Genomic DNA, 72089 nt, shown 5'->3' with positions numbered 1-72089 from the left:
ATAAATATTCAATATTGTATTTACTTGTTTTATGTCTGCATTCTTTCTCTCAATATAAAGTGTAGTGTGAGTTTCACCCATAACATTATATGTGTACATATTCTGTTCTTGGTTATTGCTGTTTAGCATTCCATTATATGAATACAGAACAATTTATTTATCAACAACCCCCGTAATGGACATTTGGCTTGTTTTCAGTTTCTGCATATTATCATTAATAAAGATACTGTAAAACTTCTTGAGCATACAGTTTCTTTGAAATATACTCATTTCTCTTGGGTCTATACCTAGATGTGGATTTACTGGGTCACAGAATAGATAAATATCTAAACTTCTTAAATACTACCAAGATGTCTTCCGAAGGGTGTAAACTGATTTGCACTCCCAACAGTTTCCAGGTAAGGATGCTCTTCATCCTTCTGGACATTCATTATTTTCTAATCCTTTTAATATTAACTATTTTTTTAGATGTGTAATGTGATAGCACTTCAGTCTTTTTCTTACATTTCCCTAATAAGTAATAATGTTGATTTGCAGGCTATCTATTTATTCATAATCTATTCATAATATCTTCACTAGCTATTTGGATATCAATCACCCTTTGCAAAGTGCCTATTGAAGTGAATTGCCAGTTCAAGTCTTTTGCCCACTCAAAAATAGTGTCTTAAGTCTTTTTCTTCTTAATTTGAGTTTTAAGAAAGCATATTCTGGATATGAATCCTTTTTCAGCCACATACACTGCAGTTATTTTTGCTCAGTATATGGTTTGCCCATTCAGATGGTCATTCCTAATGATGTCTTTTTGGTAATAGATGTTTCAATTTTAATGAAGCTCAATCTCTCAACTTTCTCCTTTAGTATTAGTGCTGTATCCTATTTAATATTTACCTATTATGAAGTTATAAATGTAGTCTCATGTTTTCTTTTGAAAGCTTTATTGTTTTTCCTTTAATGTTTAGATTTTTGATAAATTTTAGATTGCTTATCATGTATGGTGGGGAGTAGAAATTTTATTTTTTTCATGAAGATATCCAATTGTTTTAGAATAACTTAAAGAAAAGGCCATATCTTTTCTTTAAATTGTACTGGCTGTATTTATATGGCTCTATTTGAAGACCATGTGATAATCTTATGTGACTAGTTGGACAGGAGTTGGTTTGGAGCCTGTCAGCACAGTGTTGAATAGAAATGGTAAGAACAAACATTCTTGACTTGCTTTGAGTGGATGTTATGGTTATTCTAGGAATTTGGTACCTTTTGTGCTGTTTTATTTTTTAAAATGTTTATTTATTTTTGACACAGAGAGAGAGACAGAGCATGAGCGGGGAAGGGGCAGAGAGCGAGGGAGACACTGAATCCCAAGCAGGCTCCAGGCTCTGAGCTGTCAGCACAGAGGCCAACGCAGGGCTCGAACTCACAAACCGCAAGATCATGATGTGAGCCAAAGTCAGACCCTTAACCAACTGAGCCACCCAGGAGCCCCTCTTTTGTGCTGTTTTAAATGGGTTTTTAAATTTTATTTTGTTGTGTTAATTTTGTTTGTTTGTTTGTTTGTTTATTTATTTATTTATAGCACACATGAGCAGGGGAGGGGCAGAGAGAGAGAGGGAGAGAGAGAATCCCAAGCAGGCTTGGTGCTGTCAGTGTAGAGCCCAACTCATGAAACGTGAGATCATGACCTGAGCCGAAATCAAGAGTCGGATGCTTAACCAACTGAGCCACACAGGCACCCCTAAAATTTAATTTTCAATTGCTTATTACTAGTATATAGGAAGACATTTTATCTTTATATGGAGTTGGCCCTTGGACTACATGGGTTTGAACTGCATGGGTCCATTATACGTGGAGTTTTTACAGTACAGTACTGTAAATGTATTTTCTCTTCCTTATGATTTTCTTAATAATATTTTCGTTTCTCTAGCTTACCTTATGGTAAGAATACAGTATATAAGACATATAACATACAAAATATGACTTAATTGATTGTTTATGCTATCAGTAAGGCTTCTAGTAGTAGGCTTAAGTGGTTAAGTTTTGGGTAAGTCAAAAGTTATACATGGGTTTTATTTATTTTATTTATTTATTATTTAAAAAATGTTTATTTGTTATTTTTGTGAGAGAGTGCAAGTGGGGTAGGGGCAAAAAAAGAGGGGAACAGAGAATCCAAAGCAGGCTCCACACTGACAGCAGCAGCCAGCCCAATGTGGGGCTCGAATTCATGAACCGCAACATCATGTCCCAAGCTAAAGTCAGAGGCTTAACCGACTGTGGCACCCAGATGCCCCATACATGGATTTTAAACCATGTGGGGAGTTGATGACCCAACACCTGTTTTGTTCAAGGGTCAAATGCACTGATTTTGTATCCAGCCACCTTCCTAATTTTTTTATTAAATATTTTAATGACTAACAAAGAGGGAATGGGAAACTTTTTTTTTTTGTATTTCTCTCTATATAATCATGCCACCTACAAATAAAGACAGGTTTGATTCTTCCTTAAGGATCTTTCATTTTCCTCATTACACTAAGACCTCCAATACAACGATGAGTAGAAATGAGAATAACAGACATCTCTGCCTTGTTTCTGATTTCTGGGTAAAAGCATTCAGGCTTTTGGTACTGAATATGGTGTTTGCTGCAGTTTTCTTTTCTTTTTTCTTTTTTTTTTTTTATAGAAAACATGATCAGATTAAGAGTGGGTGATTAACATCAGTTAGAGATTATTGTGTCTTTTTCTAGAAAATACATAAATAAAAAATTTAAATAACACAAAAAGTATATAGTAAAAATAAGCCTTTCTTGTACTTCAATTGTCCCATGCCTGTGTTCATTCCCTAAATGTAACTATTCCCAGAAATAGAAAAAGGCATGTAAAAGCATACCTCTGTATCTATTTCTATGTATTTACTTATCTATTTATAGATCTAGGGTCTCCCTTTTTTGTTTTAAGATTCGGTAAAAGAGCATCTAAAGATGTATCTTCTAGTTGAGATGGAAGATAAAGAGGAGTGAGTAGAGGACATGCTGGGCAAGAAGAGAAATCAAGACATGTGAAAAGGTGTGAGTAGGAAAGAATGAGAAGGAAATACAGAAAATCCAGGGTAGCTTCAGCTCTGGTAACATTTCAGTTTCTCCCAATTTTCTGTCCTCATGATGGGGATTATTTAATAAAAGACCCAAGTCTTTGTTTCTTATTGCTGTGTTGGGGCAGCAGCACCTAATGCTTACGGTGCTTGAATGGCAAGCATTATCAATTCAACAAACATTCATATATTTGCTTATTTATTTCTTTTTAAGAAGTTTGATTAAATCAAAACCACACTGAGATACCACCTCATGCCAGTCAGAGTGGCTAAAAGGAACAAATCAGGAGACTATAGATGCTGGCGAGTATGTGGAGAAACGGGAACCTTCTTGCACTGTTGGTGGGAATGCAAACTGGTGCAGCCACTCTGGAAAACAGTGTGGAGGTTCCTCAAAAAAATTAAAACTAGATCTACCCTGTGACCCAGCAATAGTACTGCTAGGAATTTGCCCAAGGGATACAGGAGTGCTGATGCATAGGGGCACTTGTATCTCAATGTTTATAGCAGCACTCTCAACAATAGCCAAATTATGGAAAAAGCCTAAATGTCCATCAACTGATGAATGGATAAAGAAGTTGTGGTTTATATACACAATGGAATACTACATGGCAATGAGAAAGAATGAAATATGGCCTTTTGTAGCAACGTGGATGGAACTGGAGAGTGTTATGCTAAGTGAAATAAGTCATACAGAGAAAGAGAGATACCATATGTTTTCACTCCTATGTGGATCCTGAGAAACTTAACAGAAGACCATGGGGGAGGGGAAGGAAAAAAAAAGTTAGAGAGGGAGGGAGGCAAACCATAAGAGACTCTTAAAAACAGAATAAACTGAAGGTTGATGGGGGTGGGAGGGAGGGGTGGGTGGGTGATGGGCATTGAGGAGGGCACCTGTTGGGATGAGCACTGGGTGTTGTATGGAAACCAATTTGACAATAAGTTTCATATTAAAAAATAATAAAAAAATTAAAAGTTTGATTAAAAAAATTAGCTGGAGTTAGTTTCAGCTTTAAGAGGTAAAGAGCCTGGAAGCCGTCACACTCATTCTCACATTAAGAAAAAAACTGAGAAAACTGAAAACAAACAGCTCTTCTTAGATCCAACAGAGAACTGAGGTCACAGAGCAAACTCTCTCCCTGAAAACTGGAGAGAGAGGTGAGAATACACAATCACAGCTTACTTGGAGTGGAAGCTGCTGGAGATTATATACATATATTGATAGTAACACTTAACCAGTAATTGATGGATCCCTGGAGGCTGAGTATGGACTGGCTTGAAATGTTAAAAACTCTTAAAGACTCAGTCTTAGGGGGACCTTTACACTTTTGTGAACTTTACCTCAGGGAGCACCATTAGGTTCTCATGGGGAAGGCTGGAGAAAGGAAGGGAAATACCCAACTCCCAGTCCTCCCATCCCAACAAATCTTTATAATAACAGGCACCGAGGGGCAACCAGGTGGCTCAGTCGGTTGAGCGTCCAACTTCGGCTCAGGCCATGATCTCGAGGTTCCTGAGTTCGAGCCCCGCGTTGGGCTCTGTGCTAACAGCTCAGAGCCTGGAGCTGGCTTCAGATTCTGTGTCTCCTTCTCTCTCTGTCCCTCTCCCATTTGCACTGTCTCTGTCTCTGTCTCTCAAAAATAAATGAACATTAAAAAAAATTATAATAACAGCCACTGAGTTGAAAGAATAGCAAGGTTCAAACTCTTAATTAAGAGTTTCTAGGGGAATCTAAAGACAAAAGGGGAGACAAAAATGACACTAGAGGAAACCGAAGACTCAGACACCTACAGCTAAACAAACAGTTAACACAGTATAACTCCTAGCCAGATAAACATAAAACCTCACAATGAAGCCCAAGTACCTCAGTTCTTATTACCCAAAACATGCCTAGTTTTCACCAAAAAATAACAAAACACCCTGAAAGCCAATGTAAAAAAAAGTCTGCAGAGACAATGGAAGCAACAGAACCAGACCCAGATATAGCAGAGATGTTGGAGTTCTCAGGTCAGGAGCTTAACACCTTTATGGTCAATGTGCTAAGAGTTCTAAAGGAGATGGTGAACAGTAAGCACCAACAGTGGGTAATGTAAGCAGAGAGAGGGAAACTGTAAGAAAAAATCAAAAGGAAATGCAGGAAACCAAACACTGTGACAGAAATGAAAACTGCCTTTGATGGGCTCACCAGTGGACAAGGCATGGCAGAGGAAAGAAATCAGTGATCTTGATGATATATCCCAACAGAATTTTCCTAAACTGAAATGTAAAGAGAAAAAAGAGAACAAAAAATATGGAGTGGAGTGCCAAGAATCATAGGACAATTAAAAAAGGTGTAGCATACACATAATAAGAATACCAAAAAAATAAAAATATAAAAAAAAGAAAGAGAAAGAAACAGAAGGAAAAAATTGAAATAATAATAGATGAAACTTTTCTAATTTTAATGATGGACACAGAACCTTAGTGAAACCTAGCAGGATAAATACCCACAAATTGACACCTAGCCATATCCTATTCAAACAGCAGAAAACTAGACAAGAAGAAAATCTTGAAAGAAGCCAGAGGAAAAAAAATACCTACATTATAACATAAAACCATAGACAAGAATTGCAACACACTTCAGAAACCAGTCAAGCAAGAAGAGAGTGGAGTGACAAACTTATAAAGTATTGAAAGAAAAAACTCTATAACCTAGAATTTTGTATCTAATGAAATTATCCTTCAAAAATGAGGGAGAGTTAGAGACTTTCTCAGACAAACAAAAAAGAAATTTGTTACCACTCAACCTGCCTTGCAAGAATGTTAAAGGAATTCTTCAGAGAGGGAACTTTGTCAGGAACTGACATCTGCATAAAAAAGGCACAGCGGGGCACTTGGCTGGCTCAGTTGATTAAGCATCAGACTTTGGCTCAGGTCATGATTCATGGTTCATGACTTTGAGCCTAGAAAGGGGCTGTGTGCTGCACAGAGCCCTCTTCAGATCTTCTGTCCCTTTCTCTTTTCCCCTCCCCAGCTCATTCTTTCTCCTTCTCTCTTTCTCTCTCTTTCCCTCTCTCTCAAAAATAAACATTAAAAAAAAAAAAAAAAAAAAGAAACAGCATAGAGGAGGAACAAATAAATGTAAAATAAAACCATTAGTTTTTTAAATGTTTTATTTATTTTTGAGAGAGAGAGAGACAGAGAGAGACAGAGTACGAGCAGGGGAGGGGCAGAGAGAGGGAGACAAAGAATCTGAAATAGGCTCCAGGCTCTGAACGGTCAGCACAGAGCCCAATGCGAGGCTTGAATTCGTGAATGGTGAGATCATGACCTGAGCCGAAGTTGGACGCTTAACCGACTGAGCCACCCAGGTGCCCCAAAACCATTAATTTTTTAAATTCTTAATTGATCTAATAGATAAACGTTTGTTCAAATGATAGTAGCACCAATATATTGGGTAACCTGGGTAATTATAGCTTATGGATAGGTGAAGTGAATGATAGCAATGTTAGAAGGGATGGAAAGGACCAATTGGGAGACTCTGTGATAAGGCATCTCAGTACCCATCAAGTGCTATAGTGTTACTTGAAAGTAAACTTAGGGGCGCCTGGGTGGGCTCAGGTCACGATCTCACAGTTTGTGAGATTGAGCCCCATGTCGGGCTCTGCAATGATAGCACGGAGCCTGCTTGGGATTCTCTCTCTCCCTCTCTCTCTGAAAAAAAAAAAAAAAAAAAGAAAGTAAACTTAGATCAGTTATAAATGTATATTTCAAACTCTAGGACAATCACTAAAAAATAAAAAAAAAAAGCATATTTGATATTAAGAGAGGAGAAACAAATGGAATCATATAAATGGTAAATTAAAACTGGAGCACATAAACTTTAGGGGAAAAAAGGGGTGCCTGGGTGGCTCAGTTGGTTAGTGTCTGACTCTTGACTTCAGTTTAGGTCATGATCTCACCATCGTGGGATTAAGCCCTGTGTAGGACTCTGCATTGACAGTGCAGAGGCTGTTTGGGATTCTCTCTCCCTCTCTCTCTGCCCCTCTCCTGCTTGTTTGTTCTCTCTCTCCTTCAAAATAAATAATAAGTAAACTTAAAAAAAAACTAGAGAAGGTAGAGTGGAAGATTAAAAAAGAAACAACAAGTGTAACAAGTTGAAAACAGATTCAAATATAGATATTAATTCAACTGTATAGTCACTACAAATATAAATAGTCTAAATATGCCAATTAAAAGACAGACTGATAGAGTGGATAAAATGTAAAACTCAGTGATGTGTGACCTACAAAGCAACCCATATAAAATATAAAGATATAATGTAAATAATATAATTATTATAAAAAATATAAAATATAAGCAATATATTGTATATAAACATATATATGTAATATAAATTAAAAGTAAAAGGATTGAGAAAGATGTACCATGCTAACACTAATTAATAGATACTAGAGTATCTATATTAATTTCAGACAAATCAGAGTTTAGAACAAAGAAACTTATCAGGGATAAAGAAGGAATTACATAATGATAAAGGGATCAAACCTCCAGAAGACATGCTAATTCTTAAGTTCACATGCCAGAAAACGGAGCACCAACATACATGAAGCAAAAAACTGATAGAACTGAAGGGAGAAATGGATGAATCCACTCCTATAGCTGAAAATTTCAACACCCCTATGTCAGTAACTGACAGATCCAGCGGCCTGAAAATCAGTAAGGACATAGTGAAACTGAACAACATCATCAATCAAATTGATACAATTGGCATCGAGTCATGAAAAGACATGGGAGAATCTTTAATGCATATTGCTTAGCGAAAGGAGCCATTCTGAACAGACTATATACAGAATGATTCCAACTGGAAATCCTTCTGGAAGAGGAGAAGCTATACAAACAATAAAAAGATCAATGGTTGCCATGGGGGAGGGGGAGATGGATGAATAAGTGGAGGACAGAGTATTTTTAGGGCAGTGAAACTATTCTGATGATACTGTGATCTTGGGTACACAACATTATGCATTTATCAAAGCATGTAGAACTGTACAACACAAAGAGTGAAAACTAATGCAAACTACAGATTTTAGTTGATAATAGTGTTATCAGTATTGCTCATATATTGTAATGAATGTACCTCACTAAGCAAGACATTAATAACAGAGGAAACTGTGAGTAAGGAAGAAGGGGCACATGGTATTTCTCTGTATTATCTGCTCAATTTTCTGTAAACCTAAAACTGTTCTAAGAAAATAAAGCCTATCACGGGGCACCTGGGTGGCTCAGCTGGTTTAGTGTCCATCTCTTGATTACAGCTCAGGTCATGATCTCTCTGTTAGTGAGTTTGAACTCTGCTTTGGCTCTGCATTAACAGCATGGAGCCTGCTTGGGATTCTTTGTCTCCCTCTCTCGCTGCCCCTCTCCCGCTCATGCACGCACACTCTCTCTCAAAATAAATGAATAAACCTGAATCATTTTCTTTTAGTAGGATTATATTCTATAATCCATGTTACAAAATGTCACAAAATGTTTTCTTGTTTAATGTGCTATGAGTTTTCCCTGTTTCTCCCTATTCTGTAAATTATAGTTTTGCTGCATATTATTTCATCATAATGGCTGTATCACACTTTGTAAAGCTTTTGTCTTCTTGTTTCAGATCATCTAGTGTTTTATCAGAATAAATAATACTGCAACTATCACCTCAGTGTAAAAATCTTTGGCTGAATTTATGACAATTTCCTCAGAATAGATTCTTCACAGGGATGGTACCAAATGGCATGATGTGAATTTATTCCAATTTATACTCCTAACAGCAGATAAATATCTTGATGGAATGTCTACACTTTGTCAGACACACTGTACTACAAAGGGTTTAGCTCCTGAGAAGCAATCATCTCGATTATTTAAAGGCAATTTACCTTATTCGTTTCTCTTCGCATGTCTTACTCCAATGACAGGGAAGAGCCATTGCACATCTTTTTCCTCTGCTTTTGCCTCTGGATACATAAATTGTGTGCACTAAGCTCGGTCTCATTAATTTTACCACAATTTTGGCATCCTTGAAATTGGAGGAAGAGAGAAATATGGGTCTTTGTGAAGCAGGTAAGACATTCTGTTGTTTAAGATAAATTCTTTAGAGACGCGTGACTTAAATCCCCATATCTTCCTGTTCCCATTAAGATTAGGTGCCTCCATTATGTTCCTCCACAGAACCCTTCACTTAACCTGCTAGAATATTTACCCCACCATAGAGCAATTGCCTATTTCTGTGGGGCTCATCCTGACACAAGAATATGAATTCATTGAGGGCAGTGTCTATGGTGTCCAGTTATCTCAAAACTGCTTAGGAGAGTAACTGGAGTACCCTTGATGCTTAATAACTACTTAGTGGAGGAAAGAATGAAGACTCCGGGAGTTTGAGAAGATGATTTTTTAAAAGGCTGTGTCTGATTTCCAGGCCCATGATTTTATTTTTTTTTTAAAGTTTTTTTTTTTTTTTAATGTTTATTTATTTTTGAGACTGAGAGAGACAGAGCATGAATGGGGGAGGGTCAGAGAGAGAGGGAGACACAGAATCTGAAACAGGCTCCAGGCTCTGAGCCATCAGCACAGAGCCTGACGTGGGGCTTGAACTCACAAACCGCGAGATCATGACCTGAGCCGAAGTCGGACGCTGAACCGACTGAGCCACCCTGGCGCCCCTCCAGGCCCATGATTTTAGACACATTTGAAGAGAACATAGAGAGCTTCAAAACAGAAGTGAATGGTGAATTTTCCCCGCAGGAGTTATGCTCTGTTCTGGCTGCTTCATCTCGGGCACAGGCTGGAGGGCTTAGCCTCTCCATCTCTGGATGAGAAGTGTCCCTTCCCTACTGTGACTCGGGCCCGAGTGGCATGTACAGAGCACACCGTCCACAATGAGCCTTGTTAGGGCGGCATTTTGGGAAAGGTGGAGATTCTACTTCAATGTTTCCGTCCACTCTCCCCACCGCAATCTTTCAGTTTATCTCACGTGCCTCGGAGTTTGTCTTCGTTAATGCTAAGGGAGCTGGAGTATTTGTGCCTTCACACTAACCATTCACTCCGGGCTGCCTTCAAAGGAATGCACATTCCCAGGTACTTCTGTACTTCCGTGCGGACAAACCAGTCTCCAGCATCCTGAGGCAAGCTCGCTGGGAAACCGAAGCAGGGACAGGTGTTGGGATGTTACGACAGGCTTACTTGAAGCTGGTGTGCCTAAACATTTGACAAAGGGATCCAAGGGGGATGCATGAAGCACTCTGCCAGTGTGTGGTACCCTTCCCAACTGACAGCCATGTTTTTATGTCACTGCTGTGACATTAGTGAAAAACAACAACAGAACATAGTACGTCTGAATTGTCCATTTCTTGGGAGCATTTCCTCTGCCTGCTCTACTTCTCTAGGTCTCTAGGTTCTGCATGTTGGGGGAGGTTTTGTTTTGTCCATTGGAATCAATTACTCCCCTTGCAATGGAAGGCAATGGGCCTGTTTTCTCTTACTGGTAGGTATCGTGGTTTCTGCTAACTTTACTTTTCCCAGACAGAGCTGGAAACACTTGATTCCTTCTCATTTATCCTGGCCCCATTCCAATTCTGACAAAAACTGGCAGTTTTCAATGGACCTCACCCTCCTGGAGCACTTAGATGTCTTCTTGCTGCTCTCAGCTTTCCTGACACTCACGCCTGGATATTTGGGAAGCTTACATTTTATCCTTTTATTCTCTCTATTCTTTTGGGCCTCATTTGTAGGTTGGTTCGTAACTAGGCTGATTACCCTGGAAGGGAACAAATGAATCTAAACAGAGCGCAATTCTTTGTAGGAAGCAAGAGGAGAGTCTGTTATCCCATTACCAAGATGGTGGCGGAAGGGGTTTATGAGCAGAAACAGAGGTTTAAGAAAGGGCGCCACAGCCTGCCTGCTCTCTTTCTCCCCACCCCCTTCCTCAGATTTCCCATCTGGCTAACTTCCAGTATAGCCAGCAGGGTTCTTAGGTGCAAAGAACTGTATCTGACTGTGGCTAACTTCAGGGAGTTTATTGGAAAGAACCAGGTTTGGGAACCCAGTGGGGTTAGGAGAAGGCAGCCAGCTGGAAACTCGGCCACATCACCCTACTGTCTGGTTGGAACCATGGTAGGAGCTACTGATATCTCTTCCACAGACAACTGAGCACTGCTGGTGGCACCCCTTAATATTGCCACCTTCCAGAGCAGGGAGCTGGCAGGTTATCATCTCTGACTTTAGCATTATGAACTCTAAATTGCTTCAGGAGCATATGAGAAGAACAATCCAAATAGTTTAAAGCTAAGTTCTCTCTTCCCGTATTGTGGATCTTTGATAAAAAATACAATTGCTGAGAAGTCTGTTTTGCTTGCTGTTTGCTATGAGCATTGTGAGACCTTTCCTGGATGTAACCCGCTGTGTAGTAGAATGGGTTGTAAACCTTCCTAAATGAATGTAGTCTGATATGTAATGAAATGAGTAATTGTAGTAATTGTACATAAACTAACTGGCGTCCTTCGCTTCTGTAATCTTGCTTGCTTAACACATTCCTCCCCTGCCCCCTTTTTTCTCCTCCCACCACAAGTAACGGACAAAGCCTTCTCGCCGAAGGACAGACCAAGGACGCCCAATCTGAAAATAACAAATGTCCTTACTTTAAAATTTACCAATCAGGACCCTCACTCACCTATGCTGTTTGTCCCTGTCTATAAAAACCCTATACCGACCCTGATCGAGGCCTCTTAGCGACACCGGCAACGAGTGCGCAGAGGTCCAGGTTCGAACCTGCAATAAACACCCCTTGCCGCTTGGCTTTGACTCACGACTCTGGTGGTCTTTTGTGGGAGGTTTAGGAACTTCGGGCATTACACATAGACCTGAGCAGGAGCATCTGAATGCCTGAGGTTGGGTTGACAGCACTACTGGGAAGTGTTAACGGTAGGTATCCTGGTTTCTCCCATAGTGTGGAGATTCCGCTAAGACTTACATAAGAGAAGACCCCACCAAATAGGACAGCTAGTTACACACCTTGCTCAAGTTTCTGCCCAAATTTCACTTCCTTATTGAAGAGATTCAGTCTGATTTATCCTGTTATCACAAGCTTTCGTTTCTTTGAAACTTTTTGGCTTGGGATTTTCAGGCGTCACATGCAATGTGGATTCCAGCCCCAAATACATCCAAGTGTGGGCTTGCAGTTAGGATTTCCCAGAGGAGTGTTACTGCTTCATCCACAGCCAATGCTAAGAAGAGCCTGGGACACTTTTTTTCTACTTCACTCACTGGGAAGGAAGGCTGCCTGGGCCCAGGCTTTGTCTCCAGTCCCTCGCATATGAACACTTGGTCTCGAAGATTCCCCAGGATACGTATAGGCTCCACCCTTCACCTGCTTTGTATGGTTCTTACTTTCCTGTCTCTTCTGTCCACCCAGGAACCTCTTTACTTTCCTGGCAGCTCAGTCATGCACCAAAATTATGCATTTTTCTTTAACCCAGCATGCTCAACTGGGTTATAGCATGCTCCAACTGCTATATGGCCCCAAATGGCTGCCCCAGACATAATTTTAGATTTTATAAATGAATGAATAAATGAGTGATAAGAGAGTAAATGAATGAATGAAAGTTGTATTTTATACTGTAGTGACTTGGCTATTGCTTTACATTTGCTGAATCTCAGAAGGGAGTGAAGAAAGCAGTGGGTAAGAGTCTTCCTGCTGAAAGGGGAGAGAATTTTCCTAAAAGTCAGCCGCAGAACATTCAACATTGAAACTGGAAGGAGATTCTCTGGGTAGAGAGTAGTTATCGGACCACGTGCCATAGGTTCTTCACTGGGGACTCCTCCTTCTCTTGCCCTTGTGTCTTCTGCCTGATGCTGACATCACATAGGTGCTGCCCAATGGGATGCAGGCCTCATAGGTTTGCTACTCCCTATGCTCCCGTGCTCAACACGGGAAAAATGACTGCATGTGGCGAGGCCACAGACTTTCGAATAATACTTCCAAAATGACTTCCCTGCTATTTTCTTTTTTAAAGGCTGGGGAGCACCTGGGCTATATGTATATAGATGTACATATATGTAAACATTCATTGACACTTAAGATTTGTGCCCTTTCTTGTTTCTACATTAAATCTCAATAAAAAAGACACACACATGCACACACATGCACACACACACACACACACACAGTTTTATGGGGCCAGAAAATAAAGGCTAGATAAAACAAAACACAGAACACTTGTGGAGAATGTGTCTTATGGGTGTCATTACTCATCTTTAGTACATGCCCCACAGGAGTTACTCTCCTCCCTGTACCTGGGGAAGAAGCCCTCTCTCATCCTCAGCGTTTAGGGTCTCACTTGGACATCTGTATGTCTCAATGTCCAGATAAAGCGGGAGACCGACTTCTCCCTCCTCAGTCTATGTAGGGTCTCAGTGTCAACTTTTGTTCGTGGTTCTACCTCTCCCTTGGGAGACTGACACTGCCAATGCCTTTAACTTGCAGAAGAAATCCTATTAACTAGCAGAGTTCATGTTGTTCTCACAGCAAATGAAGGAGTTTGAGTTTGAACCAGCTCTGACTGGCCATAAATCCCATATACTTTGCACGGAATGACATTGCTGTACAGTTTTAATTTCTCTGAGAATAAGAGAATTAATTCCTGCCTGGAGCCCACCCAATTTGTAACCACAATGTTGTAATCAGAGTTTCCAATATAAAGCTCTGGATATATGGCAGCACAGCGCATTAGTATTTTTGAGAGAAGGTAGACATGAGTTTGCACCTCTTCTCTGTCTTTTACTAACCATGTGAATTTGAGCTAATTATTTCACTTTGTTAAACCCAGCTTAGTTACCTGTAAAAAGAAATAAACATCATTTGTCTGCCATTAAGAATAATGGACACAATTTCTGGAAAGCACTTTGCATTATGCCAGAAACTTCCTCTTTTCCCCTAGCTTTCTTCCTTTCTGAAGGAAATATGAAGTTTCACGTTCTACTTACAATTTATTGAAATTTCCTTTTGAAAATCGATATGATGGGTAAGGACCAAAAAAGGAATCTGTTTCCTGACTTAACAGTGAGAGGTGGGTTCTGCTACCCCATTTAACAGATGAAGTAAATGAGGCTTAGAGACTTTAACTTGGTACTTACAGCTAATATGCCAGAAAAATTGTTGAGACATTATTGTATGTTATTTTCCTTATCTTCTCTCTCCCCTAACAGATACAATTTCACAATTTTCCTGCCCTTCTCCAGCCTGGCTGAAATCTTAAGGCTTACTGTTTGAAGAGTTTGAACCACAGGGCCCCTGGACTCTAGACACTAAGCAAGGGGACCAACCAAACTGAAAAGACAGGGATTAGGTGAAATTCTTGGAGTTAGTCACCAAACTCTCAGAATGTTGGCAGCATCATTATTAAGGCACTTTCCTTCCACCTCTTAAATTAGAAGACCAGGGTCTCCTTTCTGGTGAAACTGCCCAGCCTATGAGGAAAGACCCGTAGATACTGAAGTCGGGGTTCTTACATGAACCACCAAAGAGTGAAGTCTTCCAATTTCCAAGTGTGGCCCAAGCCTGTTGAGTGTCCTATCAACTCAGTTTCAAGAGAATAGTCAAGGATCACTGAGCACTTGAAGAAAGATTATGACATGAATAAAAGGAATTCAGATGAAATAGAGAATGTTTTGCCACAGATGCCTTCCACGGCAGAAGATATGTAGAGGCAGATAGATAGACAGGCAGGGATCTAACGCAGGCAAACACAACTTGTATTGGCCAGTCTCATCATGCTTGTGGTGAGCTGGGGGATTCCTAAATGGGTTGACCACAAAGGCACTCTGCCAGTTACTGAAGTTAATGTTAAGAAACTGATAGGAAGCCCTGGAACAGGAATGCATTCTCAAGGCAGCCCTCTGCTGGAATGGAAAAAGAGAGCTGGAACACAATCTATCAGTAATTCTTCGGGTTGCTACTTCTTTGCCTCCTTCCAAATTTTTGATTTTACAGGCACTGTGCCCAAGGGTTTTTTTGTTTGTTTGTTTGTTTTCTGGTGGGGAGGGGAGGCCCTTGCTGTGTCATAATAGGAAAAGGAACTGCATTCATTCCAGCTAAATGCACTGATTCAGGCTTCCAGTCTGGGAGTTCTCTTTCCCAACAGTTATCGGACCCAGACAGGCCAGCAGTGGCCCATGTCTGGTAACTAACATGCATGTCAGCACCAGCACTCATACAGTTTGATGTTGATATCTACTTCCTGGGGTAGGTGGTATGTTTTAGAGGATTTATTGTTTCAAGCTGAGTTTAGATGCAGGGGAGTGGTACAGGTTGGAAGTGGTGTTGGAGGAAAGAAGTGAATGCAGTGGGAAAGCATTTGGCATTGGTTTTCCCATCGTCATTTCCTAGAAAAAGACATTAGACAAACTGATGCTTTTTCCCACTTAATGGAGAAGAAACAGGCAAGATGAGGTTGAGGCTCTCTCAATGGAAAATTTAATAAGCAAACAGCATCACAAAAAATAGGGGGTCAGGTCTGTCACATCCTAGGGGTTCCACATTCTCTCTCTCTCTTTTTTTTTTTTTTTAGAGAGAGAGAGTGTGTAAGTGGGGAAATAGGCAGAGGGAAAGAGAGAATCTCAAGCAGCTCCATGCTCAGCACGGAGCCTGACACAGGACTTGATCTCATGACCATGGGATCATGACCTGAGCCGAACACAAGAGTCAGATGCTCAACTTACTGAGCCACCCAGGCGTCCGTCCACATTCTCTTTAATAGTGATTGTGAAGTGGGTGAATAAATCGAGAGCCCAAAACAACACATGGTTTGGATGGAAAAAAAAGTAGAGAAGAAACAGAAGCAACATTTATCCAGCACATATTATGTACCAGGCAACGTTAGGCACTAACAATATGTAATCAATAGCTTTGGAGGTGGGGAGTGAAACATTTCAAAACCAGTAATTCTCTTGCCTCAGAACTTTAGAGGTTCTAGTCTCTGAAGAAATTACTGTGCCTCAATAATGAGATCTACATGATTGGAAACTTAATTTTTCAAAGTAATAAAAATTAACCTGTAGATAAAATAGCTTGTTTCTAGATTTTGATTGAAAAATCATGGAAGTGGTAATAGTTTAAGCTGAACTGTCTCTCTCTCTCTTTTTTTTCCCCCATGCTTCTTTAGTCTCAAAATGTATTCTTCAGACAAGTGCTTTTCAAACTGTGGGCAATTCAAAAGTGGCTCATGACAACAAAGCACTGGTGTAGAACTCTTGGGAAAATGTCAGGGACATCAGCAACAGCAGAAAGCCCACAGCTATGAATTTGATCATCAGATCTCAGGAGTTCACTGGGCAGGGAACAATCTCTTGAGGGAGGGCCTCTGTGGAGGCAGTGGAGGACCTGTGAGCATGTGCTCTGCAGTTGTGTGTGCAAGTGACATGATATTGCTGAGTGTGGGCTTACACAGCTGTCAGGATGGAATCCCAAGATATGTAGGGTGAGGACACAATGGATTCACGCAGCTGGCTCCAAGCAGAGAGTGTTTGCAGTTCCAGTTTTGGGAGTATCTGTGCTAGCGGCAAGAGATGATTCTCTGAATAACATGGCACGCTAGGGGCCAGGACACTGGTAATTATAGGGAGACTTGACCTTGAATATGTCCTTGTTGGTAGAGAATGCAGAGATTGGGACTTTACCTGGAATGGTGCCAGTCAGCTGTCTCTCAGTAGGAGGCGGAGCCCTGTGGTTTTATGCTGCCCTCTCATGAATGAGGTGTGTGGGGAGAGGGAGTACTGTGGGACCAGGCCACCCATTTAATTGGTGTGGAATTTGGTTTGATTCTTTAAAAAATGCATCGAAGGCCTGCATTTTGTTGTTTGGGTAGGAATAGGGATACAAAACTCAGCTAGGACTGCTTCCACTTATAGTATGCTTTGTCCCAGGGATGTTTGGCTCTGAGCCCTGATTTATTTCCCAAAACTGCTCTGCATTTGGTACATGTTTTACCTCCCTGACTCTGGTCTTTTTCCATAACGTTTTAATCTCATTGTTAGAGTTTCCTTTTAGACCCAAAGTTCTGGAAAAGCTAGAGGATGCTTGGCAGAAAAGAATATATTAGAAAGATCATCAACTTTGAAATTTGGAGGCAAAAGATCCCCACTGGGGTTTTAAAGGTATTTGTACCCCAGTTGTCTTTTCTGTAAAATTAGGAAAATAGTACATTCTTTCGGAATTGCAAGAATTTATTAAGATAGGGTATAAAGTGGGTTTCAAACTATACACTGAGGTACAAGTGTCAGCTCTTGCTTTAAATGTGGGTTTCGAACTTACTGAGGCTGAATGATGAGGAGCCAGGATATTGGGAATACATCCTCAGAGACAGGAAGACTCTGATTATTTGCTCAGGACTGTATCCCTTCCTTAGTCATATGGCAGAAGCTCTCTCCAAAGGGAGGGAGTGGGGGCAGGTAGTGCAAGGAGGGGGCCTGAGAAAGTTATTTTTTAGGAGGCATTAAAATTGAAGTGTTTGTTTATGGCAAAACCATTAGGCCAATGTACAGAGATACCACAAACTCAAAGAAAATGGATTATCAATGGCTAAGAATTTGGCTACTAGAGTAATACAATTTGGAATTGCTTGTTGGGTTCTCACTTCTATGAATTCTTAAAAAAATTCTTTTTAACGTTTATTAATTTTTGAGAGACAGAGACCAAGCATGAGAGGGGGAGGGGCAGAGAGAGGGAGACACAGAATCCAAAGCAGTCTCCAGGCTCTGAGCTGTCAGCACAGAGCCCGACACGGGGCTGGAAACCATGAGCTATGAGATCATGACCTGAGCTGAAGTCAGACACTTAACCGATGGAGCCACTCAGGTGCGCTAGCTACTTCTGTGAATCCTAAAAAGTTAGCAACTTCTGTAAAATTCAGTTCCTTCATTTGTAAAATTAGTATAATTTTATACTAATGTTAGTATAATAACAAATAACAAGTAACAGGATAAGAATCAATTTCATTAAGAATTAAATGAGATAAAGTATATAAACAGTACAATGTCTGGTTTAAATTAAGCATCTAAGACATGCTAATCATTCAGGGACACCTGGTGGCTCAGTTGGTTGGGCGTCCAGCTTTGGCATAGGTCATGATCTCGCTGGTCCCAAGTTCTAGCCCCATGTCGGACTCTTTGCTGACAGCTCAGAACCTGGAGCCTGTTTCAGATTCTTTGTCTCCCTCTCTCTCTCTCTGTTCCTCCCCTACTCACACTCTGCCTCTCTCTCTCTCAAAAATAAAATGTTAAAAAAAATGAAAAAAAAAGAAGTGTTGATCATTCATATTATTGCTATAATTTGAAAAAGCTGCTTAAATATTAATGTGTTTCTAGCACATGTCAAAATTATATTCACTTATTAATGAGAAAACCAGTAGGAAGACAAAGAAGCTGATTCTAAGAGCATGTGAAGTATAGGTGAAGCACACACACACACATATACAATTTTATACAGGTGCATATAAAATCACATACATGTAGGAAAAGGATGCTAAAATAAGATTGCTGTGTTAGACGTATGGCTAATTAATGTTTTACAGGGCAATAAAACCATATTATCTTTAGGGTTAACTCTTTTATTGAACTATACAAATTGAAATGACATCAATATATGCAGAACTTGCATGTTATAAGGCTAAAGTTATAAGGCTCTAAAAGGCCTGCCCCTTCATCAGTTGTGAATTGTTAGTCAAATACACTGAGATACTCTCTTAGACTGTTAATTTAGGGTTAAGCAGGTATTCTGGAAAATGCTTAAACTCAATAACAAAGATCTAATCAATCATCTGTTTATATTCCTCCATGTTTGGGATATACTTTTCTTTTTTTTTTTTTTCAACGTTTATTTATTTTTGGGACAGAGAGAGACAGAGCATGAACGGGGGAGGGGCAGAGAGAGAGGGAGACACAGAATCGGAAACAGGCTCCAGGCTCTGAGCCATCAGCCCAGAGCCTGACGCGGGGCTTGAACTCCCGGACCGCGAGATCGTGACCTGGCTGAAGTCGGACGCTTAACCGACTGCGCCACCCAGGCGCCCCTGGGATATACTTTCCTTTAACGTTATTAAAATAATTTTTGGAAGGAACAACCTAGATAGAAGATATTGAGCAGAAATGAGACAACTTATTATGGTAACTCCTCCTCTCCATCAAACCAACGAAGGTCTTCTTGATTTCAGAAATCAGGAAGGTAGGAGGAAAAGGGGCCCAACATCTGGAGCTTTTACTGCCTATAACAGTGATCTCAACCTTGGCTGCGTTTTGAAATCGTCCAAGAAACTTTGGAAAATACCGCTGCTGGGGCCCCATTTCAAAACTTCTGACTTAGTTGTTTGTACTCTGGCCTGAGAATCAGAATTTATACGAAGCTTCAGGTGATTCTACCATGCAGCCACAGTTGAGAACTTTGGAGCTACAACTTACAACTTTTTCAAATATTCTAAGAGGTGAAAACCAGACTATTTCATTAGTTGACCTTGTGAATTTAGTTCACTTCAGAAATAAAATATCCCTTTTCATCTGGGCAATTCCGAAATGTATGCCAGGGTATGAAAGAATAAGGCTGCATGGTCCCAAATCTAGGTAATTTGTGATGCAGTTGATAGAGCCTGGCATTTGGATCAAGGTGACTAGCCGCTGAATCTGTTTTAACTTTTACCAAGTGAGAAGTCAATTTTTTTATCTGTAAAATGAAGAATCAAACAAATTCAGGGGTGGTTTAAAGAGGATATAGGATAATATATATGAAAATAATTTTCAAATGTTAATATGCCATTGAAGTGTGAGTTGTCATCCAGGCATTTGGGTTTACCTTTTATTTTCCCCTGAGCTTATTAAGCTTTTTGGTCCAATATGGCAGGGGCCTCTGTCAATTTAGGGAGAAAGTTATTAATAACTGAAGCAGGGAGCATAAATCGGGGTGAAAGCATTTTTTTTTGACACCTGTGCCACATTTTAGTTAGAATCTAAAGTTATCAGCTTTAATGGAGTAAGGGGATAATAGAAAACTTTTCTTGTTTTATATAACACATCTATAATATCTGCACCGTGGCCAGGCTGTCCTCAGAAAGGTTTCAAAAAGGCTGCTCTAGTTTAATCATATCCTATTCACTTTGTTGAGGGAGGCATCCCCACCCTATGATTATGGGGATGGCTGAGCACACAACACTCAGCGATGGACAGACAGGGTAACAGAAGGTTAATAGTCACATATACTTACAACCCAGGAGTACAGGGCACAGCACCTGATGCAGGTCAACAAGGGGTTGCATTCAGGAACAGGGTGAACAACCAAGGGCTGGGGAAGGCAGGCTTTCTAGCATTGAGAGGACTAAGTACCCACTACTTCCAACGCAAGAAGGTAACTGGCTTATTTGAATAGTTTCTCAAACTGACAGGGCACTGAAACTCTGGGATACTCAGGGGTGAGCAGGGACTGTGCTTGGTCCCTCTGATAGGAAGGGTTGTTTGGGTAGGAGACCTCATCAGTGGGACCGGAGTGGAGAGAAGAATGCATAGTTAGGCTATTTGAGGCTCTTCTGGTTTCCCCCAGATGTTGAGATAACACATAATGTTGGGCCTTAATTTTAGGTCTTAGATCACACGCACACATTCACAAAAATCACACGTTTGCATTTATGCTCTAAAGCAAAGCTATGCATATGTATGCGGGTATATATTATGTATGAAATTAAATGATCAAAAAGAAAGCTACAGCTCTTTGATCATCCAAGCTGAATAGCTAGTTTTGTTTTGCATATGGTAACTAACTAATAAGTGACAGGATTTTTTAATCTGACAGAGTTTAGGGCAGGCTGCCCCCAAATATGCCACTTTGGCAAACTGCTTATTTTAAATTCAAGCTATTTAAGAATCAGCCAGTGCAAAATGAACAATCTGACCCTTTTTGTCCCCCTGAAAGCAAGAAATAAATCTCCCATGTGAATGGTACCTTCCCTGTACCAAGAGGTAGAGGGATCCTTACCATCAGAGACAGGGAGTTCAGGGCCAAAGAAGCCTATATAAACAAATCTTGTTGCTTTTACTAACTTACTACCCCCACATAAATTCTGTTTAGAATTTTTTACTAAGTGAAGCCTCAAAACATGAAATTTTCTTTGTCCTCTGAATTTCTCACAGATTTATGTGTTTGTGTATGTGTTTTATTTGTTTTTGTTTTTGTTTTTTTTTTTGGGGGGGGGTCTAAATTGTATAAAGCCTGCATGTCTTGGTTATTTCTTTGGGTCTCAATTTTATTATTGGGCTCCATGCATACAAAATTAATTTTTTTCCTGTTAAGCAGTCTCATGTCAATTTAATTCTTTGACCAGCCAGAAGACCTTGAGGGTTGGAGGATAATTTTTCCTTCCCCACAAATCACTACTGAGAAGTTGAGTTTCAGCTTAAATAATCAATTTAGCTATGATGTGAGGCTGGATGGAGAGGTCATACAAGAATAAGAAGATTGTGTTAATTTTGGTTGTTAATTTTTTATTTTGCCTTCATTAAAGAACATAGGAGAAGAACATTTTAGGGAGAAGACAATTTCACATGGCTGAGTTTTTGATGTGTATTCAAGACATTCAGGTGGGGATGTTTGATAATCTGTTGACAGTGCAGGACATAAGTATAAACTAGACAAATACATTTGGCAGCTATCAATTGTATAGAACGTATGTATGGAGTGAAAGCATGTTTATCTCCAGAGCTGCCTAGGGCAAGGTACTGACCATTAGCCGATCCGATGGAATGCGTTTACTAAAGATAAATGGTATTTTATAACCACGTCTCTGAACTGCTTTGGGGCAGGATGCAACAACTTGGAAACATTATCTAGTAATAATAATTGGATTATAATAGTTCAAGAATAATAATAATTGCATCAGGTTTCAGCAAAGCCTGGGGGTTTCAACAGTTCAGGCTGGTCACATAGGTCTACTATGTCTACAAGACCAGCTCATTTTAAGAGTAGCAGATTTTGGACTTCTTGGTATCAAGAAGTTTCTCATATATGTTGGTGGTGGTTTGAGACCTGAAGACAAAGTGCATGTTGTGCAACCCAGTGGTGGGAGGGCAAAGAGGCCTGTGCCAGACAGAAATATCTGGACACCTTTCATTGTATACCCTTCTGATATTGCTGTACGTTTACTTGAGATAAAGCTGTTATTAGTATATAAAAGGTTTGAAGCTTGTGAGCCCTTTTAGCAGTTGAATACTTAAGGCAATTAACAGATAATTAACCATCAATAGATGTTATTTAAATTGTAGGATAAGAGAGAGGACGTTGGAAATTTCAAGTACTTCAACATTTAATGACAGGCAGGGAAGAAGACATCTGGTATACTGTATATAACATCACGAGGTAAATAAGGCAGGGTTTTTTTGTTTTTGTTTTGTTTTTGTTTTTGCTGTTATTGTTGTTAATAAGGCAGGTTTTGATATTCCTGTGTTCAGAAGAAGAAATCCCAGAATGAGAGACATTTTTAGGTTTCCAAGGCCACACAACAGATCTTTAGACTCCTAAATCTGGCCCCTTCAACTACATCACATTGCTTCTTGATTAAAACTAGTCTTTAGAAACATTCTCTAGAGAAACCTTTGAAAAGTGCAAAAAAAAAAAAAAAAAAAAAAATCCTTACAGAGGTTTTGTGGCTTTCCCTGACCAGAAGAGATGTTAAAAAATAGAATCTTCACCATGTTACAATTAGGATTTCTGAGACATCTCTGTCCAACAAGGAAAGAAGTCTGTTGCTTCCTATATTAGTGAATCTTCATTTATAGGATTTTTTTTTTAAATCAATTGAGACATTCCCACTAATGGCTAGAATAATCTCCCCTCCCTCAAACTGCCTTTAAATAAGGCCATATTATCTCCTTGTATTTGCCCCCCCTCTAGCACAATATTGGAACATGGTGTGTCCATAAAACACCTTGGAATCATATATTTTACACTGCTAGTGTTAGTGTAATTTGCTTTTTATAGCACATATATTGCTGAGTTAAATGTCACTTAAAAATGGATTCCTATTTTAAGAGCCACAAACTGTGGGCTATGATGAAACTGAGCTCCGGGCAGCTCCTAATTTGGGAAGGCTTTGTAGCTCTTTCTGTCACTGGGTAACTTTCCTTTGCCAGTCCTCAAAATGCTGGTAGCCTTCTTCTATTCTGTAAATATCTTAATCCTGGAGGTCACACCCAATAAGCACACATCACCAGGCATGACTGTCAATTCAGTGTCAACATTAGTATATTTAAAATGTCAAACATATTTACAGTGAAACCAGTTACATATAATCTACATTATTTATTTACCATTTAGAAAAAGGTTTACAAAACTATTTATATAGGAAACTTCTAGCAAATTCCTTCAGTATTTGAAAAATAAATATGTCCCTGAATTTATCAGTTTGCACATCTGGGCTTTTATGGAACCATATGTATATTTCCTTCTACTGAACTTAGTAAATATTAATGAACAATATGTGTGTTCATCATTGTGTTCCATACTGGGTGTGTAAATTAAATAGTATTTCAACATATGATTGTGTTTTTCAGTAGCTTGTGATACAATTGGGGCTGGGCTGGGGAAATTGACTCCTGAAGCAGTGGATGAAAGGCAGAATTTGATCAAGTAGGTAAGAAGAGAAATAGAAGAATAAGGGCCCTGTGATACTTCATTAATTCAAAATTTATATTGACCGCTGACCAACGCAGGAGTTAGGCACCAACTCCCGGGAAGTCAAAAATTTGTGTATAACTTTTGAGTCTCCCAAACTTAACTACTCATAGCCTACTGCGACCAGAAGCCTTTATGGATAACATAAGCAGTTGATTAACACATATTTTGTATGTTATATGTACTACATACTGTATTCTTAAAGTAGGCTAGAGAAAAGAAAATGTTATTAAGAAAATCATAAGGAAAAGAAAGTACATTTATAGTCCTGTGGTGTATTTATTGAAAAAAAATCTGCATAAAAGTGGACCCATGCAGTTCAAACCTGTGTTGTTCACAGGTGAACTGTACTTATTAAACATATGATAGTTAATCCTCAGAACAGTCCTCTATGTTAGGTGTTAATATCTCTGTTTATACATGGGGTCACTGAGATATAAACATCATAAAGCTTACTTGGCCAGTGAGTGAGGTGATCAGAACCCAGGTCATTTGACTACAAAGCCTGCTTGGGGCCACCGCATTTGTCTTCACCGACACATTTACTAATGACTTCTTCCTCACTTGTGTTGAAAGGTTCTGTCCTTTACCCTTGACTTGTGGTTTCTGTGATCCTCTGTTTCCATGATTTCCCAATACAAGTCTTGATTTTCTATCAAGCTCTGATCTCACAGTGACAGCTGTTTACTGATCATCCCTCTTAGATGTACGTCCAGCAGTTGACATTCAGGTCTAAATTCTAGCTCTTTATTTTCCCTCTTTACTTCCCTTTTCTGTGTCCTGGAATTGAAATCTTAGTCACATTCGATACTTGAACTTCCATCTATTCTCACCATCGTGATCATTAATCTAGCAAATCCTGCTAATTCCTCCATCACTACAAATGTCTGGAGGCTCAAAGAGACGGGGCTGTCCTAACTACAAGATAAGTAAGTTTGATTCCTTTGATTCAAGGAAATGTTCTTGTGCAAACTAGGATAATAACGCCTATTCACAGAATTTTTGTAAAAACTAACTGTGTAAAGCACTTAGCATAGTTCCTGGCACATAGTGAGTGTTTTAAAAATGTAAAATATTAATACTAGCATTAATGTTCTTGAATCCATTGAATGATTATTTTAAGCATGACAATCTGTACTTTGTGAGTATTATTCATTTACCTATAAATGACATAGTGTATGTAAAACTACTAGCTTGGTACATAGCGTTCATTATGTGTTAATTACCCCCCCCCCTTCTCCCATATAGACCTCCAAGGTCTAGGATTCTACGTGAAATATGTGTATTATTTATGTAGAGATTTGTATGTTAAGTAGGTGAAAATGCTTACTGAAAGTAAATTGAGATTAAATACGTATAGAACCATGTAACTCTTGATATTTGCTTAGAAGTTAACTGTGGCTATTTCAAACCAAGATCTTTGTTTGAGCCGCCATCTTTTCTTTTCTGTGAGGTTCTGTATCTCTTCTTATGAAAGTGTTACTTGTGCTTGGCCTCCTCTGGTGTGTGGTGATGGTCAATGCACTTGGGACCAGCTTTGTGCCACCAGAAGTCTGTGGGTTAATGCATGTGCGTGAGAGACATTGTATTGCATTTACAGGTACCACGCATGGAATGATACAAATAGACTATAATGGGGAAAAAAAGACGGAAAAAATAGAAATAAATAAAGAAAGAAGCACTATATAGAGATGCAAGTTTTGGAAAGAGGGCAACTTCGCAACAAAAGAATACAGTTAAGAATAGTTCTTCCTACACTGCTTCCTGCTTGGGCTTCATCTGCTCTTCAAGGAACATGACTTTAGTGAAGCCCCAGTTGAGAAGATTTTGAGATGTAGTTCCCATGGCAACAAGCTCCGAGGTGACATAAATCCAAAGGAACTTTTCTTGGTTGTTCTATCATCCAAACAAGAATCTTCTCAGGCTTCTACAGAAAAGTCAGTTTTTAATGAAGCTTGGGTCTTCTTTGCTGTCTGTGCCCCATGGAGCCCTTTTCCTGTGGGTCTTATTTCAGGTTTGTGATGATGATTTATTTTCTTTAATTGTGAGTTGACTAGAGAAGGAATGAGAGCAGGGACTGGGATTTATTGTAATCACCACAGCAGTGGCAAATTTCTAAGTATAAGATTTGTGCTTAAGGTCTTAAGTGATTTAAACATATATCCCTCGTGTGAAGGATAGGCAAGCACTGGGAATGCACAAAAGTCACCCAACATTCACACACAAAAGACATACACACATACACAGGACTGATACAGGGGTTGTAATTAGCTTGCCAAGTGGAGGACAGACAGGTGCCAAAGCAATTCTTTTTTTTTTTTTTTAAATGTTTATATTTGAGAGACAGACAGACAGAGTGTGAGAGGGGGAGGGGCAGAGAGAGAGGGAGACACAGAATCTGAATCAGGCTCCAGGTTCTGAGCTGTCAGCACAGAGCCCGACGTGGGGCTTGAACTCACGAACCATGAGATCATGACCTGAGTTGAAGACAGATGACCAATCGACTGAGCCACCCAGGCACCCCAGCAATTCTGATTATAAACCCAGTACAAGGTGACTCCCCACCAAAATGCACCTCTCATCAATTGAGCGCTGTTTCAAAATTCATAAGTAGAGATCTCTCTCTCTCTCTCTCTCTTTTTGGTTATAGATTTTGTCTTTGTAAAAAAAATATGCCTGGAAGAGGGTGTGGAATGTGAATGATCCCCAACAAGTCCTTAGCGGACTGTGTTGATGAATTTGTGAGCTCTTTCCTGAGAACTGCTTTTGACAATTGAAGGTAGAGCATGCATTAGGACTGTGAGTTGTTTGGGGAAGGGGAATTTTTACCAAGACTAGAAATGGGCACAGAAAGGAAAGATCAGAGGCTGTGAATGAAACCTCACCTGACCTCATAATTTGGTGCCTGTGGTGTGGTAGAGTGTGGTTCTAAGAAAATAGGGCATCCATGGTGGGACAGGAAGCAGGGACAGGTGGAATACTCAAGGATCCTGATCCTGTCTGTGATTAAGTTACATTGGAGAGTTGGGCCTTAGATAAACTTCTGAAGAAAAAAACCACTGCTTCAGCTTTCTCTTATTTCTGTCAATCAGCTCTCCTCACTTCCTCCCTATATTAGCCTCTCTTTTGCCCCTTATAGGCTCATCTAGCTCTTAGCAGGCTTTTTCTCTCTCTCATTCCCTCCCTAAATTATATATATTTTATGTAGGTTTTCTTTTCTTTTTTTTTTTGCCTTTATTATTTTTTTAAAAAAAAAATTTTTTTTTTCAACGTTTATTTATTTTTGGGACAGAGAGAGACAGAGCATGAACGGGGGAGGGGCAGAGAGAGAGGGAGACACAGAATCGGAAACAGGCTCCAGGCTCTGAGCCATCAGCCCAGAGCCTGACGCGGGGCTCGAACTCACGGAGCGCGAGATCGTGACCTGGCTGAAGTCGGACGCTTAACCGACTGCGCCACCCAGGCGCCCCGACCTTTATTATTTTTTAATATGAAATTTATTGTCAGATTGGTTTCCATACAATACCCAGTGCTCTTTCCAATGAGGTGCCTTCCTCAATGCCCATCACCCATCCTCCCCCCCCTTACCCCCCATCAACCCTCAGTTTGTTCTCAGTTTTTAAGAGTCTCTTATGTTTTGGCTCCCTCCCTCTCTAACCCTTTTTTTTCCCCCTTCCCCTCCCCCCATGGTCTTCTGTTAAGTTTCTCAGGATCCACCTAAGAATGAAAACATATAGTACCTGTCTTTCTCTGTATGACTTACTTCACTTAGCATAACACTCTCCAATTCCATTCACGTTGCTACAAAAGGCCATATTTCATTCTTTCTCATTGCCACGTAGTATTCCATTGTGGATATAAACCACAATTTCTTTATCCATTTGTCAGTTGATGGACATTTAGGCTCTTTCCATAATTTGGCTATTGTTGAGAGTGCTGCTATAAACATTGAGGTACAAGTGCCCCTATGCATCATCACTCCTGTATCCCTTGGGCAAACTCCTAGCAGTGCTATTTCTGGGTCATAGGGTAGATGTTTTTAATTTTTTGAGGAACCTCCACACTGTTTTCCAGAGCGGCTGCACCAGTTTGCATTCCCACCAACAATGCAAGAGGGTTCCTGTTTCTCCACATCCTCGCTTCCTTTTAGCCACTCTGACTGGCATGAGGTGATATCTGAGTGTGGTTTTGATTTGTACTTCCCTGATGAGGAGCAACGTTGAGCAACTCTTCATGTGCCTGTTGGCCATCTGGATGTCTTCTTTAGAGAAGTGTCTATTCATGTTTTCTGCCCATTTCTTCACTGGATTACTTGTTTTTTGGGTGTGGAGTTTGGTGACTTCTTTATAGATTTTGGATACTAGCCCTTTGTCCGATATGCCAAATATCTTTTCCCATTCCGTTGGTTGCCTTTTAGTTTTGTCGATTGTTGCAGCGCAGAAGCTTTTTATCTTCATGAGGTCCAATAGTTCATTTTTGCTTTTAATTCCCTTGCCTTTGGAGATGTGTCAAGTAAGAAATGCTGTGGCTGAGGTCAGAGAGGTTTTTCCTGCTTTCTCCTCTAGGGTTTTGATGGTTTCCTGTCTCACATTCAGGTCCTTTATCCATTTTGAGTTTATTTTTGTGAATGGTGTAAGAAAGTGGTCTAGTTTCATCCTTCTGCATGTTGCTGTCCAGTTCTCCCAGCACCAATTGTTAAAGAGACTGTCTTTTTTCCATTGGATATTCTTTCCTGCTTTGTCAAAGATTAGTTGGCCATACTTTTGTGGGTCTAATTCTGGGGTTTCTAGTAGGTTTTCTATAAACATTTATCAAGGTTTTTCCATGTGTCAGCCTCTTTGCTAGGCTCTTATGATTTAATTTATCCCTCACAACAGTCTTATGGATTATTATCATTATCCCCATTTCACAGATGAGGAAGGGTGAAAATCTGAGATGAAAAAATGTTTTATGAGCTGCTGCAAGCCAGGTCTGACATTTGGTTCTAAAGATACAAACATGAATAAACTTAGTTCTTACCTGTCCCGGCTCAGGGAGGTATATGGATGGTCACAAAGACAGCAAGATGTCAGGAGGAGCTTCAGTGGATCTAAGTCAAGATACTAGGATTTTCTAGCTAATGTCCATTAGGGTATGCGCTGGTAATGATTTGAGATCCTGTTCCTTCTAGTATTTTGGCATTTTGTTAGGGCATACTCAAGAAATAAAAATTCTCTGATATGTGGATTTTTTGGTACTTGATAAATTTAGTGATTCATATTTATTTCCCTGACCTGGAATCAAACAGGTTTGGGTGAGGCTGCTTCCTCCCAGGTGGAGTAAGGAACATTTTGGTCAAACTTGCTCCAAATACTGTTTTGGGAGCACTTCAGCTGAGAAAAGCCATGCTGGGGACAAGGACTTATATGGAGGTAGCTTATTTCTGGAAGTGATCTAAGGGTGGAGGAAGAGTGAAGCAGGGAAGGATGGAAAGCCAATGCAAGGCAGGCCATTACGGTGTTTGCCTCAATGGGAAATTCACAACCCATCTCTCTGAGGCCCCGTTGAGAATCCATGAGGAATGGAGCACTAGAGACACAGAAGAGCAGAGCATTTATCCACTGACTCCCAGGGGTGTTAACTCCTTCACACCTGCAGGTTTGCACATGCACCAGAGCGGCTGGGGGGATTCCAGCAGACAGTCTGTGTGGTGGCAGAGATATCTGCCAAAGCAGTCCAAAGTGGTGCAGCTGGCGAACCGTGCTTCTTGACTGCAACCGCGTGCAGCCAGCTGCCACAGCAACAGCAGAAGCCAAAAAGATGGGCTGAAACGAGGCAGAAACAATGTCCAACACAGACAGCCTGGTGATGGGACAGGGCCTTGCAAAATTGTTCAGAGCAGAGGGTAGATGATACCACAGCTATAAGGCAGGGGCCACATTATGTGATTTTTACTGTGCCAAAAAGTTTAGAAAGGCCTTTTGCTCCATTTAACTCTTTTTCGAAAGTCCATACTTTGTCCTTTGTCTTACTGTTGTCCTTGGAGTTAAAGCATCCTGTCTGAATTACAAGATAGAACATTGCCTGGGGGGACTGCTGTATTAAGCCACTGATGTCTGATAGTAGCCTGTTAGACTAATTGGTCTTCCTCAGCACATCTGATCATGTCATTCCCCTGATCATGCCATTCTTCTGTTCAAAATGTTTCATGGATTCACACTGCATACACATTTCTTGACATGGCATTTAAGTCTCTCCCTACTATAACCCTGGGGTGCTGTTCTAAGTTTGATGTCCAATATGCCCTTTCCTTGTGCTCTGCATTGTACTCAGCCAAGTCAAAGAGCAGGTGGGCTTCTTTTAGAAAGGCTGGAAAACCCCTCCAACTGGAGAAGTTAGAGATTCAAGTTTGATTCCAGACTCCACCACCAACCAGCTGTGTGACTAGCTGGACCTCAGTTTTCCTGTCTGGGTGATGTAGGGTTGGAGGGCTAGATCAGTGAATCCCAAACCTGGCTAAACACCCCAATCACCAGGGACAGATTTAGAGGTAAAAACAGATCATGAAGTTCCAGTTCTGGGATTTGAATTTATTATGTTTGCATTGGAGCAGCAGTAAATGCACTTTTAATATGCATAGGCTCATCTAACTCAACTGTTAGAACTAGATGGTTTTTAATATTGCTTCAAATCTGAGACCCCAAAAGTGTGAATTAGCTGTCACTGGGCTCAAGCAAGACACTGAGATACTGAGGCACAGTGGGATAACTTCTGTCATGAGGGAGAGTTAGAAAAAGAGCAAAGTAAGCAAAATAGGGACATAAACGTTGGTGGTTTGGTAGGAAGAAGGGAGTTCAAGCTACAAGGTCATCAGAGTCAGTATGAGCTCACTGGGAGCCTCCTGAAAGAGAGCTGACACGGTAGAGGGCAGGGGCCATCAAAAATTCCAACAATTTAGCAATTTTGGAAAAAATAGTTCTTAACTGATGGGGATTTTTCTTTACTGCTAAACTCCAATTCCAAGGGATTACAAGGAAAGTCTGTTTCTCCCTGAACTAGATATTATGGGATTTCTGTGATAAACTGAAATTTAAGTGGTGTATGGAATACCCTTCTCTGAACTTGAATAGCATTTTACTTTTACCTTTTCTGTATTTTATCATATCTTTTTCAGCATATTAAGTTCAGTGTATTCTATCTTATCTTTTCCAAGAGACTGTCAGACCCTTGAAGGCAAGAACCCTGCTTACATATTTTATTATCTCCCATAGGCAGATGTTAAACACAATTACTAAGAACACCAGATTTGGAGTAAGATGGACCTAGATTTAATACGGCCTTTTCAATTTAACATCTGGTGAATTACTGCACCTCTAAAACAGGAGTGATTAAACCCAGTTCATAGAATTTGGGGGAGAATTAAAAGGAAGTATTGTTTGTGAAATGATTTTGGATCCTGGACTGCTGGGGTCAGTACAGAAGTGCTAGGAATGTTTGGTATATATAATAAGTTCTCAATAAATGGTAAGTGATTATTTTTGCACAATGCTTTGCATTTTACTGAGTAGATGTTAATTGGATAAATGAATAATTTTTCTAAAAGCCCATTCAAATATTATCAAGGGTACAAGCAAATATTCATTTTTTTAAAAAGTTAGTTTCTAGGGCTGTGATCCCGGGGGATCCTCTGACTTTCTACTTCTAATCAGGTCCCCAGATCTCTAAACCTAGAAAAACACTGCTCAGTCTCCTGTCACCAGCTGGCACTGATTAAAGGTAAAGATCCTGTCTCCCTTCTACAAACTGGAAAATAGCCTTGGGGCAAAGCCTCCATGAAATATCACCTTCTTTAGTTCAGAACAAATTCTAAGGCTGTCCAAATTCTGATCCTTCAAACAGGACAGGAGCTAAAATGGTCTGTGCTTTGTTCCTTTATCTGTGTTAGCATTATAGCCATTTATCTGTCTGAACGATTGAGGATAAGAACGGGACTGAAAGGCACAATTGAGGCTCTGGGCTGAAGAAGGGTGAGTGACTGAATCTGGGCTGAACTTTTCCTAAGTCCCCAACCTCAGGTAGTAAAGGCTTTGGGGAAGACCCTCTCCCATGGGTGACCATGGAGTGGAAACTCCAGGCACAGTGGGCTGGCTCCCACCTCTTAAGCGGACTCTCCTCAGGTATTGGCCCGAGGTTTTATAATCCTGAGCATAAGCTGGAGTTGGAAGGACACAATAGACCAAAGACCCAGAAGACTCCTGAGCTCATCCTTGAGACCCTTCTTCCCAGCAGCATCTGCCCTCACCATGGAGAAAGGTCCATCCTCCAGAGGGTACTCTAGTGGCAGACTCCTTAGGGGGCTGTGAGAACAGACACACAGGCATCCCGAAAGGCCTTTCTGCAAGTCCAAAATCTCTTTGTGTGGATCAGGTTTTCAAGAATGGGAGGAAGAAGGGGCCTCTGTCTCTGTCTCCCTTTCTAAGTGACTTTTTCCTCTTGTTTCCACAGAATGCCTTTAATGAGAATGGCAGCTGAGAACTCCTCTGTGACAGAATTTATCCTTGCAGGCTTAACCAATCAGCCCGGACTCCGGATGCCCCTCTTCTTCCTGTTTCTAGGTTTCTATGTGGTCACTGTGATGGGGAACCTGGGTCTGGTAACCCTGATTGGGCTGAATTCTCACCTGCACACCCCCATGTACTTCTTCCTCTTCAACTTGTCCTTCATAGATTTTTGCTATTCCACTGTTATCACTCCCAAGATGCTGATGAGTTTTGTCTCAAAGAAGAACATCATCGCCTACGCAGGGTGTATGACTCAGCTCTTCTTTTTTCTTTTCTTTGTTGTCTCTGAGTCCTTCATCCTGTCAGCAATGGCGTATGACCGCTACATCGCCATTTGTAACCCACTGGTGTACACAGCCACCATGTCTCCTCAGGTCTGCTCACTTCTTCTGTTGGGTGTCTATGTGATGGGGTTTGCTGGGGCCATGGCCCACACGACATGCATGGTGAGACTCACCTTCTGTGCCAACAATCTGGTTGACCACTACATGTGTGACATCCTTCCCCTTCTTGAGCGCTCTTGCACCAGCACCTATGTAAATGAGCTGGTAGTTTTCGTTGTCGTGGGCATTGATATTGGCGTGCCCACAGTTACCATCTTCATTTCTTATGCCCTCATCCTCATCAGCATTCTCCATATTCGTTCCACTGAGGGCAGGTCCAAAGCCTTCAGCACATGCAGCTCTCACATAATTGCTGTTTCTCTTTTCTTTGGGTCAGGGGCATTTATGTACCTCAAACCATCCTCTCTTTTACCTATGAATCAGGGGAAAGTGTCCTCCTTGTTCTATACCACCGTTGTGCCCATGCTCAACCCGCTAATCTATAGCTTAAGAAATAAAGACGTCAAAGTTGCTCTGAAGAAATCATTGAGCAAAAAGACATTCTCTTGAGAAAGGGACAGTACTTAGGAAAGCGTTTTTTTTTTTTTTCTTTCCTTATATAATTCAGGTTCCATTGGTTACATAGAGGAAATTTTAAATCTTTCTCGAAGTTTATCCTCCCCATTTTATTTATCCTTAAAGCTATAAGGTACTCAATATTTAGAGGATCTTAAGAATCACTTAATTCAGTTCGCTTATATTTCTGAGGATAGGTCCAGGTTTATGTACCTTCTCCAAGGTCATTCAGTTACTCAGCAGGAGAACTGTGACTAGGATGTAGGCTCTTGATTTCTAATTCTAGTGGCCTTCCACTATGGCTCACTTTCTTCCTCCATCAGCCCTGGAAGATTTCATTTCAAATGTGAACTGATCTAGGATGTTAAGATCCAGTTCCATCTACAGAAATTTCATGCAACTTTCCAAGGTCTAATTTTAAATACCACATTTTTGCAGAGAAGGTAGGAGGTACAAAACTTTGTTGAGATGGTCTTGGCTAAATGACCAAATTCTTCAAGAATTTTGCAGAGTCCGTGGTGGGGAGTATGCTAGGACCCAGAGAGCAGCAAGCATGGTAACTCCTCAGACAGTAGTGTGGAGCTTCAGGGACTTGGACTTGAAAGGATTTGGTCATGCTGGCTGGAAGACCTTATAGAAAGTATCAAAGTTATGAAGTACAGATTTGAGGAATTTTTCCCACACAACCATTTCCTTGTTTTCAGATTGTGCTTTTAACACTTGGGTGGAGAAGTCTGAAGCTCAGGGTGGTCAGCTAAAAATCTGGAGAATATTTCAGAACCATAGAGAAGACTTTGTGTTACAAGCCAGTAATTAGGTTAGCACCACACAGCTGCCGGTCAGCAGAAGAAATGATGACTGACTGTTATGGTAATGTCTATGACAGAGACTACGTGAGGTATTCTCTCTGTGCCTCTCTAGATCAACTTTCTGCCTCTGTGTACCTTGCTCCAAGTCCTGGGAGGCATTCCCTAATGGATCTTGTCAATGGGCTCCATGGCCATCTGGTTTCTGGTTGGGTTAAGCCAATGGCGGCATCAGCAGAGAAAACCAGAGAAAAAGAGGAGCATGATACTATGATATTTATTTCCCTGACTTTTTCCAGGGGGCTATAGTCACTGAATGCCTATTTCCTCTTTTGTCTCTTCACTCAAAGGGGTGGTAGTGTTGCTTCTACTAGCCTCTACAATCCTTTTGGGGTTTCTCTCAACCACTCTTTTGCCTGTACCCATGCAAATAGTGCCCTTGTTATGTTTTTCAATTACTTTGTTTCAGGGGATCATCTGTTTTCTGCTGGGACTCTGACACACCTTCCAGCAAAGGGTGAAAGGATTATACAGTTTAGGTTTGCAAATCCACAGCCTAATGGTACTGTGTAAAGGGAGAGTTGCTTTTTGGTTTAAAAGGAAAATGTAAGTAGTAAATATTTCTTTGAGAAGCAACGATACGTGAAATGCTCTGAAAATACTTTTGATTTATGAGATTCTTTTTAGGAAAATTCTCTTCTATTTGTAAAAATGAAGTCTGGATGGATATAGAGTTGTATCATTAGGGAAGGTACAGATGACTAAGAGTGAGTTCAAAAGAATGACTGTGGTGGAATCAGGGAACTGTGTTTAGATGGCACGGAACAGAGAACCATCACAGAATTGGAATGATTGGGACAGGGGAGACGAGAAGAACAGCATAAAGTCTCCGAAAAAGCAGACTAAGGAGTTGGGGGGTCTGAACCCTCGCTTTTACTCAGCAGTTCTGTGACCTCACACGAGTTAGTTGATGTCTCTTCCTTTAAAAAAATTTTTTTTAACGTTTATTCATTTTTTTTTTTTTAATTTTTTTTTCAACGTTTTTTATTTTTGGGACAGAGAGAGACAGAGCATGAACGGGGGAGGGGCAGAGAGAGAGACACAGAATCGGAAACAGGCTCCAGGCTCTGAGCCATCAGCCCAGAGCCTGACGCGGGGCTCGAACTCACGGACCGCGAGATCGTGACCTGGCTGAAGTCGGACGCCCAACCGACTGCGCCACCCAGGCGCCCCACGTTTATTCATTTTTGAGAGACAGAGGCAGAGCATGAGCAGGGAAGGGGCAGAGAGAGGGAAACACAGAATCCGAGGCAGGCTCCAGGCTCCGAGCTGTCAGCACAGAGCCCAACACGGGGCTCGAACTCACAAACTGCAAAATCATGACCTGAGCCGAAGTCGGTCGCTCAACGGAGTGAGCCACCCAGGCGCCCCTGATGTCTCTTCCTTTTTAAAACAGTTTCCGCAGGATTGTTAAGAGAATTAATTATTTCTTTCTCCATTTCTCCATTCTTTCCACATCCCATTTACAATATGTATTTATTTGTATGTTGACTGGGTAGTACATATTCATGGTATTTATAATTATTACCAAAAAATCATCAGTGAAAGGAAGTCTCCCTTTACTTTTCTTGTCCTTCTGTATCCTCCCTAGGGTCTGTCACTGTTGCTTGTTGGTTGTATGTTTTAAGAGAGTCTTTCTATGCACAGTGCCTGTGTTAGCCAAGATGCAACAGGGAGTTACTCAGATCAGAGGGCTGAAAGCCATCAGCAGAAGGGAGGAGGGGGAAGGGACAAAAGCAGGGAAGGAATATGCTTTGTTTTGCAGAACTAGCAGTTCCTGACAAGGAAAGGCCAGGCTAGGTGTTTCCCCTGGTAGCCCCTTGCCTGGGCCACTCTGAGCTGGTCTGGAGCTGAGGACCTGTGCAGGAGCCCCCAAGTTGTCCTGAAGTTACCTTTAACTCATTACAATACTAAGATCTCCTCTTATGGGCAGTTTTCCACCCTATTTTAAACATACAATGTATTCATTAGCATGTTGACACGCCAGACATGTGCAGTTGAACCAAAGAGCCCAAGTAATAGAGATTGTATTAAGTTCCTTATTGTATATGCAAGCTACCTGCCCCTAGTATACTGAATAAAAGCTTCCTGTACTAGCCCCACAGGGAGACAGTGCTTTGAGACCTATCTTCCTCTCTCCTTACTTGTGACAAGTAGTACAAAGTTCTTTGCTTTCAGCCCTTTCTTGAGTTTTGTTCAATACAGTGCACACCAAGTGGCAAGCCTCTTGAGTTCAGTTACACCTGCACATACATACACACAATCTTTTCCTTGTTTTCAAAGTCTATGAGCAGTTCCTTTAAATTGTAACTACCAATGAAAAGGGGGAGAAGGGGCTGTTATTAGATAAATAAATGAATAAAAAAGCAGAAAAGGAATATATGAAGGGTTGTGGGTACCCAAAAAGAGGCAGAGAGAAAAGCATAATGTGAAAGCAAGGGAATGTCAGCTCTGGTTATATAAGTGTGTGCCCCAAGACACAGCTCACAGAATTTGGTTTTTCTATTCTCTTTCTTCCAACTTGATTTTTATGATTGCAAAATTCTAATATATGGGGGTATATCTCATTAACAGCTTTCTACTACTGTATATTATTTTTGTTTTTCCAAATTACCAATAATGCTTAGCATACTTATTCAATGACTCTTTGAGTTTTCCCTAATGGGGATACATATTTTAGATTGGGAATTACTGAATGACATGAGATTTTGAATATTATTTCAAAATTCCTTCTTGAAAGTTTATCTCAATTCACACTCTTACTAGCAGTATAAACAAACTCAGACTGTCTACTCTTGGCCAGATTCTGTACTAGTAAGGGAGCCACTCATAAAAACTGATTACCTTTAATTTTGATAGTGCTGGGGTTGTGTTACTGTCTTCTCCTTTTATTCCTGTCTACTTCATAAACTACTTGTGGTATCTGAATGGATAAGGAAAAGAAAAGAAAAGAAAGAAAAGGAGCAGAATTGAGACTGCTTTCTTCTGCCTTTTTTTTTTTCCCTTATATACTCCCTATAGGGGAGGGAAATAATTTTCCCTCTACCCTTCTAGATTCTTGGCTGACTCCCCTGTGATAAAAAACTGATTAACAGGAGAAAAACAAACAGAACTTTAATAACATGTATACCTCCTGTATGCATGGGAGATACTCAGGAAGAATGTCCCAAGCCACGACCTTAAATACCATTTCCAGCTAAAGACAAAAGAGGATGCTGTTGGAGAGGGTCGTCAGTTATGAAAGGTTATCAGATAAAGCACAATAAATGAAGGCATGGTTGTTATGCAGATTTAAGTTGCTGCTAGATAATAGTTTCTAGAGATTTAGTCATCCCCCTCTTCTTGGTACAGAGGGAGAGACACTCTTACACATAGAGATTTCCCTTATAAATATTAATTTCCCTCACAAAAGGGATACTTCTACTCAGTTTTCAGAGCTTCTTCTATGCCTTTGTTTTCTTAAAATTAATCAGATCAAGATAACCCTTATGCCAAAGATAAACATTTTGGGGTAGCAAATTTTACTCTACTTCATCCCTTTATTTTTTAAATGGCTTTTCCTTGGCTTCATCATAACTCAGTAATCTTTTTTTGAGTCAAAGGAAGGGAAGATACTCTGGAGTTTTACTTTTGTGATGATCTATTGTGAGATGACTTTCTGGAATAGCTTTCTGTCACCTCTCTGCTGGTTTCAATGTCTCTACTCTGTGTTCTCAGAGCATACTGTACTTAACCTATTAAGTGTTGGTCAAAGTGTAGGGCCATTGATTTACTTTTCTGTATACATATCCACTACAAATTAGACTGTAAGTTTTGTGTGAGGGGAGTTCCTGGTATCCATTTTGATTAGTAACCCACACCTAGTGGCTATAGCAGAACCAGGCTCTATCTTAGATTTGTAAGCCCCAACTTTCCACTCCTTTTTATGGTCAAGTATAGTGTTGTCAATATAAAATGATTAACTTAAGCAAACTCTAAATCACTATCAATTGAACACTGGCTCTGAAAGAAATTTTATAAAATACCAACAATTATGTATTCATTCTGTACTCTCCATTTTCACTCATATCCCAGAGACAACACACTGAAGAAAAACTTATACAATGAAAAAAAATTATTCATGTAAGAAGCTCCCATTTTCCCCAGAATATCAGATTAAGTCAGCAAGATTGTGTTCAAAAGAAAAATTAGCATATTGCTATTTTTCTTTTTAATGTTTATTTTTGAGGGAGGGAGGGAGGGAGAGAGAGGGGGGGGAGGGGCAGAGAGAGGGAGACACAGAATCCAACACAGGCTCCAGGCTCTGAGCTGTCAGCACAGCTGACATGAGATCATGTCCTGAACCTAGGTCCATGCTTAACTGACTGAGCCACCCAGGTGCCCCTCAAAGATAAACTAGAAAAAGGTCACCAAGACCATAGACTGATTCTTCCTTGTTGACCTTGCAGGGCACAATACTGTTTTCTCAGAGCAAATCTTCCTTTCTTTACTGTCACAAACGAATATATTCTATAACCTGTCAGATTGTTTCTGGGAACATTTGATGATATAGTTTTTGGAACTTTGCAATTTCCTAGTAGTTTTATTGAGGAAAATTACTACTTTTCCCTTTATAATGAAAACAAAGTTGTGGGAAGATATTTTGAGACTATGAAATGTCTTGTTCCTTTTCAATTTTTCACACTCTAGTTTTAGCATCCATTGATCATTCTTGCCTGAATCAATACTACTCTGATGGTTGAAAAGTAGAGATTTTTTAACTCCATCAGTCCTTCATTTGCTAGTTGGTACTTTGTCAGGAAGAACGTTTCCTTCTGTATTTATTTATCTATTCACTCATTCATCTAGTTATTCATTCATATTATTGTGGACTCATTCTTTCTAATTTTATGTAATGGATTATGATTCATTATTGTCATTGCTTACTTTGATGCTCAATTTGTCTCTGATTTGTCCAGTGGGAGCCTCTTCATGCAAGTTCCTATGTTCTTTTAATATCTCTATTAGATTTTGAGCACTTTGTTGCTTTACAGAAAAACAATATGTTTCAGGCTTATTTTGTAACTTCCCTGCCCCAGCACTGGTTCTATTTAGAGACAAATGGTGTTTAAAACCAAAATATGAATGGTAGGTGGAATGAGCTGTATTTAATGTAATTCTGCAAGTAGGTATTTAATGGGAGAATATTCGTGTTTATAAAATATTCATTTATATGTTTTTTTCCTTGAGGATACCTGTCTGTGTACAAGTGATAGACCTGGTTCTCTGTGAATAAGCCATTGCTCCATGTCCCAAAGTCAGTGATTCCTGAGTGTCATCTGTGGTCCCCTTCTCACCATTTTTTACTAACTCACATGACAATCTCTTTAGGTTCCCATCAGTGACTGGTGAGACCACATGAAAGGAAGAAATAGGCCTGGAGTGGGAGGGAAAAAAGTCCTAAGACTCTTGTCCACACAATTTGGTTTTGATACCATTCAGTCTAGCTTCCTTAAAGCTAGGACTCCTAGTCCCATTTGCTTCCTTCCTTCATATTGTATCTTGCTTGCAGTGACTACGCACCCCCTACTTTTATCCTAACTTTCCAGACTTCCGTGACTTGAGAATGAAGGTGGGCAAGAGTTCCACATTCAAGGGACTCATGTTTTTCAAACCCCAATATGACATTTTGGAAACTTTATGCCCTTTGGACTGTACATACAAGTTCTCGCGTAATCTTCTCTACAAGTTAAGGAGCTTGCTTAAGATTGTACAGATAGTAGGTGGTGGAGTAAAGAATTGAATTTAGACTGTCTCATTCTAGAGCCTATACTCTTATACTTGCTGCCTTCCAGAGGCTCAATCTGTGTGCCTAAGAAATAGCACATGTGATGCACATATATTCATTTTGTGCAATGTCCAAGTTCCTGCTGCCTTTGAGCTGAGAAAGTTTATATATTCACTCTCATTTGGAAACAATGTGCCTAAAAGGTATGTCAAGAGGAAGACTGTAAAGATTTTTCTCTTCATTTAATGCACTAAACTAGTAGGGTCAGTAATATAAACTTATGTGGGACCTGCTGAACTACTGTAATAGGGACTGGGCAGTAATACATGTAGAAAATGTTTATTTGAGGTTGTATTTCAAACCTCAACCTGGTGATCTAACACATGCAGAGAATGTAATGCCTGGCAGATATAGAAAGTGCTAAATAAATGTTGAACAAATCCTTAGTGAGACCTTAAAATACTAAATTAGTGTTTTGTTTTTAATATAATTTTTAAAAGTAATTTTTCTTATATTTGCAAAAGTAATGCTCAAGTATTATGGGAATATATAAAAGTAGAGATAAGCAAAAGATAAAAAAACTCCATGATCCTACTACCTAGAGATAACTACTCTTAGGATTTTGGTGTATATTTTTTCAGAATATTTTTCTGTGTGGGTAGTTGTGGTGACTTAGACCATTTTGCAAAAACTATACACACACACACACACACACACACACACACACTATACTATAGTATAGTTTTTTTTTGCAAAAACTATGTGTGTGTGTGTGTGTGTATATATATATATATATATATATATATATATATATAGACACAAATGTGATCATATTAAGTACAATTTTGTAACTTTACTTTTCATTCTGTAACACACTGTAAACAGCTTTCCATGTGATTAAATTTTTATCAAAATCATGATTTTCAATGACTATATTCATTGCATTTAAAGCTAAAAGATCAGTGGAATGATGCAAAATGTTGCTATTTTCTGCACAGAAAGACATTGTTTTCTTTTTTCCAAAGAGTTTTTTTTTTTTTTTTAACTGTGATATGTTCATCTGATGATCTCAAATTCCTTCTCTAAATTCTAAGAGTAGCTTTGTCTTTGATTTATTCTTAGTGTCAATTCTGCATATTCCTCCCACTACGTTAGTTCAGTTTTCCTGGTCTCCATCCTTCTTATCTTTTACCAAAAGTCAAAGGCAAGTCTAGAGATTCTAGCCTTATTTATGCTTCACATTTCTCTTTCCCTAGTAAAGAAGACTCTACATCCCAGGCAGGTAGTTATAGAAGCAACCCTTTCTCTTCCCCCTTATCCTACCCACTCTAACCCAAAGGAAAGGAACAATTTATAGGACTCATGAGAAATTGGGAGAATGAACTTATGTGGCTCAGTGTGGCCTAGCCACCTTCTTATGGCCCCTTGCCCCATTTCTGATTAGGACAGGCACATTCTCAAGATCCCCAATCATCTCTTTCATTTGTAACCCTTCTCCTTTATTGGAGAATACCAACTGTTGACCAGCTTGGTTTAGACCTATATTCATTAATTTAGTCTGTGATGGGCCATGAAGGAATTATAAAGTCCTATTGTACATCCAGGGGTCTTTCAATCAACTTTATCAGCAATAAAACTGGAAATTGTTTTTGGTCTGACATCTGTGTCTAATTTCAGAAATGGAAGAGAGATATGCTTTATTATTATTACCCCTAACCCTCCTCAACTATTTCCTACCCCTCCCTGCCATGTATACAATAATTCAAGTCTCACTATCATTTGCCATTCCCCAAATTTACACTGCTTTTTCCCCTCTAATGGCCTTTTAATTTCCTTTTGTGACTCCCTTTGCTCAGAATGTCCTCCTGATTTTCTCTGCTGGTAACCTTCTACTTATATTCAAGCCTAATAGCAATGCATTTCTAAAACCATATCATAAAATAGATTGCATATTTCCATAGTAACAATGTAATAATTGGAGACTATTTCTGAATAAAGATCTAGCACAAAATAACCTGTTGGGGAGTTCTATTTTTTTTCAAAATTTTTTGAGGACCCTCAATACTGTTTTCCAGAGTGGCTATACCAGTTTGCATTTCCATCAGCAGTGCAAAAGTGTTCCCCTTTCTCCACATCCTTGCCAACATCTGTTGTTGCCTGAGTTGGTAATTTTAGCCATTCTGACTGGTGCCAGGTTGTATCTCATTGTGGTTTTGATTTGTACAAAATAACCTGTTACAAAAAATCAAAGATATACTTTCTAGAATACTCTATAATGATTTTTTGGAGGATAATGATTTCCCAAGTTTTAAAAGTGTACAAAAAGCTATTCCATGTATTGATTTTATACAAAATATCAAAGGCAATACAGTGAAGATAGAGTCCACAAAAAACAGAACCCTATCATGACACTGCCCAATTTAAACAAACGCTAGTTATTTAATCATTAATAAAAATAGTTATTGTGCCATAAGCTGCCTTAGATGTTAAATATAATCCTCTTTATTATTATTATTATTATTTTTTGCTAAGGCCTGTATTGCATTAAAAAAGAGTCATCGAAGAATTCAAAGTTTTAAAAACTTTGCGTAGGAGTATGAAGAACAATCTGTGGAATCGGAAATACTTGTTCATTTATCCTCCAAACCACATCCAAACATTTCCATGAAAGGGGAAAAATCATTCAAAACAGAGCAAAACTTTGAGGGAGAGTTTGTTACATCCCTCTAAGAAGGTGATTTTTGCAGATGTGTCCGCCTTCATCCCAGGGATAAATTTTTCCCACAGCCTGAATGCTTTCTCTGTCTCCACTCCCCATGTACAGCCCCATGAATCTCCAGTCCTTATTATACAAGCCAGAGTTGTTGACTGCAAACAGCAGAAGTTATTCTGGTTAGCTTTGGCAAAAGAGGGAGTTAATTGGCAAGAAATTGGGGGTAATTAACAGACTCTTAGAGAAGGCTGGGGAACCAGCTTCTGAAGCTAGTCAGGATGTAGGGGAAGCCAGGTGGTGGAACCACAGCCAAGCTGTACTGCAGAACCATCTGGTTAGGCTGCACTGGGTATCACCAATACCTAATACTTGTTATCAATTGGTAGTTTTTCTGTCTTTGTCTTTGACAAAATGAAATATAAATTGTTCCTCTTTCTTGGGTCACTTATTCCAGACTCAGAGTCCTGCATGGGAACATCTGACTGGCTGAGCTCAGTCTTTTGTTCTTTGGGGAAGTTTCACAGAAGGAGGCTGAGTTTGGCTTCAACCAAGGGTCACACAAGGGCAGATTCCCAAACATGGAAGGAGTACCAATGCTGCACAGTCAATATTTCTACCTAGTTATGTATAAGCATCTGTTTATTCTAGGTATCTAGGTATATATCTAGATTATATATTTAAAGGGCAGGGATTGTGTCCGTTTTGATGGTTGCTCTTTATTCTCAGAGCAAAACACAGGCCCAAGAATGTAGCAAATGTTCTCTATCTGTCTATTGGACCTTCACTATTTTTACATTTCTTAAGTTACATTTCTAACTCATAGTCTTTCCCCCCCATCCCCCAGGCTGATGCCAACTTTGGATAATTTCTTTTTTTTTTTTTTTTTTTTTTTTTAAATTTTTTTTTTTTCAACGTTTATTTATTTTTGGGACAGAGAGAGACAGAGCATGAACGGGGGAGGGGCAGAGAGAGAGGGAGACACAGAATCGGAAACAGGCTCCAGGCTCTGAGCCATCAGCCCAGAGCCCGACGCGGGGCTCGAACTCACGGACCGCGAGATCGTGACCTGGCTGAAGTCGGACGCTTAACCGACTGCGCCACCCAGGCGCCCCAGGATAATTTCTTTAGATCTACCCTCCAATTTACCCATTATCTCTTCACCTGTGTTTAAGAGGCTGTATAACATATTTATACAGTTCCTCATTTCAACTACCAGGTTTTCATTTCTACAAGCTCTATTTGATTATTTTAAAAACCTGCCTTGTAGGGGCGCCTGGGTGGCGCAGTCAGTTAAGCGTCCGACTTCAGCCAGGTCACGATCTCGCGGTCCGTGAGTTCGAGCCCCGCGTCGGGCTCTGGGCTGATGGCTCAGAGCCTGGAGCCTGTTTCCGATTCTGTGTCTCCCTCTCTCTCTGCCCCTCCCCCGTTCATGCTCTGTCTCTCTCTGTCCCAAAAATAAATAAACGTTGAAAAAAAAATTAAAAAAAAAAATAAATAAAAACCTGCCTTGTCAATTTTTATGGGGCCTTCATTACACTTCCAATTTGCTCCCCCCCCCTTTGAACATGTTAAATAAATTATTTTGTATTCTGTCCCTGATAAGCCTAATGATTTTGCAGGTCTGGTTCTATAGCTTGTGGTTTATCATTTAATGATGATTCTCATTTCTGGCGGCTTATTTTGTGTTTGTTTAGTGCTTTTCATTAAGAGCTCATGATCCCTGGATAGTTATCTGGGGAAATTCCTTGATATATAGAGCTAACTTGTATTTTCCAGAGATGATTTTTTTTTGTTATATATGTAATATGATTTTTAAAATTTATTTATTTATTTATTTATCCATCCATCCATCCATCCATCCATCCATCCATCCATTTATTTGCCTGAAACACAGAGGCTGCTAGAAGTTCTCAGAGGATATTTTATCTCTTTCTCTTCCCTAGAGCTGAGGCCAAGTCAGACACACATCTTTGCCTTCTTCCTATGCGGGCCTTTTTTAATTCATCTAATTTAGCCATGGAAGATGTTTCTTTTTGGGGACCCAGTATTAGGAGTCAATAATGGTTCCAAACTCTCAGGCTTCCAGGATTCAGTCATAAAAGGATTTATCCCAGGATTTATCTCTTGGGTCCTGCATAGGCAACTCAATTAACACTCAACTCTGGGCCATAGGAAATCTACTAGTTCCCCAAGGGCAAACTCCACGTCCAGTGCTTGTGTGCCCCTTGGATACAGATCTTTTCTCTTTTGCTCTCACAGGAATTCACTTAGTTCCTGCCACATCAAACATTAACAGATAGAGGATTTTTATATTTTACTCAGAATTCTTAGTTTTGTTCTATCAGGGAAGAATTTTCTGAGTATAAAATTTGCAAGAGTGCTGGAAATAGCTGGCCTTAATAAATACTTATTGGATGATGAATCAATGAGTAAGTTGATTCTACTCTAATAAACAGAGATCATGCCCATTATTCCATTGCAGGGCCATTGCCATACATCTGTCAAACTGTTATTCAAGAGAGAGAAATGTAGAGGATATGAAATTATGTGCACTAAAAGCAAATAACTATTTTCTTCATAAAAATAAGCCTAAAAACATCTAACTACAGAACTGAAAGGAGATTTTCTGAGTAGTAAGGGGGAATTGGATCAAGTAGTTCAAACTTGTACTAAAAATTCCTCTGGCCATTTCCCTTGAGTATTTTCCCCTGATGTCTACCAACTAGCATGCAGGTCCTAGAGGGCTTCTGTGCCCTTAATATTGGATAAATGGCCATAAACTTGCTGTCCTGTGCTATGTCTTGAGGAAAGGCCAGAGGGTTCCAATATGACTGTCCTGAAGTCTAGAAGATGACAAAAGAGAAACAGGAGTGGAAAGAGAGGGAGGGAAGGAGGGAGGGAGGGGGAGAGAGACAGAGAGAGAGAGAGACAGAGAGAGACAGAGAGAGAGGTAAAAGCTGTACCCTGTTAGGACTGAATCTTGGAAGCCACTAGTAGCACTGCTTCTGCCATGCTCTTTTTTTTTTTTTTTAATTTTTTTTTCAACGTTTATTTATTTTTGGGACAGAGAGAGACAGAGCATGAACGGGGGAGGGGCAGAGAGAGAGGGAGACACAGAATCGGAAACAGGCTCCAGGCTCTGAGCCATCAGCCCAGAGCCCGACGCGGGGCTCGAACTCACGAACCGCGAGATCGTGACCTGGCTGAAGTCGAACGCTTAACCGACTGCGCCACCCAGGTGCCCCCTGCCATGCTCTTTTGGAAAAATCCCAAGTGCTTGCCTAGATGCAAGTGTAGGGAACATAAATCCCATCTCTTTATTTGAGGAATGTCAGTCCTATTGTACCAAGAACATGTGGGATGCAAGATGTGTGTGTGTGTGTGTGCGCATGCACGCGCACTGGCATGGACATCTTTGGAAAAACAAAAATATCTTCCATGTACATGTATACTGTATAGTTGTTGTAAATATTATGTTACCTTAGAAAACATCCAGCATAATGTCAGGTACTCTGTAGTTACACCATATGCATCAATTCTTTTACCTCTTGATTCCCTCCCTTTATATAAGAAATAAAGGGAGTTTTATCTTAAGAGATACAAGATGGATAAAAAATATAAAATGATGGTCCTTTTGCATGTGCCACCATACTGAGTTGTTAGGTCAGTAAATTCCCATTTTACAAGTTAGGGAATTATGGATCAAAGGTGCTTAGTAAATTTAGTGTTAAAGTAGCTTGACAGGATGATTTGCTAAAATATTAATTTGTTTTTGTTCTCCATTTACGTTTTAAGTCAACATTTAATTTCAAGTGTAGCAAGTATACAGCTTGATGAATTTTTACCAACTGAACACATCCATGTAACCAGTATCCCTATGAAAAACAGAACACTGTCAGCAACCCTGAGACGTCCTGAGATATATATATATATATCCCTCTCCAGTCACTAGCCTGGAGACCAAGCATGAATAACTGCTATCTGACTTCTAACACCACAGAGTGATTTTCTTAGTTTTGAAATTCATATACATGAAATCATAAAGTATGCACTCTTTTGTGCTTGGCTTCTTCTGTTTCATAATAGGTTTGTGACCTTTATCTATGCTATTAGCTTTCATGGCTGTATGGAATTCTATTTTATTAATACCAATTTATTACCCAGTCTACAGTTGATTGACATATGGGTTGTTTTCAGTTCTTGATTATTATGTATAATGGTGCTATGAAAATTCTTGACATGTCTTTAGGTAAACACGTATACTTATTTTTATGGGGTATGGACCTAGCAGTTGAATTGACGGGTCAAAATGTACGTCTATGTCCAGATTTGTTAAATATTACTAATCAATTTATTGTACTATATGCCATAATATTCAACAATGTTGTTCCATTGTACCAATGGTTACAAGGTAAAATTATACTAATGTTTATTCCTTCAACCAATGTGATTCTTTTCCCTCTTATTTCCCTTCCACCTATTTTAGGCAGGTAGTTCAGGTTTGTATTTCTCTGCTTTGGAGGTTTTGGTTAGGTATAAATCAGAAACAACTTGCAGCAAGTGTTCTTCCTATTTTTGAACCTGAATCTATTGAGATACAGTATTGGTTGGTCAGAAGGAGTAAGTTCAGTTAAGGAGAACTTTCAGGGCAAGAAGGGTGAAAGACAGATACTTCCTTAGCCAGAATGGGGATGGAGGTCAATGGGTCTAAGAGACAGTAGGGGCCAGAGGACCTGAACAGCTGCTTATGCTCTTTTTAGTAGGGTGACCATATAATTTCCTCTCCAAATCCAGACATTTTTGAGAGTGAGAGAGTATGCTATTAATAATTATACAGGGATAATAGATGTAAATCAGAACTATTCCAGGAAAACTGGGATTATTTTAGGCAGCCTCAGTTAACTTACAAATGCAGTTGCTTACATGCCTTTGAATGTTTCTTAGAATATTCATGTAGCAGATCATATGGAAAGCAGCTTTGTCATCTGGAGAATGACAGGACTAAAACAGGTACATGTCCTGTTACATCTCGGCCTTCACACATCTATAGAGTAACTTTATGCAGGTGTGTGTGTGCTTCCTTGCATATGTGTTGGTATATTTTAATCTCCTTATATATAGCAAAGGCCTGCCTGTGGCCCTTAATAGAGCTGAGGGTAGGTGGTGTTTGTGGTGGTGGTGGTGTGGTGTCTCCACTGTTCTGAACAGCTCAGGCTCTTAGAAACATTTTGTCTGAGGTGCTCTCTGTAGCATCTACAATTCTGATCTAAAAATGTTTGGTCCTATTAGCAAAACTCCTGCTGAAGATCTGGAAATGGTGGCTAAAATAAGTTTGAGGTCATTTTCCTTTATTTATTTATTTTTTTACTGTTTATTTTTGAGAGAGAGAGAGAGAGAGAGAGAGAGAGAGAGACACAGAGTGTGAGTGTGAATGGGGGAGGGGCAGAGAGAAAGAGGGAGACACAGAATCTGAAACAGTCTCCAGGCTCTGAGCTGTCAGCACAGAGCCTAATGTGGGGCTCGAACTCACAAACCGTGAGATCATGACCTGAGCTGAAGTCAGATGCTAAACTGACCGAGCCACCCAGGTGTCCCAAGGCCATTTTTCTTTAAAGTCAACCTTAAGTACCAAGAGTTAATGAAGGAGAGGAAAAATGAGCCCCCACATTCAGCATGAATGGTATGAAATCCCTGGGGTAATGGGGAAATTTGAGTAGAACAACTGAGTCCCAAGATGCCAGGTAAGCAGCATTATTCAGGTTGTCAACAAAGACAGTGCAAGTCCTTCCTCATAGACAAGTCTCTGAGAAATTCCCAGGGAAATTGTCTGTAAGCAGGCCCCTGAGATCATCAAGTAGCATAAACTTCTCTGTGATATGCCAGCTGGGGTTCTGGTAAAAATGAGAGTTGCTATTTTTTTTGCTCCTGAAGTTGATGTAGACCATCTGGGAAAATCCACAAACAGAAATCTTAGTCTATTCCCAGAGCACCTTGGTGACTGGGGTCTGTAAAAGGTCTGATTCTCAACACTAAGGGAATAAGAAGAGTACACTTGAGGCTGCCTCCTTTATGCATGAACATCATTTTCTCCTTTGGGCTAATGGAAAAAAGGCTGCATAAAGCCCAGCACTGAGTGAGGCCAGGGAGAAGGAAGGAGAATGTGTGAATCCCATGTTTCCTTATAGTTTTCTTTTAAACCCACATCCAAGAGGTCTAAGGGTATATTGGTCTCTTCTCTGCTCTCAACACTGACTTTGATGTGAGATGGAGTGGAGGGCTTAGAGGAAGAGAATAGGGTGTGCAGAGACAGTAGGGGACACTATTGGCTTTCTCTATAGGGGAGGGAGGCAGAGAATGGGTGGAGACAGTGAGTCACATGAGAGCTCCTCTCTCTCAGAGCCTGAGGCAGTAGGCTCAGGTTGTACTCCTGGCTCTTGTGATGTCCTTCTGTTAGTCCTTGGGCAGCAAATGCAGGAATTCTGTCTCCTCATCTCTCAAGAAGGGACAGAATTCTTGTGCCCAAGAACACACTCTAGCCCAGGGGAGCTCAGATATAGTCACAGGCATGTTGTCAATGGCTTGGCTGGGGGTAGGGGGCGGGGGGCGGTGCATAGATGAGAGAAGAAAGTAAAGTAAAAAGGAAGGACATCCATGCACTGGCTCATCTTCTAGAGCCTTCTTCCATCAGCTATGCTTATATCTATTATCAATCTATGTATTTTATTGTTTGTTTCCACAGACAGCTCCCTGGAAGAGAATGACTCTGAGAAACAGCTCCTCAGTGACTGAGTTTATCCTAGTGGGATTATCAGAACAACCAGAGCTCCAGCTTCCCCTCTTCGTCCTGTTCTTAGGGATCTATGTGTTTACTGTGGTGGGCAACTTGGGCTTGATTACCTTAATTGGGCTAAATTCTAGCCTTCACACTCCCATGTACTTTTTTCTCTTCAACTTGTCTTTTATAGATCTCTGTTATTCCTGTGTATTTACCCCCAAAATGCTGAATGATTTTCTGTCAGAAAATGTCATCTCTTACGTGGGATGCATGACTCAACTTTTTTTCTTCTGTTTCTTTGTCAATTCTGAGTGCTATGTGTTGGTATCAATGGCCTATGATCGCTATGTGGCTATCTGCAAGCCTCTGCTGTACACGGTCACCATGTCCCCTCAGGTCTGTTCTCTGCTCATGTTTGGTTCATATGTGATAGGGTTTGCTGGAGCCATGGCCCACACTGGGAGCATATGGAGACTGACTTTCTGTGATTCCAACATCATCCACCATTATCTGTGTGAAGTTCTTCCTCTCCTGCAGCTCTCCTGCACCAGCACCCATGTCAATGAGCTAGTGTTTTTTATTGTTGTGGGAGCGGTCATCACAATTTCCAGTATTAGCATTTTCATTTCTTATGTCTTGATTCTCTCTAATATCCTCCATATTCCTTCTGCTGAGGGTAGATCCAAAGCCATCAGCACATGTGGCTCCCACATAATTGCTGTTGCTTTGTTTTTTGGGTCAGGGGCATTCACCTATTTAACAAGCTCTTTTCCTGCATCTATGGACCAGAGTAAATTTGCCTCAGTCTTTTACACCAATGTGGTTCCCATGCTTAATCCTTTGATCTACAGTTTGAGGAATAAGGATGTGAAACTTGCGCTGGGTAAAACCCTGAGAACAGTGCTCTCCTGATGGTTCTGTTTGTATAAATTAATTACTGGTAAGCATCATACTTAAGTATCTTTTTATTCACAGGTGCAGAACTTTTCATCTTTTTTCTCAACTAGGTCTTCTTTCCAGTTAACCGCAAGTCTCTTGCTTATACACTTCTTGAAGATTATGCTATTTTGTAAGATTTAAATTGGTTCATTGCATGCAATTTAGCATCTGTTAAGTGTCTACTGTTTACTAGACTCTATATGGGGCCCAAGAGATAGATGAATAAGATGTGGCCCCATGCCTTCCATTCTTTTCTTGGTAGGCTAAATGGATTTTTCCAAACAACATTTCTGGCTGGGGGATGGAGCAGGTGATGGTATGAAGGTCCAGGACAGTGAACTATGTTTTCTTCAGGTATGGGAGCAGCTTTACCAAAGACCAATGTAGATACGTTGGAGCCATAAGTAAGATAGTCTCCCAGCTCATTGAGAAGTTGCCTGCCCAGGGAGATCATAAATCATCTCTTTAATGTACGTACTTGTACACATAAGAGAAGCCCTTGCACAAGAGTTCTTTACATGGTTTGAAATGTAAAGATAAATCAAAACTAAAATCTTTCATTTCCAAGTTTCAGAACACTTAGGGCTTGGAATGGTAACCATGGTGTAGGCGGTTTTGTAATTGGGCCAATTTCTTGGGCTCTGTATGCTAAGGCTGAAAGCAAGAACAAAGAAGAAATTTCACAGATTTATATGATTGTTAACTGCTACCTCTCCTCTATACTTCCCTGGAGATACTGTGTACATTATGGGGCATTTAGGAAAATTCTTTTATTCTTTAAAGTCGATTTAGATTTTACTGTCTCTAAGAATATGTATGTATTGATATATGTATGTGTGTGCGTTACAGTTAACTATTAGAGAATCAGGAAGAAAGAGGAGTTATATTACATTTTCTGCTTGCAGGGAAACTTGAAATGGATCCAGATTTTGAGTGCCAAAGTCCACTTTGTACTGCTCTGCTGAAGATTCTGCTATGCTATATTGAATAGTTCAGATTTCAAGGAATATACCCTTATAAACTTCCTTGAGTGTAGGCAGGAAGGTGAACCCAGGACCAGACCAACCCATGTGCAAAGATGGGCAGGTGGAGACTCAGTGTGGCTAGAAGAATGGGGCTGAGTAGAGGCTAGAACTTGGGGTGCCCTTGAGAAGACTCTCTGTGAAGAGTATTTGGTACTTTTTTTTGGATATGGAGAGAGTAATATAAAGTACTGAGTTGATGTACTTTTCTTTGCCTGTATTTCTTTACCTCGTCCATAAAATTGGATAGTTGCTCAGTTTGTATTGGTATGAGAAACAAGGCAGTAAGAAGTTAGTCCTTCTTGACATTTACTTCTCTGCTGATACTCATGTGGAAGCAGCAGCATCATACTGAGAAGAAAGGTAGTTCAAGTGTTCCAGGTTTTGGCCAGAAGCATGCCAGACTGTGATGGAGTTGAGAACAGAATGGGGAAGGACCTGCAGCATGGAACTGACTAAGGAGGAGACAGAAGACAAACCTTATTTTCTCCAAATATGCTAACGTGAGGAGATCTCAAAAGAAGGTAGAAAAATCTGCTAAATATTTGGATTATACCTAGATTATGATAATCATACTTAACATTTACTGAGTATATACTATATGTTTGGGCACTTTTAAGGTACCTTACCTACATTAAACTCATTGGAATTGTATTAATGCCATACTGAACAACTGCTTGTTGGTCTTTTGGGCCTAGCTGACTTCTACCCTCTGGAGGACTGTCTGTGTCTGGATATGTGGGGATCTTGGGGATATTAGGAAAGAGTAGAGAATAGGGAGAGAAAAGAGCAAGTATACTATGATACAAAGAAAAAATTACCATTGGTATAAATGAGTAGGAACAAGGAATAAATCAGAACCATAAGGATATGAGTGAATGAATGATGAAAAGGAATACTTATGAAATAAATGCATCAAATCCACAAAATATCCTTCCTTACACTCATTATATATGGCACTGGGGTGAGCAGAGGTGAAAACATAAGTTTGACTTATGGAGATACTGGCTTGGATCTTTTGGAAAGCAGTCCCGTTAAAGATCTGAAATGACAAAACTCAGAGGTACTTTCCTGGTTCTTACAATAGCCAGATAAGACACATTTATTGCTCCTACAGGAAAGACAACATTTTGTAAATTCCAAAGACCTTCATTCCTCTCCCAAACCAAGAATAAGTCATCTTTCCTGTCCTTTTAAGGTCGGTGTTGAGGAATTGTAGGTTCTCAGTGGTCAACAGACAGGAATAGGTTTGGGGCTTCTGCTTTACAGTAACAGAGAGACCTAATTTGATACTCTGTGTCCAGTGTCCTCAGGTGAATCCCTCTGCCACAATACCAAAACCCTGTCACCTGATCTTATCATGACATTTTCATTTTCAGGAAAGGAAGTTTTCCCCTTTAGGAAGCATTGTTAAAGCTGGGATTCCTCTGGGTTCAGACCTGAGTTCACTTCTCTTCTTGGATCTTCCTCAGGCATCTCTCCATCTCCTCTGGCTTCAACAACCATGCATTTTTATGGTGACTCTTAAGTCCATAACTCTGGTCTTGGTCTATGATTATAATCTATAATCAATTTTAAGTTAAAAATATAAAACTATTATCAACATTGATGTCCAAATAGAATTATGTAATGATTAGGTGGTAAAATACTTTTGGGGTATAAGAAAAAATAAACTGTTCTTGATATCTGCACATTCTCCTACATTCTAAATAGGTGGGGGGTACTGAGATAAGTGATAGACATCAAGTGTTAGGAGTGAGAGTCCAAGAAGAACTCTGGGTAGAGTTTGGAGGGCCGGGACAGGTGTTTCTCTGTATTCTGTGGAGCATATGGGAAGATAACTGTGATTATGGCTCATTGCTGGCCCTCAGCCCATGTGTTAGATAGAGAAACCTATCACCCTCCCTTCCTTCACACTTCCATAAATGAAATAAATCATTTACTAATTGCCTCAGCTGCTAATGACATGTGTCTGACTGCAGTAGCTTAAACTTATGAGGGTTTGTTTTTCTCTAACATAAAAGGCATCTAGAAGTAGGCAGTCCAAGGCTGATATGGCAGTGTGAGTCATCAAGGACTCAGACTCTCTCTCTTCCTTCTTATGTCTTAGTCGTGGCTACATTCTCGCGGATGCATCATGGGTTCCATATGGCTGCTAGAGCTCCTGTGTCCACATTCCAAGCAGCAAGAAGACACAGGACAAAGAAAGGAAGAGGGTGCTTTACCTATCTAATGAGTGACTTCCACTGACATCTTACTGGCCATGCCTACTTACAAGGGAGATGGGGCAACTTGGTATTTAGCTTCAGAACATTACCATCTTGGAAAAAAATCAGGATTTTGTTACTTTCAAGGAGGACATGGCTATCGGGTAGGCAATCAGCAATCTCTACCAAAGAACAGAGTTGGTTCCACTTGCCAGGAGGGAACAGTTAAGAACTGAGCACTTTCCACCCCATTTTTGCTCTCTTGCTTGCTGTACTCTATGAGAGGAAGACAGATTAATCTGACAGATAAGACCAGAAAAGAGACACGTTGGTCATTGATGGAGCTGTACCCAGTTTCTCTTGATCACTGACCTGTTTGTACTGAATTAAGACAAAGTCTTGACAAGAACAAGCCAGATCTGTGCTATTTCATTTTCAAGTCCTCCTCCTCCTGTTCTTTGCTGGGTGAAGTTAGAGTCCAGGTTTTGGGAAGGAAGTTTGAGTCCTGACATATTTCCCTAATCAGCTTTGCTATTAATAAAGGTGTAATGGTATTGTGATGCTTTTTTGGCTCCTTGTACTTTCTCACCAGTTAAATCTCACAGGGGAGGGGGAGTGAGTGATTAATATATCTAAATCTCCCACATGATGGTTATCTTTGCACTTTTAGCATAAGATACTTCTGGTAACCAAAGGTCTCATTTTCTTATGCTTTGAGATGCTCCCCCCTTGATCTGTGGTGGGTTATTGGAAACTGTAGGGGAAGAACAAAATTCTCTCTATCTACCTTAGATTCCTTGATGGGCCCTAAAAATTGGAATGACAAAAGACAGACTAACAAGAGAAAAACAAACAGAAGTATGTTAACACGTGCATCCTGCATTCCTAAGGGAGTACTCAGTGATGAGTAACTCCAAAGGGCGGTTACAACTTGGGCTTAAGCAGTATCTTAACAAAGGAAAAATATTTGTAGAGAAGTGGCAAGATAAAAAAAAAGTCCTTTGAACTTCTAGGGGTGGCAAACTATGGAAAGGTAAATATATGAGGGGAAACTAATGGAAGATAAGGGCTAGTAAGGTTTGTTATGTAATTCTGCTGGTGAAGTCTCTGGGCTAAGTGTCTACAGTTTCATCCAGAAGGAGGTAGGGAGGGGAGGGGGAACAACTTTATAAATGTATATCTTGCTTTTAGGTAAATAGGGGGAAGGCACAGAGTTTTCTTGTATCTACTTTTTCTTAAAATTGCCTTCAGCTCAAAATAATCCTTATGCCAAAGTGGCATATTTTGGAGTAGCATATTCGGCTACCCTTCAAAACCATACCAAGAACAAAGTTCCTAAGAATATACAAAATGCAACTCAAATAGGGTCACAGAGAGAGGGACTCATTGAAAGCTAACAGAGAAATCTGACAAGGAAAATTAGGCTAAGGAATCCATAATATCACAGGAAAGTAAGAAGGCCTTGCTTATCTTATAGGATTTGCCCAACCATTGATGGGTTCAACAGATATTCCCTAAATTCTTACTAAGTTACAGGTGAAGAGTTCAAGATGTCACTTTATGGGATCATTAGACTTGAAACTGTCTTTTGTTTCCATTAACATGCACAACCACATGCCTTAATTGATAACTAAACTGAGGTGGGATTAATTGATACAGCTTTCTGAAATTCAGAATCCTAAATTAGAACATTTTCCTAATTAGAACAACTTGACATCTCCTTGGAAGTGGGACAAGAGTACCTACAAGCTGACAAAGAAAAAGAAAAGGAGTAAGTATCTTCAACAGTGTAAAGTCAACATTAAGGAAGGATTTATTATTGGCTAAAACTGGATGGTAGAGAAGAGGGAGGAGAGGGGATAGGAAGAGGAAATTGCATCTTTAAATCATAGCAGGGAACTAATATAGTAAGAGTTTTATATAAAGTTTTAATTATAAAGCATGTACCAATACAAAAAAGAAATCTTTTTAAGTATCAGAATTTCACAAACATGAAGAGAAAGGAAAGCAAACCATCTAGTGAATGATTAAAATATTGTAAATATAAGATAAAAAGCCATAAAAAATATTATGATAGAATTAAAGCAAATAGATAATATATAAATAAATGTAAATGTCTTAACCTCTCTATTAATTGAAAAAGACTCAGGCTGGGGCGCTTGGGTGGCTCAGTCGGTTAAGTGTCCAATTCTTGATATCAGCTCAAGTTGTGATCTCACAGTTTGTGGGATTGAGCCCCATGTCAGACTCCACATTGACAGCATGGAACCTGCTTGGGATTCTCTCCTTTTCTCTCTGCCCCTCCCTTGCTTGCACTTTTTGTCTCTCTCTCAAAATAAACATTAAAAAAAAAAAAAAAAGAAAAAGACTCCGGCTGAATCATAAAGCAAACCACAAGTCCGTGTTGCATACAAAAAGCACATCTGAACCAAATGATTCAAAAAGGTTGAAAATAAAATGGTGGCCGCCAAAGATGTACCAAGTAAATACAAACAAATAAACAAATAAACAATATGGGTATCAGCTAGAATGGAAACCAGGCCAAAAACTGTTAAGTAAGAATAGTTTATAATGTTATAGAGTAAAATTAACAATGTGTATGTAATGGTTGTTACCTTCCATTCAACAATTAGTAAAATATCAGGAGCTATAAGAAGAAAAAACATATTGTGGAAGGAAACTTTAAATTACCTTTGTCAGTCTATGGCAAAACAAGTTTACAGGAAAAGAGAAAGAGAAAAGATGGAAAATATTACATCTAAATAAGATAATCAGTTAGATAAATCTAATTTATATATACATCATTTCAATGATATATATAAATTTAATGTGTGTGTGTGTGTGTGTGTGTGTATGTAGTTTTGTATCCTAGAAATTAGAAATACAGCCTACTGTGAAAAGGGCAAGGCAGTCACATAAATTGAATGGATATTAGGTCACAAAAGCAAACCTCAATAAATTTCATACATTGGATATAGTACAGATAATGTTTTCTGATCACTGTGCAATAAAACCAAACTTAATTACATAACCAGAACACAAAAGTCCTCTATAAGCTGGCTATTAAAAACTCTCTTAAAGCTACTTGCAGGTGAAAGAAACATGCAAAATTATAAACTTTCCAGAAGAGGAATATGAAAACTCAACATTTTACAACTTATGGGATATGTGTACAGCTAAAGTAGAAAAATAGCTCATAACCTTAAATACTGTATCAATAAACAGAACAATGAAAATAAATGAATTAAGCCTTAATGTGCCAGGAAAACAAGCATAATAAAATTAGATAAAATATAGGGTAGCAATTAACATAGTTAAAATCAGTAATTATTGAATTAGAAAACACAATAGCAGAATGAATAAAAAATAGTGGATTCTTTGCAAAACTGATACAACAGATCAACTTCTATCTGTTCTAATTCAGAAAAAAAGGGAGGGAGAACAAATACAAAAGTTAAGAAAGAAGGGGAGATAGAAATAGAGGAAATAACCTTCCCCACCAAATAAACTACTTTGGTTCAGCTCTATTCAAATGAATTAAGAAGCCTGGATGAACTAGACCATTTTTGAGGAAAATCTAATTTAATAAGACTAATGCTGAAACGTTATAGACAGTCTAGAGTCCAATTCCATAGGATAAATACAGAAAGTTGTCAAAGAGTTACAAAAATTCCCAAACCCAAATGGTTTCACAGAAGAATTCGTCCTAAGAACAAATACTTCCTGTACTATTTAAACAGATCCTCAGCCTAGAAAAAGAAGAAAAGCTCCAAAATTATTTTTATGTGATAAGCGTAACATTGATGCCAAAATCTGGCAAGATAGCATACAAAAAAGGAAACTATAGACCAACCTTACTTATGAATATCAATTTAAAAATCCTAAACAAAATTTTAGATATTTTAGCAGCAGAAAAAACAAACAAACAAAACCATCATTAACTCATCTAAGTAGGATTTAGTCCACGACTGCATGGATGGTTCAACATTAGGAAATCAAATGTAATTTATTTATTAATTGAGTGGGGAGAAAAATCATATGATCATCTCCACAGTGAAAATTCATCATACAATCTTGATTAAATTCACCTTATAAAATAGGACTTGATAGAGCCAATTTGAAGTTTGGATCTCTTTCTCTCTCTCTTCTGAGCTAGAACTAAGCCTCTATTCGTTTTTTTTTAAGCAAGGGGTTTGCCAGTGTTTTTTGGTTTTGTTTTTTTAAGTTTATTTTCAGAGAGCATGTGCATGCTTGCGCATGTACGTGTACACACACACACACACACACACACACACACACACACACACACGAGTGAGCGGGGGCGGGGCAGAGAGAGAGAGGGAGAGAGAGACTCCCAAGCAGGCTCCGTGCTGTCAGTGCAGAGCCCGACATGGGGCTCCATCTCACTAACAGTGAGATCATGACCTGAGCCAAAACCAAGAGTGGGATGCTTAACTGACTGAGACATCCAGGCACCCGTCCATTTGCTTTTATTTCTAGCAACATATAATGTTTATCAAACTGCCTGCCCTCTTTGGACAAAATTCACAGAGACATTACATTTGTCAAATTTCTTTCCTGGCCCTGAGTAACTCATGCTATATTAGGTAAAATGTGATATTTTCGTTGTCCTGTTCATTTTTTATATATAGTTCCTTTTATATTCTAGCTATCTAAGTTTTGGACAAAAATTCTGGGACCTATAATTGTATGAGCAAAAAACAAAGCATATTGTCTTTAGTTAAGGACCAAGGGCTGTCTATAGCATGAAATTTCTTTGTTTTCTTAACTGTGCAAATATAGCTCCTTAGCACATACAAAGATCCTTTTTTCCTCTTTCATAAAGGAAACAGATGTGGCAAAGGAACTTCCTAGGAGTGACTGAATACCTTTCTACGCAACTCCCATTTGTCTTTAGCCTCTTAGAAGGTAGAAATAATGTGTATTCCCTTGACTATCATCTTTTACAGAGGAATAAACTGTTTCAGAGTTAAAGAAATCTCCTGAACATCACCAGAATGTGGCAGATCTTATTTTTTTAAGTTGAGGTGTAACTGACATACATTATATTGTTTTCAGGTATACACCATGATTCAGTATCTGTGTATGTTACGAAATGACCACCACAATAAGTCTAGTTAACAGCTGTCACCATATACAGTTACAGAATTTTTTTCTTATAATAAGAACTTTTAAGATTAACTCTCTCAGCAAGTTTAAAATATGCAATACCCTATTATTAACTACAGTCACCATGCTGTACATTATATCCTCATGGCTTATCTATTTTGTAACTGGAAGTTTGTACCTTTCAACTCCTTTACTGATATTGCCCAACTTCCTCTCACTTCTGGCTACCACTAATATGTTCTCTGTCTGTATTGTGAATTTTTTTTTAAGATACCACATATAAGTGTGATTATATGGTATTTGTCTCTCTCTCTTTGACTTATTTCACTTTATATAATGCCCTCAGGATCTATCTATGTTGTCATCAATGGCAAGATTTCATTCTTTTTTATGGCTGAATAATATTCCAAGGTAGATATGTGTGTGTGTATGTATATATACATATATGTGTGTATATATATCCATGTAAAATATTATATATATCATGTTATATGATATATATATTCCGTATATTTATTCCATGGTGTGTGTGTGTGTGTGTGTGTGTGTGTGTGTGTGTATATATATATATATATATATATATATATATATATATGACCATGTAAGATATGTTAAAAATACATACAATATCACATTTTTTAAATTCATTCATCTGTTGATGGACATATAGATTGTTTCCATATCTTGGCTATTGTAAATAATACTGCAATGAACATTCAAGTTCATATATCTTTTCAAGTAAGTGTTTCTGTTTTCTTTGAATAAATACCCAGAAGTACAATTCCTGGGTCTTATGGTAGTTCTATTCGTAATTTTTTGAGGAACCTCCATGCTGTTTTCCACAGTGGCTGCATCAATTTGCATTCCCACCAACACTGCACAAGGGTTCCCTCTTCTCCATATCCTTGCCAACACTTGTTATCTTGTCTTTTTGATAATAGCCATCCTAATAGGTGTGAGCTGATATTTCATCATGGTTTTGATTTGCAGGTCCCTCATGATTAGTGATGTCAGGCATCTTTTCATATGCCAGTTGGCCATCTGTATGTCTTCTTTGGAAAATGTCTACTCAGTCAGATCCTCTGCCCCCTTTTCAGTCTGATTTTTTTTTTTTTTTTTGCTACTGAGTTGTAGGGTTCTTTTTTGTTTTGTTTTGTTTTAGAGAGAGAGAGGGTGTGCTGGTGGGGAGGGGGAGGGGCAGAGGGAGAGAGAGAGAATCTTAAGCAGGCTCCATGCTTAGCATGGAGCCCAATATGGGTCTTGATCCCACAACCCCAGAATCATGACCTAAGCCAAAATCAAGAATTAGATGCTCAACAAACAGAGCCACCTAGGCACCCCAAGTTCTTTATATATTTTGGATATTAATCCCTTATCAGATAGATGATTTGCAAATATTTTCTCCCATTCAGTAGGCTGTCCTTTCATTTTGTTGATCATTTTCTTTGCTGGGCAGAAGTTTTTAAGTTTGATGTAGTCCCACTTGTTTATTTTTGCTTTTGTTGCTTTGCTTTTGCTGTCAAGCCCCCAAAATTGTCACCAAGACTGATGTCAAGGAGCTTACTGCCCACGTTTTATTCTAGGAGTTTATGATTTCAAACCTTCCGTGCATTTTGAGTTAATTTGTGTGCATGGTAGAAGACGGTGGTTCAGTTGCATTCTTTTCCATGTTGTTGTCCAGTTTTCCCAACACCAATTATTGAAGAGACTGTCCTTTGCCCATTGTACATTATTGGCTTCTTTGTTGTAATTAATTGAGCATATGTGCATGGGCTTACTTCTGGGCTCTCTATTCTGTTCCACTGATCACTGTGTCTGTTTTTAACCTAATATCCTACTAGTTCCATTACTATAGCTTTGTAATACTATTTAAATTCACAGAACATGATGTCTCTGGCTTATTAATCTTTCTGGAGATTGCCTTGGCTACTTGGGATCTTTTGCGGTTCCATACAAATTTTAGAATGTTTGTTCTGAATCTGTGAAAAACTCCATTCAAATTTTGACAGGAAATGCATTAAATATTTAGATATATTTGGGAATTATGAACATTTTGACTATATTAATTCTTCCATTACATGAGCATGGAGTATCTTTCTATTTATTTGTGTCTTCTTCAATTTCTTTCATCAATGTCTTACAGTTTTCAGTGTCTTTTACCTCCTGGTTAAATTTATTTCTAGGTCTTTCATTCTTTTTTGATGCAATTGCAAATGGCATTGTTTTCTTAATTTCTCTTTCTGATACTTTGTTATTAGTGTATAGAAACACAACTTATTTCTGTATATTGACTTTGTATCCTACAACTTTACTGAACTCATTTATTAATGCTTACAGGGTGTGTGCGCGTGTGTGTGTGCGTGTGTGTGTGGAGTGTTTGGCTTTTCTATGTATAGTATTATATCATCAGCAAATAGTGACAATTTGACTTCTTCCTTTCTGTTTTTTATTCAAAAATTTTTAACGTTTATTTATTTTTGAGAGAGAGAGAGAGAGATGGCTCAAGCAGAGGAGGAGGGGCAGAGAGACAGGGAGACACAGAATCTGAAGCTGGCTCCAGGCTCTAAGCTGTTAGCATAGAGTCAGACGTGGGGCTCGAACTCATGGATGGCAAGATCATGACCTGAGCTGAAGTCAGATTCTTAACCAACTGAGCCACCCAGGCACCCCTTACTTCTTCCATTCTAATTTGAATGTATTTTATTTCTTTTTCTTTCCTGATTGATTTGGCTAGGACTTCCAATTCTATGTGAATAAAAGTGGTCAGTGTGGGAATCCTGTCTTCTTTGTGATCTTCTTTGTGAAAAGCTTTCAGCTTTTCACCATTGAGTATGATGCTAGCTGTGGGTGTGTCATCTATGGACTTTATTATTTTGAGGTACATTCCCTCTCTATCTACCACGTTGAAAGTTTTAATCATAAATGGATGTTGTATTTTGCCAAATGCTTTTTCTGCATCTATGGAGGTAATCATGATTTTTGGCAGATCCTATTTTTAAACCCTACTTTATCTGGCTCTAACGCCAGTGCTTTTTTGCACTAATACACATTGCTTTCTAGGAAGAAATGGAAAGAAATAGGAATATGAAATATATATATAGAAACATGAGAGGAGAAGAGAAAGTGACAATCTGGAGAAATGGTTGCAAATTAACATGGAAGAGAGGGTAGACACTTATCCTGTAAGTGAGATACAGTCTGTGTTGGTTTAGATTCAAAAATGGTCACTCGCACAAATCCTTAAAAAGTTTGTCTCCAGAACCAGATGAAGAAAGCAGTTACAATGCAACATTTAACCTTGGTTCATTTTCAACAACTCTCACAAGATTAGGGGTAGATCAACTTCAGTCTGGGAATATGTCAGAATTTTCGGGGACATTGTGTTTGGTTAAAAAAAAGATTTATTGCCATATAATTTTGTATATTAAAATTAAAATAAGGACAAATAACTTTGTAATGCAATTTAGTGATATAAAATATTCTGGTGCGATTACACAAAAGATAGAATTTATCTTCTTGACACCATTTATTCTAGAGAATAGCAAATGAGGCTATTCCTTTGTGGTATATCTTAGGGATTTGCAAAATTTAAATTTTCATCAAATGCTCTTAAGATAGTTAAAACACTGTTTTACAGGAATAAAATTGGACCATATGTTATATTGGTAAGCATTTAAAACTAGAGAATACAATAACTAATTTTTATATCCATAGCACTTTCTACAAACATCTGTTATATAATCATTGATTCATTAAATCTTTCATTTACTCAACAGCTATTTCTTTTTGTACTTGCATTATATTCTAGGTGTTGGGGATCGAGCAGTAAACAAAATAACGAAAATGATGCTTGCAGCTAACATTCTACTGAAACATTTTGTTTATATTTGTGTATATTATTTATAGTGTGATCTCCATGTCTTATCCATTCTCTCCTCATCACACGACATTGTAAGTGCCCAGTAAGTTTTAAAAATTGAATATATTCAATCTGTTTAAATTTTTCCCTCAAGAACATCTTTTTTAAAAGTTTATGTGTTTTAATAATGAGTTGAAATTTTTATGTAGAGTTATGTAAACTCCATGGCAATACATTTAGGGGCCTAAGAAAAATGTAAAATATAAATTATATTATAAGTAAAATTCTTTTTTTTTTTTTTGCTTGTTTAAATGACATCATTGAATCACCAGCACAGCCTGGTGGCTGTTTCCATGAACTGCCTGGTTTAGCATTTAAAATTTCTCTTGTGAGTTCTGTCTCCATTCCATTTTCTTTCTTTTCTGGGGTTTTCTTTCTTTTTAATAGTTTCTTCTGTACTTAAAAATCGCATAAGGATTTTATAACGATTGTAATTAAAATTCACAGAACTTTTTGTTGAACAAATGTAGGGGCTTCAAAATACTGTTTGTTCTAGTCCTCTAATAACAATGTGACTAGAAGATTTGTCTCTCTTCAAAGTTAATTGATGTCTAGCAGATAAGAAGAGTATTGTACACTTCTTAAATATAATACTTATCCCTATAGGAATTTAATATTTTGTGAATTAAAAGCAATTTTTGTTTTGCTTGTTTATAACATTTTGAAAAGTTTGTGGCTTTCCAGGTGATGGTGCCCATTTAACAGAGCCTGGGGAAAATACTTTTGTTGGATCCATGACATTGATAATCTGTGGTGCTGGAGACTGCTCTTCCTTCAAGTGACCATGGCTACAAATATCTGAGAAGCTGAATGAAACGTCTGAAAAGCTATTTCACCACAGATGGGGTGGTTGCACTAGAAGACCTCTAATTCTAAGATTTAAAAACTATTAATGATATATTAAAATAGATAATTTTCACCTGCTTGTACTTCCACTAACTAATGTAAGAATTCAGGTCTTATGAAATTCCCCCAAGAATTTCTGGGAGGGGGACCTGGGTAGCTCAGTTGGTTAAGTATCTAACTCTTGATTTTGGCTCAGATATGATCTCAGGGTTCATAAGATCAAGCTCCAGGTCAGGCTCTGCACTGACAGCACAGAGCTTGCTTGGGATTCTCTCCTTCCCTCCTTTTCTCTCTTCAAATAAATAAATAAACTTAAAAAAAAAAAAAAGAATTTCTGGGAGTCTCCAGAAAGATCTTGCTGTGCTCAAGAACCAGACATCTCACTGGCAGCACACTACTCTCTCCTGCCACCTCCCTCTTTACTAATCAGAGGATATATTGCTCTTTTTGTTCTTCTCTAAGGAAAAGAACAGCTGCTTGTGCCCCCGAGTTTCTGTCACATTTGTCTGTTGCCCCTCTCGCCAGAGCTCAGAGATAGTCCATGGGAGTACAGACACATTCTCTGAAGCTCTGTTACCAGCTCCTGACATAGAATTCTACTGCCTTCATCCCCCATTTCCCCACTTCCCACACACATCTGCTGCTCTGGATGGTGGCCACTCCCATTGCTTTTTTCCTTTTGCACATATTGATGTAAGAAACATTTAAATGAGCATCTACAATGTACTGGGCCCTGCATTTGGCACTGGGGATACAGCACTACACCATGGAGCATACATCCGAACAAATAAATCCAGACCCAAGACAGGTAATTTCACCATTAATTAGTGAAGCCCACCACTTCAGACACTATGAACCTGTTAGGCTTATCTGGACTCCTTTTTAAAAAGTATTTATTTTACTACCTTTAGCATATAGCAGAATCTTCATTGAGTTTTGGATGAAATTGTAGGTTTCATCTAAATAACAAGAGCAACAACAATAAAAGTCTGAGTGAATCAGATTATAAACATATTCTCCACACCATGTTAAAATATATGTACACTTTCTTTCCTTCCTTCCTTCCTTCCTTCCTTCCTTCCTTCCTTCCTTCCTTCCTTCCTTCCTCTCTCACTCTCTCTCTCTCTCTCTCTCTGTTTCTCTTTCTCTCCCTCTCTTTTGAACTATGTAGATGATAGAGTTCCTAAATATTTAGTAAGTTCAGAAACTGAATATTTTGCAGCCTTGGTCTTCCTTTTTACCTTTATGCCCAGGATTTTATGAAGCTTTAGTTGCTATAAAGATGGCAGAAGTCTCAATCAAATGAATGCTTCCTGGAAAGGAAGAATGTAGATGCTTTTGGGAATGAAGAGAATTGAAGAAAAGTTTCTGGAGGGTAGTTCAGATGCAGAAGAGCTAAAATAGATATCTGGATACAGAAGTAGTGGAAGGAGGTGGGGAAGAAAGGTGGATTTGGGCTGTGTTGGGTGTGGATGACTCATTCATCCAAAGAGAATACAAATGTACAGAGATTAGGGATATTTGATCAATTTTTTGGTTCTACATATTGAGCCTAAACTGCTTGACTATAACTTAATTTTCATCAATCTGAACTGATGTGGGACAAAATATGCATTTAACACATATACTTCTAGTGGGCCCAGTTTGAATCTTGGGAATCCCTTGGTATGTTGGGTGGCTCTATTGGTGGGGGAAATTCATGTAGGTAGGAATAGAATGCACATACGATGCCCCAAAACAATATGTATTAAGGATACACTGAAGTCAGATGCTTAACTAACTGAGCCACCCAGGGGCCCTCTTTATCTTTTTTAAAAAACTAAAATTTAATTTTGATTTTAATTGTAGATTCACATGAAGTTATAAAAATGCAGAGAAATACTGTGTATCTTTTATTCAGTTTCCCTCAATGGCAACATTTTAAGACTATAGTATAAAATCTCAACTATTATTGATACTCATATAATCTATTGGTTTTATTTAGATTTTCCCAGTTTTACTTTTTCTCATTTGTGTGTGTATGTATGTGTGTGTGTGTATGTGTGTTTAGTTATATACAACTTTATCACATGTGTAGGCTTGTGTAGTCACCTATCACAGTCAAGATATAGAACGGTTTCGCCGTAAAGACCTCTCATGTCTTTTTCTAATCACATCCATCTCCCTCCTTAAACTTCATTTTCATCTTTAAACATTGGCAACAAATAATCTACTCTCTAACACTAAAATTCTTTCATTTAATTAATATTATATAAATGGAATAATATAGTCCGTGACTCAGTATAATTTCCTTGAAATTCACCTAGGTTGTTGCATGTGCCTATAGTTCATTCCTTCTTTATTACTGAATAGTATTCCATGATGTGGACAGACATATGCAGTTTATTTATTTTTTAATATGAAATTTATTGCCAAACTGGTTTCCATACAACACCCAGTGCTCATCCCAACAGGTGCCCTCCTCAGTATCACCCCCCCCCCTCCCACCCCATCAACCCTCAGATTGTTCTCATTTTTTAAGAGTCTCTTATGGTTTGGCTCCCTCCCTTTTTTTTCTCCTTCCCCTCCCCCATGGTCTTCTATTAAGTTTCTCAGGATCCAGATAAGAGTGAAAACATATGGTATCCAGACATACGCAGTTTAATCATTAACCTACTGAAGGATATTGGGGTTGTTTCCAGTTTGGGGCTGTTACAAATAGAGCTGCTATGAAGATTTGTGTATAGTTTTTGTGTGAGAATAAATTTTCCTTGATCGGAGATGTATGTTCCAGAGTGCAATTGCTAAGTAACTGAAAACTCTACCAGAGAGATTGTAACATTTTACATTCCCAGCAGTGATTTTTGAGTGATTCAGTTTTTCTATATCATTGCCAGCATTTGGTACTGTCACTATTTTTTTATTTTAGCCATTCTGAGAGATTTGCAGTGTTATTCTTTTTTTTTTTTATTATTTTTTTATTTTTTTTATTGTTACATATTTATTTATTTATTTATTTATTTATTTTTATAATATATGAAATTTATTGTCAAATTGGTTTCCGTAAAACACCCAGTGCTCATCCCAAAAGGTGCCCTCCTCAATACCCATCACCCACCCTCTCCTCCCTCCCACCCCCCATCAACCCTCAGTTTGTTCTCAGTTTTTAACAGTCTCTTATGCTTTGGCTCTCTCCCACTCTAACCTCTTTTTTTTTTTTTTTCTTTTTTTCTCCCCCTCCCCCATGGGTTCCTGTTAAGTTTCTCAGGATCCACATAAGAGTGAAACCATATGGTATCTGTCTTTCTCTGTATGGCTTATTTCACTTAGCATCACACTCTCCAGTTCCATCCACGTTGCTACAAAAGGCCATATTTCATTTTTTCTCATTGCCACGTAGTATTCCATTGTGTATATAAACCACAATTTCTTTATCCATTCATCAGTTGATGGACATTTAGGCTCTTTCCATAATTTGGCTATTGTTGAGAGTGCTGCTATGAACATTGGGGTACAAGTGCCCCTATGCATCAGTACTCCTGTATCCCTTGGATAAATTCCTAGCAGTGCTATTGCTGGGTCATAGGGTAGGTCTATTTTTAATTTTCTGAGGAACCTCCACACTGCTTTCCAGAGCGGCTGCACCAATTTGCATTCCCACCAACAGTGCAAGAGGGTTCCCGTTTCTTCACATCCTCGCCAGCATCTATAGTCTCCTGATTTGTTCATTTTGGCCACTCTGACTGGCGTGAGGTGATACCTGAGTGTGGTTTTGATTTGTATTTCCCTGATAAGGAGCGACGCTGAACATCTTTTCATGTGCCTGTTGGCCATCCGGATGTCTTCTTTAGAGAAGTGTCTATTCATGTTTTCTGCCCATTTCTTCACTGGGTTATTTGTTTTTCGGGTGTGGAGTTTGGTGAGCTCTTTATAGATTTTGGATACTAGCCCTTTGTCCGATATGTCACTTGCAAATATCTTTTCCCATTCCGTTGGTTGCGTTTTAGTTTTGTTGGTTGTTTCCTTTGCTGTGCAGAAGCTTTTTATCTTCATAAGGTCCCAGTAATTCACTTTTGCTTTTAATTCCCTTGCCTTTGGGGATGTGTCGAGTAAGAGATTGCTACGGCTGAGGTCAGAGAGGTCTTTTCCTGCTTTCTCCTCTAAGGTTTTGATGGTTTCCTGTCTCACATCCAGGTCCTTTATCCATTTTGAGTTTATTTTTGTGAATGGTGTGAGAAAGTGGTCTAGTTTCAACCTTCTGCATGTTGCTGTCCAGTTCTCCCAGCACCATTTGTTAAAGAGGCTGTCTTTTTTCCATTGGATGTTCTTTCCTGCTTTGTCAAAGATGAGTTGGCCATACGTTTGTGGGTCTAGTTCTGGGGTTTCTATTCTATTCCATTGGTCTATGTGTCTGTTTTTGTGCCAATACCATGCTGTCTTGATGATGACAGCTTTGTAGTAGAGGCTAAAGTCTGGGATTGTGATGCCTCCTGCTTTGGTCTTCTTCTTCAAAATTCCTTTGGCTATTCGGGGCCTTTTGTGGTTCCATATGAATTTTAGGATTGCTTGTTCTAGTTTCGAGAAGAATGCTGGTGCAATTTTGATTGGGATTGCATTGAATGTGTAGATAGCTTTGGGTAGTATTGACATTTTGACAATATTTATTTTTCCAATCCATGAGCAGGGAATGTCTTTCCATTTCTTTAAATCTTCTTCAATTTCCTTCATACGCTTTCTATAGTTTTCAGCATACAGATCCTTTACATCTTTGGTTAGATTTATTCCTAGGTATTTTATGCTTCTTGGTGCAATTGTGAATGGGATCAGTTTCTTTATTTGTCTTTCTATTGCTTCATTGTTAGTGTATAAGAATGCAACTGATTTCTGTACGTTGATTTTGTATCCTGCAACTTTGCTGAATTCATGTATCAATTCTAGCAGACTTTTGGTGGAGTCTATCGGATTTTCCATGTATAATATCATGTCATCTGCAAAAAGCGAAAGCTTGACTTCATCTTTGCCAATTTTGATGCCTTTGATTTCCTTTTGTTGTCTGATTGCTGATGCTAGAACTTCCAGCACTATGTTAAACAACAGCGGTGAGAGTGGGCATCCCTGTCGTGTTCCTGATCTCAGGGAAAAAGCTCTCAGTTTTTCCCCGTTGAGGATGATGTTAGCTGTGGGCTTTTCATAAATGGCTTTTATGATGTTAAGTATGTTCCTTCTATCCCGACTTTCTCAAGGGTTTTTATTAAGAAAGGGTGCTGGATGTTGTCAAAGGCCTTTTCTGCATCGATTGACAGGATCATATGGTTCTTCTCTTTTTTTTTGTTAATGTGATGTATCACGTTGATTGATTTGCGAATGTTGAACCAGCCCTGCATCCCAGGAATGAATCCCACTTGATCATGGTGAATAATTCTTTTTATATGCCGTTGAATTCGATTTGCTAGTATCTTATTGAGAATTTTTGCATCCATATTCATCAGGGATATTGGCCGGTAGTTCTCTTTTTTTACTGGGTCTCTGTCTGGTTTAGGAATCAAAGTAATACTGGCTTCATAGAATGAGTCTGGAAGTTTTCCTTCCCTTTCTATTTCTTAGAATAGCTTGAGAAGGATAGGTATTATCTCTGCTTTAAACGTCTAGTAGAACTCCCCTGGGAAGCCATCTGGTCCTGGACTCTTATTTGTTGGGAGATTTTTGATAACCGATTCAATTTCTTCGCTGGTTATGGGTCTGTTCAAGCTTTCTATTTCCTCCTGATTGAGTTTTGGAAGAGTGTGGGTGTTCAGGAATTTGTCCATTTCTTCCAGGTTGTCCAATTTGTTGGCATATAATTTTTCATAGTATTCCCTGATAATTGTTTGTATCTCTGAGGGATTGGTTGTAATCATTCCATTTTCATTCATGATTTTATCTATTTGGGTCATCTCCCTTTTCTTTTTGAGAAGCCTGGTTAGGGGTTTGTCAATTTTGTTTATTTTTTCAAAAAACCAACTCTTGGTTTCGTTGATCTGTTCTACAGTTTTTTTAGACCCTATATTGTTTATTTCTGCTCTGATCTTTATTATTTCTCTTCTTCTGCTGGGTTTGGGGTGTCTTTGCTGTTCTGCTTCTATTTCCTTTAGGTGTGCTGTTAGATTTTGTATTTGGGATTTTTCTTGTTTCTTGAGATAGGCCTGGATTGCAATGTATTTTCCTCTCAGGACTGCCTTCGCTGCGTCCCAAAGCGTTTGGATTGTTGTATTTTCATTTTCGTTTGTTTCCATATATTTTTTAATTTCTTCTCTAATTGCCTGGTTGACCCACTCATTCATTAGTAGGGTGTTCTTTAACCTCCATGCTTTTGGAGGTTTTCCAGACTTTTTTCTGTGGTTGATTTCAAGCTTCATAGCATTGTGGTCTGAAAGTATGCATGGTATAATTTCAATTCTGGTAAACTTATGAAGGGCTGTTTTGTGACCCAGTATATGATCTATCTTGGAGAATGTTCCATGTGCACTCGAGAAGAAAGTATATTCTGTTGCTTTGGGATGCAGAGTTCTAAATATATCTGTCAAGTCCATCTGATCCAATGTCTCATTCAGGGCCCTTGTTTCTTTATTGAGCGTGTGTCTAGATGATCTATCCATTTCTGTAAGTGGGGTGTTAAAGTCCCCTGCAATTACCACATTCTTATCAATAAGGTTGCTTATGTTTATGAGTAGTTGTTTTATATATTTGGGGGCTCCGGTATTCGGCGCATAGACATTTATAATTGTTAGCTCTTCCTGATGGATAGACCCTGTAACTATTATATAATGTCCTTCTTCATCTCTTGTTACAGCCTTTAATTTAAAGTCTAGTTTGTCTGATATAAGTATGGCTACTCCAGCTTTCTTTTGGCTTCCAGTAGCATGATAAATAGTTCTCCATCCCCTCACTCTCAATCTAAAGATGTCCTCAGGTCTAAAATGAGTCTCTTGTAGACAGCAAATAGATGGGTCTTGTTTTTTTACCCATTCTGATACCCTATGTCTTTTGGTTGGCGCATTTAATCCATTCACATTCAGTGTTATTATAGAAAGATACGGGTTTAGGGTCATTGTGATGTCTGTACGTTTTATGCTTGTAGTGATTTCTCTGGTACTTTGTCTCACAGGGTCCCCCTTAGGATCTCTTGTAGGGCTGGTTTAGTGGTGACAAATTCCTTCAGTGTTTGTTTGTTTGGGAAGACCTTTATCTCTCCTTCTATTCTAAATGACAGACTTGCTGGATAAAGGATTCTCGGCTGCATATTTTTTCTGTCTAGCACACTGAAAATCTCGTGCCAATTCTTTCTGGCCTGCCAAGTTTCAAAAGAGAGATCAGTCACGAGTCTTATAGGTCTCCCTTTATATGTGAGGGCACGTTTACCCCTTGCTGCCTTCAGAATTTTCTCTTTATCCTTGTATTTTGCCAGTTTCACTATGATATGTCGTGCAGAAGATCAATTCAAGTTACGTCTGAAGGGAGTTCTCTTTGCCTCTTGGATTTCAATGCCTTTTTCCTTCCCCAGTTCAGGGAAGTTCTCAGCTATTATTTCTTCAAGTACCCCTTCAGCACCATTCCCTCTCTCTTCCTCCTCTGGGATACCAATTATGCGTATATTATTTCTTTTTAGTGCATCACTTAGTTCTCTAATTTTCCCCTCATACTCCTGGATTTTTTTATCTCTCTTTTTCTCAGCTTCCTCTTTTTCCATAACTTTATCTTCTAGTTCACCTATTCTCTCCTCTGCCTCTTCAATCCGAGCTGTGGTGGTTTCCATTTTGTTTTGCATTTCATTTAAAGCGTTTTTCAGCTCCTCGTGACTGTTCCTTAGTCCCTTGATCTCTGTAGCAAGGGATTCTCTGCTGTCCTCTATACTGTTTTCAAGCCCAGCGATTAATTTTATGACTATTATTCTAAATTCACTTTCTGTTATATTATTTAAATCCTTTTTGATCAGCTCATTAGCTGTTGTTATTTCCTGGAGATTCTTCTGAGGGGAATTCTTCCGCTTGGTCATTTTGGATAGTCCCTGGCGTTGTGAGGACCTGCAGGGCACTTCCCCTGTGCTGTGGTGTGTAACTGGAGTTGGTGGGCGGAGTTGCAGTCAGACCTGATGTCTGCCCCCGGCCCACCGCTGGGGCCACAGTCAGACTGGTGTGTGCCTTCTCTTCCCCTCTCCTAGGGGCGGGATTCACTGTGGGGTGGCGTGGCCCGTCTGGGCTACTTGCACACTGCCAGGCTTGTGATGCTGGGGATCTGGCGTATTAGCTGGGGTGGGTAGGCAAGGTGCACAGGGGCAGGAGGGGCAGGCTTAGCTCGCTTCTCCTTAGGTGATCCACTTCAGGAGGGGCCCTGTGGCAGCGGGAGGGAGTCAGATCCGCTGCCGGAGGTTTGGCTCCTCCGCAGAAGCACAGAGTTGGGTGTTTGCGCGGAGCGAGCAAGTTCCCTGGCAGGAACTGGTTCTCTTTGGGATTTTGGCTGGGGGATGGGCGGGGGAGATGGCGCTGGCGAGCGCCTTTGTTCCCCACCAAACTGAGCTCTGTCGTCCGGGGCTCAGCAGCTCTCCCTCCCTTTGTCCTCCAGCCTTCCCGCTTTCTGAGCAGAGCTGTTAACTTATGACCTCCCAGACGCTAAGTCGCGCTTGCTGTCGGAACACAGTCCGTCAGGCCCCTCC

At 39.4% G+C, this 72089-nt stretch overlaps 2 protein-coding genes and 3 long non-coding RNA genes across 5 annotated transcripts; all 5 read left to right on the top strand.

Annotated features, from left to right (window-relative positions):
* The first annotated feature begins 9023 nt into the window (after window positions 1-9023).
* Window positions 9024-14757, top strand: LOC123600862. The gene is made up of 2 exons (XR_006713853.1): window positions 9024-9163; window positions 14303-14757. It is a non-coding gene; the product is annotated as an uncharacterized LOC123600862 (long non-coding RNA).
* A 10959-nt stretch (window positions 14758-25716) lies between these two features.
* On the top strand, window positions 25717-33320 carry LOC123600861 (olfactory receptor 145). The gene is made up of 3 exons (XM_045483292.1): window positions 25717-25812; window positions 31487-31553; window positions 32283-33320. Exon 3 carries the CDS (start codon window positions 32284-32286, stop codon window positions 33229-33231), a length of 948 nt encoding a protein of 315 aa, XP_045339248.1. The 5' UTR covers window positions 25717-25812; window positions 31487-31553; window position 32283; the 3' UTR covers window positions 33232-33320.
* Window positions 33321-49335: 16015 nt separating this feature from the next.
* On the top strand, window positions 49336-51978 carry LOC123600860 (olfactory receptor 8B4). Its single transcript, XM_045483291.1, has one exon. It carries the CDS (start codon window positions 49341-49343, stop codon window positions 50268-50270), a length of 930 nt encoding a protein of 309 aa, XP_045339247.1. The 5' UTR covers window positions 49336-49340; the 3' UTR covers window positions 50271-51978.
* A 662-nt stretch (window positions 51979-52640) lies between these two features.
* LOC123600859 lies at window positions 52641-54086 on the top strand. Its single transcript, XR_006713852.1, has 2 exons — window positions 52641-52836; window positions 53430-54086. It is a non-coding gene; the product is annotated as an uncharacterized LOC123600859 (long non-coding RNA).
* A 1093-nt stretch (window positions 54087-55179) lies between these two features.
* Window positions 55180-63494, top strand: LOC123600858. Its single transcript, XR_006713851.1, has 3 exons — window positions 55180-55297; window positions 62563-62607; window positions 63260-63494. It is a non-coding gene; the product is annotated as an uncharacterized LOC123600858 (long non-coding RNA).
* The last annotated feature ends 8595 nt before the right edge of the window (window positions 63495-72089 follow it).

The sequence above is a fragment of the Leopardus geoffroyi genome, chromosome D1 (assembly GCF_018350155.1).
Source record: "Leopardus geoffroyi isolate Oge1 chromosome D1, O.geoffroyi_Oge1_pat1.0, whole genome shotgun sequence".
Lineage (NCBI taxonomy): Eukaryota > Metazoa > Chordata > Mammalia > Carnivora > Felidae > Leopardus > Leopardus geoffroyi.
The sequence above is the reverse complement of the archived record's forward strand: the minus strand, read 5'-3'. Positions and strand labels throughout refer to the sequence as shown.

Bases quoted from the DNA above. Each gene is read 5' to 3' on its own strand.
- LOC123600861 (XM_045483292.1), top strand. From the start codon at position 32,284: ATGCCTTTAATGAGAATGGCAGCTGAGAACTCCTCTGTGACAGAATTT.
- LOC123600860 (XM_045483291.1), top strand. From the start codon at position 49,341: ATGACTCTGAGAAACAGCTCCTCAGTGACTGAGTTTATCCTAGTGGGA.